This window comes from Aphis gossypii, chromosome 1, assembly GCF_020184175.1.
Source record: "Aphis gossypii isolate Hap1 chromosome 1, ASM2018417v2, whole genome shotgun sequence".
Taxonomy (NCBI): Eukaryota; Metazoa; Arthropoda; class Insecta; order Hemiptera; family Aphididae; genus Aphis; species Aphis gossypii.
In genome coordinates, this window is record NC_065530.1 from 64759414 (window position 1) to 64820361 (window position 60948).

The window sequence follows — 60948 nt, forward strand, 5'->3', positions numbered from 1 at the left end:
AGGTCAAAACAGAGAATTTTTCATCAGTTTTTTTTAAAAAAAATGGAGAAAACCCATAAAAAAGTGACGGAAAAACCGGTAATTTCTACACAAAACCAATTTTCAACTAATTCAATTTTTTATATAGTTTTAACTCAAATACTAATCACTGTAAATACTTCAAATTTTCACCTATTGTTTTTATTTGCGTTATCTATACAAGGTTAAATTTTCAGCTATTTATAGACAACTGAAATTTTTAATTTTTTCTAAGTATTTTTGAAATTGAAATTGTCGATAAAAAAGTTAGAAAATTTAATACAAGGTTTTTAAAGTTTTTTTTATTGTAGTTAAAAAAATCGAAAATCTTTGTCACAATTTTTTTAATTAGTGTTTAAAGTTTAAATTTTTAAGAAATTTGTCAAAATTGCGAAAATTTGAAAGTAATTTTGTAGTTGAACACTCGTAAAACTTTAAGTATTTTATCAATGATTAAAAAATTCAATACTAAGTTTTCCATTTATTTTCCTTCAAATAGCTTATTTAACACATTCATTATAGTGACCTACTCTATGTCCGAGACCTACTCGATACCTACTGAACAGTAGAGCATTGCCCACTTCACCATCCTTTTTATATTTGATTTGTATTTTTTTTAACTGCAGTATAACTCCCTCTCATCTAAAATAAATAAATTCACTTGCGTCGATATAAATGGTGCGATACTATACATAGGTATAAATCGTATATAATAATTTTTCCGAACAAAAATATTAATTTATTGATACTGATGGTATTTTTTAAGACGATATTAAATTATCTCGGGTAATGATTATGTTAACATGAACTAAATGTAAATTATACATTATATACGTATAAGTTAAGTTCTCCTTAGTTGTTGTAAATACGTCATAAAGATGACACTAGTAGAGTTAAAAATGGTTGCGTTAAATGCGTTATATTTTTAGAAAGATTTTCATTGATTGAAGGTTGGAAATGTTTTTGTATTTATATTGGCTGTAATAATGACCCCACAAAATGAAAAATAAGACATTTTTGCTTCATACTTAGTTCAGATGTAGAATGATTATGAAGATTGATTATATCCTCCATCAATGTAGACTTTAGCATCGTCAACAACAAAACAATCAATATTTGTGAACCGTTCCATTCGCATTTCAATTTATATATTTTTTTAATACTCGCATCCATCTTTGTTTATATTTATATTAGTGCCTTCAAAGATTTTCAAACCAATAAAGTACATAAAAATGCAAAGTGATAATAAACAAAATAAAGTAAGTAAAAACTCTCATACCAAAAATAAAGAAAAAAATATCGACTTTAAAGACCAAAAAGTAGACAATTGAAGTATTTTTAAATCTGTATAATGTTCATAATATAATTATTATGTACAAACGGAGTTATTACAGACTAGGAAGAGTTTACATCTACCCCGTTTTTGGGTAATTAGTTACATAGTATCCAGATAAGAATTGCGATGCATATTAGCCATTTTAAATCATCTAAACATATAATATAATCATCAACGATTATAATATTAAAAATTGTTATCACAATTATTGAAATCGTATAGTTTTTTTGTCTCCGGATTTATAGTGTTTAATATACATAGTTAACTGCTTATGTTAAGAACTTAAAAAATAGCCCAAAACATAAAAGTTAAGTAGATATAGCGTTTCAAAAATTATAAGTTCTTGAGATAAATATGTACATATATCCATGTATTTACTTATGTTTATTTATAATTTGTATATGTGTAATATATAGAATGAGAGACTTGCATACATAAGTATATTACCATAATACGTATACGCCGTGATCTGTACGTATAGATTGTAGATGAAAAAAGAGAAAGTATAAATATAATACTAACTACAGGAGTCTGTGCGGATCATGCTTGAAGAGTAAACAATAATAAGTATAATATAATATAGATATGCATGACATGACATCCATCGTGATTCTAAGACGTTATAATATAAGTTTATAACTTACCCGATATAATAATATAATATAAGTCAAAATTGATAAGTATAAATTTATATTATGTCATGTAAAAAAAAAAAATGGTGTATGAACGCATTATAACATGTTGCGATGATTAGGAGTTAGAGCACAGTAAGTACGATTTATCAAATAAGTAATTTAATGTGTATAATAATAATAACAATAAGTAAATACTCATTGAAATTGTAAAAACCTCCAGATATACCTTTATCCTTAACACAGTTTATAGTCAACTCAAAATAATTGTTCTTAAACATAGGTTACCGAAAACAACTATTCTCTCTGTACAGTGCGGTACTTTACAATGCTGTTTCATTATGCTTAATTGAATACGTTGGTGTATAATGTACCTACAATGCTGTAGACCATTGTTATTATACCTATATTTACACCCCTCGCCGAGTTTTTTAAAACTTCAGCGCTTTCATGGCCACCTAGAAAAAGTGCTAAATATATAAAAACAAATATCATTTTCACCATTAATATTTTATTAAATAAATAGTTATTACAGTTTAAAAAAGTAATATAAATAAAAAGAAACTTCCAATAATATTAATTGTAAGTACCTACCTAGTATTAGGAATAATTCATTTATGTACATAATTTTACAATTATTTAGGTTTTAAATTAAATACTATAAATCGACAATTTATTAATATTAAGTGAAATTAGCAACATTATTTTTTTTTACTACCGGACTTAAATACATTTGTTGATTAATATAGTATGTATGGTACGGCGCCGTTTTTATTCACGAAACCATTATTTTCTTATTGTTACCTCGTTTTCGCGCTTACGTCAAACACCTATAAATAATGTGTAAACAAACCTTTCCTAAAATAAACCTTTTATTATTAATTTATAATTTACGTGTTAGTAAATATCCATTTTTTTTTTAAATTACAAAAATAATTTACATTACTCATATCTTATTCTACGTAAACTATGTGGCAGACTGTGTGAGCAAGGTGTAACTCGAACCATCGATTAACAATAATTTCTAAATTTTTATTAAAATTCTTAATTCATCAATACCTAGCTAACTTTAAAAATAATATGTACTTATAGTTTTTAATTGTGTCGAATTGAGGTTAAACTTAACATTAAATTGGGTTCAGTCGCATGAATTGCAATCCCCCAAATGTAAATGCTTCTTTTAGTTATTTAAGCTGTATAATTTTTATTTATTTATTATGCTACTTTAGTAATAATAAAAAATTGAATTGATAAGATACGTAAAAACCCAGAGTGTGAATATTAGATTATTATTGTTTTCGTTATCGGGTTGTTTATTAAATGTATTAAACGTATAGATTGTCGATCTACATAATATTTTAGCCAGCACTACCTATACGGCCAGTATGCCAATCGATATCGATATCGACCATTTCAAAATTTAAGTTTGAGTGTTGCGTGTTTTAATTTAAATCCTCTTGTATGAAATATGCACCGATCACTTCAGTGAATATAGAGAATTCATTTTCTATGTATAAAATTATTCCGCCGGACAATATAGAATCAGTTTCACTACTGCAAATCTGGAGGAATACATGGTAATTAATTCTTTATTTAATTTTAACTAATTTTTCAAATCTTTTTATTCATTTCTATAACTAGTTCGTGTTATTTTTTGGTCATACTTTTTTCAAAAATAAATATATTTCTATTTGATTTTTTTAAAACAATCTTGTGCTTTTTTAATTGCTTATACACTTACACATAACTTACACACTCGGATTCTTTTTTATTTGCGTCACTCTCTTCTCAGTTCTTATAGTTGCGACCACAGTTGAACCAAATGTCATCATTTTAATTATTAAGAAACATTATGATCACACTACTCTACAGAATAAATGAACCTCATCTAACTGCTGTATTCTCAATCGTCGACATGAACGTTTGTTGATCGATAATACGATAATAAATTGCGGAAAAGGACGTTGAGAACCACATTTTTTTTGAATTGACTAACCGAAGTACGACGCGGTTTCCAGCTCGTGAACACCGTAAACGATACAATATTTTTCATTTTTCATTTATCAGTATCTTAAAAGAGACACTTTTTTCGTTAAACAATTGATTAAAAAAATTACTGTGTACAACAATAAGAGGATAATAAAAACTACTACTTGGACAAATATTTTTGGGTCGGCCAAAGCCGCCCGCCCCTATAGCCCATATATTATGGAGCAATTAATATGGCTAGAAAACCACCCTATAGTGTTACATCACCGCCGATGACGCATTTAATTGTGTAATCGCACTCGAGTAGACGAATCAAAAAATACAACCGTCTCGTATTTATCCGTCTTATTCCTCCTCAGAAAAAGAAAAAACACAAAAATCTCTTTGTATGCAAGAACGTTTTATATACGCACGCATCACGCGTATGTGCGTTATCCGTGCACATATTATTATTACGATTTTGACATTCGAAAACGGTGGTTGTCCACGCATAATACAATATATTGTGTGACTTGTTATACAATGTCTACAATTCACCGCAGCACACGTTTTTGACGGGCACGGGAATACGCTGCTGTTCGTTCACCCGCGGCAGCCGCGGCGGACTGTACGCGATCGCCGAAGGGTATACGCGTACCGCGTACAACACAACTCGCGTACGATATAGGTACTACACACGTTTATTTTATCGATACCAGTTATACCTACAGACACTTCTGGTCGGCATATTCGAGCTGAGAAACGAATTAAATACGTAAAACACATAATGGACGCGTTACACAATTTATTAACCAAACTACGAATTGTCCGGGAACAGTCCGCCGACCTTGTATATGCATACACACACTCACCTCACGATAGTGACTACGTACGTAATACGCCACACACACACGTAGAACCATACGTATACAGTAAGTACTTACAAAGTTATATAATGCTCGCAATATAGTGTAGAGGTGTGTGCGACGTATAAAGGGTATGTGTTATGACATTATGTAGACGCCACGATCCGTCCGGCAGTTCTGAGAAAAACAACGAAAATGTGCCCGTCGTCCGTGACCTTAGAAAATAGCGTTTAAAACTTAGAACGCGTGTCGTTTTATAATAGTATATACGTCTGACGCCAAAGTGCACTGTTCTGCTACGACGATAATAATATGCATCGTGCATTGTGTTCGTGTTAGGTGTGTTTATATATATGATATTGTATTCCGAAAGGCATATCCTGGCATTTGAGTACGACGGTTTTGATTATTGGAATTCGGGACTCATCGCACTAAAAATCCTTGAAATATACCTACGTTCGAATTTATAATAAAAACTACAAAAATTTGCGGGGTTTAATATCAGGAAAAAAACCCCATGTATATCAAAAGAGAATAAAAATTTCAAATCACGACAGATTATTTAAAATGACGTTTTAAAATAGACACAAACGTGTATTGATGAATATTAATTGATACCTAATTATTAAAAATAATTGAAAATTAGTTTCAAATTTGAGTTGTCTAGAAAAAGTATCACGCTAAATCACTACCTAGGTATGTTCGTATAAATTTGTCTGTAATATAAAAATAACCAAATTACTTAAAATAATAATATTTTTGCATAATTTTACCATAGAAATCATTGCACAATCTGCTTAGATATTTTCTTATGCTGTAGATTATTATTTAATGTACTAAATAATTTATTCTAGAAAAATGTTGTTTGCTTCCTCTTAAGTAGGTAATTGGGTACTAAAATAATATAATAAGTCGGTAATACTTATGTATCTTTATAAAATCTCTTCAAAATCTCTTCGTTTTCGATAATATTTTGTAAAACACGTATTGACAGATTGACTAAATGGCACATTTAATATAAAAATAATAAAATTTGAAATTTCATTAATATGCTAATCATTTTCAAATATTTTCTTTCCTTAAAATATGACTAAACATACAGAATTATATAAAACAAAATCTTGTGCGTTAGTTCATTATTTAAATTAATTAATTTGCATAGCACATCTTCTATAGGCATTACAAAATCTATGCAAATGCAAGAAGATCCAAATACTAGTTAATTATAGTATAGTAAAATTCACACTAGCTTATGTGTACATTTTACAAGTAATAACAGATGAATAATTATTCCGATAGGTACCATAAAAGTAATCACTCAAACACTTACAACAATATTATGACCGAGAAAAATTTGTAACGACTCATAACGTTTTACGTAGATAACATTTTCATTTTCTTTTCTTTTACTTTCAATATTTTCCTTAAAAAACCAGAATACGTTTATATTAAACTTCAAAATTATTTGAAATTTAAACATTTTTATGTCCAAAAATATCAACATTTGGAAAATACACAACTGTTAAATGAATAAAATCACTTGGTTCTCGAGTTTAATAATGATATTAATGATTAATGAATAATAACAATCATAATAGTTATAATTTTTAATAAGAGTTTGATAATTTGTTGAAATACATTGTATTTAATTGGTTGACATTTATTATAATATCGTATTATTTTCGAACAAACTTTTATTATTACAATATTCGGCAATCTGTGCATAGTTAGTACAATAGGCCAAAGATATATAATAAAATGTTTATTAGCATGTAGAAATGATAGAAGAGACTATCTAACAACCTATATTTCAAAGTGCAGACCAAACTAATCAAAATTTAAATAATTTAAGTAATACTATACATTTTATTATTGACATAAAGCATATTTCCTACTATCAATTCTAAGAATGCCGGTTTTAGTGCCTATAATATGTAGAAACCAAATGTGAAAGGAATTATCATTTATGTCTTACTTCGCTCACTGTTATGTAGGATAAGATAGAGAACTCATATAATATAACATCATATTGTAGTGTATTTTAATATTGATTTAAAAACTATAATAATAATTTGTCGTAGGCATTTGAGCAAAAGTCGATTTACAACATGTGTATACAATATAATACTATTATAGTAGTTTATAAATATTATGACTTTTAACAATATACGAGTACCTAAAAAACGTCTTGAAGGAAAAAACGTTTAAAACATAATATGTATAATACTTACGAACGACCTTATGTTTAAATTTAAAGTCATTTATATAATAAAGTACCTATTATTATAGTAATCACAATTATGTTCTGATAGAACATAAATTGAAAAATCACCGTCTACCACATTAAAAAAATTAAGAACTATTCTAACTGGTTTAAATCTTATTTAGTTTACTAACAGCCATATGACAATAATTCATAACCCGTATTGAAACTATAATATATATACTGACTATTGACAATCGCCTATTCGTTATGTACTTATGCACAATATTAAATGATGTAAGTATACATGTATATATGTATGAATAAGTCTAATTTGGCTGTTAAATCACTGTGCTGCGCTAAAAAAATGTGCTTATCATTGTAATTAACCGGAGCCTACGTAAATGGAAAGAAGTAAAAGCTTCAATAACGAGCTTATTCTTGAAAAAATATACCAAAATATATTGTTTAATAATAAATTAGTATGAGTAATCTTTGCGATAAATAATTGTTTTATAACTTACCTATATTATAACTAGAACACATTGTAAATATTTCGTCTTTCGATCTAAATTTCAAGTTTATTATCTTATATACGGTACGAAAAATTAAATGCAATTAAAGTTATTTAATAAAAAGATTAGCATAAAAATTATTTTACGAAGGAAGAAACAAAATACTATAGATCATATCTGCGGGTATAATCTGAAATTTTTTTTGTTATTTTACGTATACAATATACATACATATTGATGTTGTTTTATTCGTTTTCAGATATGTTTTGACTAAATTAATAAAATTTTAGTTACATTCACGTAAAATTCACCGAGTTCTATATTATTTTGAGTTATTCAAAATATAATTACATTCGTGTTGGTATTGAAATCCATTTGCTGCAGTATTCAAAATTTCAAAATCCATCACGTTTAATGATATAAAATAATATATAAATTTACTTAATATATTTATTATTGTTAAATCGAGTGCTCCGTTAAAAGCCGTATTTATCAAGTACAATTAAAATTGGATAATGAATAATTTGAGTTACTGAAAAAGTGAAAATTATACACAAATATAACTTGAATACATTTTAAAAATACATACAGGCACTATATTGATACTTTGTTAATTTAGTTTCCGACAAGGTTTTAAAATAGTTCTGTTTATCATTCTCATCCTGCGGCAGAGGTGATCCGAGAAAGATGTATGAATTATAATACATCTACCTATGTATACTGTATACAAACGTATCATAATTTCTGTAATTCAAAATATTTAATCTTGAAATTATCTAAGATACAAGACATATTAAATCTGTTATGAGTAGATATTATGGTTAATTCATTATTTTTATATCACTCCAAAGTTATAGAATAATATGTATTCATCTAGTATAAATTATATTTTTATACTTCACGGGTTCTACTCAATTAGCCAAGTCCTTCTGCTTGATGAAAACAAAATAAATTGTCCTTGTTATAATATATATATATATATAAATCGCATTATACATTTTTAGTTAATTTTAAATAATTACTAGTTAAATATAACTCATGTACAATAATAATATGCGGTTAAGGTACAGATGATTTGATAAGATAACACTTTTTTTAATATTATATGTACACTCATCACTCATATACAGTCACATAGTATATGTATAATACGTCATATTTTAACCTAATTAAAGTAATTTAAGGTCTTAAAACACTTGAACATGGAATAATGTAGAAGTTCAATTTTTATTTGTAATTGTCAGAAATTTGTTAAGTCTTTATAAAAGTGCTAATTCAAGAACGAACAAGTATCCATTTAAAAAATTACTACCTAATTTAGTGTTTACAAGATAAACAACATGATATAATTTTGCTTAATGTTATAGGTAAAACTGTAAATGTTTAACAATTTAATACAATATTTTAAACATGGAAACATACACTCGTACATACACCGAACCATAGACTGAAATTTGTTTTAATATAATAATTAATACATACCTATTATTAGTTATTATTGTTATTATAGGTAATATAGGTACATAATATCATCATCTCATTCGGATTTGTGAATCATTGATTTGATTTTATAATCCAAGAATATTATATTAGATAATATTATATAAGACAATTAACTATTAAGATTATTAAGTTTTAAATTCTCAAGCTTCAGCATATTTTATTAGGGAACCCCAAACGAGGAACGCATATGATATGCTATATATACATTAAGAGTGCGCGTGTGACAAGCAACGTACTTAAAGTATAATAAGGAATGTTATATTGATAACATTTTTACCAACAGTAAATATATAAAACATTTTATTAGTTGAGATATTCTCGGCGATGTAACAACGACTTATCATTTATAAATAATATATTTTAAACAATATAATACTGTGTATGCTATACCTACACCTTAAACGGTTAAAAAGAGCAAAACTTATACATAACATATTATTATTATATAGCATATCATAATATAGATAGTTAAATATTCAAAATTGCATTCGTTTGCAATTATTCTTCAAATACGCCATTTTTTATGTTCTCTACATTTTCTTCAGCTGATTTACTTTAGTAAATACATCTATTAACTAATGAAAATATTTATATATTTGCTGTAATGACTCTGCTATACTTATATTCCTTACGTAATTGTTCTTACGCGTTTCAAGAGGAAAACATAATTAAGTACTCTGGTCTGTAGATACCTTGACCAAAATGGACCTATCATATTACACTATCATAATCATGAAGATTTTATGATTAAACAATACAAAATGTATACAATGCACATAATAATAATCGCATCATTAGAATGCTGAAATGAACCATTATTGTTATTATTAAGCGTAATCGCATTATATGCATTCTACATGAATTTTATTCGTCATGGTCATGTTTTAGATTTTGCTGTAATTGAAAATATAAAGTACGTACTTAATTAGTTACTATAAACCAACCTATAAGTCTAGGTAAACATTTTTTTATTTAATATTCTAGGAGTCTGTGATAAGAAGTGGTTGATTTAAAAAACCGTATTGTATTATATCGAATACCAACCATTATATTATATGTTAGGAAATAATAAAATAAATAAAATATACATGTATAATATTACGAAATGGTTATTATTGTCTTAATCAATTTTTGCAAAGGAAACTACGTACATTATTATTAAATACTACTGTCGTTTTTTTGAAAAATATAATGCGCAAATTATAATAAATTATAAAAATTAAGGAAGGGGTACGAGTAGGGTTGGTATCCTGCAGTGTTAATGGTGATACCACTTTGGATTTAAATGACTTATATACACTATTGATACCAATCTCTTTCTCATTTCAACTGTGACTTAACGTGTTAAATCTATATTTTTTTAAGTAATTTTTAGTTACCTTCATTTGATTATTTAAACTCAGTGTTACAGTATAATACATTTCTTATCATTACATAAAAATACAAAAAAAAATTGTAGTCTGTAAATTCTATACCTAATTATAGGGTTGAATATTTTTTATATTTATTTTATGTACCTACGATTTTTTTGTCATCGCCGACATTTTACACCCACGCTATACTAACTCATGACACATATAACTCTGACCAACCAATATATCGCGATGTGTTATCGATTTTCGCATTCACTGGTTTTGCACAAACAATATACATATATACATACCTTTTAATGTTGGAACGCATTTTTAACACAAGAGTGTTAGATAATATAAAAATTAATAGCAAATAAATAATTACAATACAATATAATATGTTAATATATGTATACTTATTATAATATACGTATAATACTACAGTATGTTTTCCTTGTTGCTACACGCCCTTCACGTAGAATCTTGTAATAATATTGTAGGTACTTGATATTATTATAGGTATATTACAACACGGACCTGGCAGCTATTGCAGACATTTTAGAATTTTTCGATGACTATTTGATATTTCTTTATTTTAATTTTGTATTATCACGAGTCGGTCTTACAAACACAAGCCGTTTCCAATCGTCGTCAATTGTTATTATTATTATTGTTTTACAATTATATTACGAAGGAAGTAAATACGCACACAAATACTCATCATTATTATTGCAGTTAGGCCCATCGTGTCTATTATACTTTTGTGTCGACGTTAATATTAGTGTGTTAAGGTCGTCTCGAAAGTGCAGCAGATAGATGATGTTATAGGTGTACCATCGGTGGTAGGGCGAAGTGTCCCTCGTTTGCATTTCCTTTGGTCGGTCGGCCGCCGCCGCTGCCGTCGTCGATCGGTCGGCAGTTCGCACAGAGTCCACTCCGCGGTGAATGTGAATAAGGTTCCGTTTTCATTTCATACGCCGTCTCTATAGTGTTATATTTTATTTTAATCATTGTCGTTCGTTTCGTAAGATTACATTCGATTTCATCGTTATCCGACTTCTTCAAACCACACAATATGTCTAGAAGAACCGATTTGGATATTAGCGATGACCAGAGATTCGCTTTGATGAAGGTATAATAAATTATTACGTTATATTTGTTTATTTTATTTATCTTATTTTATAAGATAATACAGAGAATAGTAATATAAGAAAATAATATTACAACATGCATGAAATTCCAAATTAACAATATTTCTAGAATGATATGTATGTATTGTTACGAATAAAAAAAAAAATTAAGATACTTAATAAATAATATTAATTAGTTTTTATATACCATACGATTATAAATATTAGTAGCTACTGCAATTTTTAATTTATTAGCACAGCTATAAAATAAATGAAATTTGAGATTTTATTACAGAATAATAACGTGTTTTTAAACGAACTGTTTTTAATAATATTATTTTTTTCCTAAATTTATATAAGAATAGTTGTGGATAACAAGCAACATAAACTGTAGTTACTTTAAAATGTATTTTTTTTCAAGTTCAGGGTAGTCAATAATTATGTTGTTTATTAATGATAAACATGTTCATATTACCTTCTTAATTCTATAGTTGGAATTTGATATTTTATAAGGACATCTTCAATTGGCTATAAGCAATACCAATTTTGTTAATTAGTCTTTTTAAATATATTTAAATTTATTTTTAAAGGCAACTTTAGTTTATTTCAATGAAACCAAACCAAATTAAAGTATCTTATTAAAGCAACGAGAAACAATTTTTAGGGTTATTAAACTCGGTACAATTTCTCATCAATATTAAATATAATATTATAAATACGTCTATGATTTCTTATCCATGTCCAATAACGATACACAATTAATGTTTTTCTTCGCTAATTTTATTATCTATTTAAGGGACGTATTAATTTACGTATATACGGCGATAACTAAATATACGATACCGCAAAGTTATTACCTAGACAGTAATTGAAGTCACCTATAGCATTTATTAATGAATAATTGAATAATAACAAGTGTAGTGCCAGTCAAACGATCATCATCGTAATAATATGGTACCTATAGCAGTTATCATATTTTTCGTTGTTTTAATTGTAATTGTGTTAATACATCTCATATGCACACTATATATATATATAGTGTGTATATAAACGGAAATCTAATAATACGTTTTTACTTTTTTTTATAAGTCCAAATTGTAAAATAACTAAATCAAAGTTATACTTTGAACGATCGAATTTAATCATTAAATATTATCATTGATTTTCTTTTTGTAGGATTTACGTTATTATATAATATATATATATATATACTGGCATCCTTGTATATATTATTTATTTATATAATATATATATATTGTAGACACGGAAATACGGAATCGATATATTTGATCCTTGTAAAGGTTAAGTTAGCACATAATAATTTTATCATAATGAATGCATACTAGTTGATGAATTATTAACGACACATATCGATATCTATATACTCGCCAATTGTTCATCGTATGCATTTGAATTTTGAGATTTTTCTCCGTATGATTCTGCTTTACATTTTTGATGCCTGTAATATTATACTTTTTTTGATATAATAATATGAATAGAGTTCAACGCTTATACAAATACCTTTAGACCAATTAATTATGGTGAACGGCAAATTATGTACGCCGTAATTTCAAAAATACAATAAACATTAATTGTTAAAAGTTTATTTGTATTTTAACTATTATTTTTTACTTATTAACTATTATTAAAACTAGGAAGTTATAAGAAATTAAAATTGAGCATAAAATATGCAAATCAATTTATTAAAATGTAACTATGTAAAATAGTTGATATTTTTTAGTAATATTTAACATATTATTATTTAAAACTAACTAGGATATCGATAAAATACGATGAAATACTGGTTGGATAAAAAAAAAAATTATTTTAAATTATTCAAATTCAAGAAAAAAATTTTAATTCGTAATGTGTTAGTTACATAATAGTATATTAATATAAAAATTACAAAATATTATTTTTCATTCAAAGTGACTAATTAATACTTGTTTTAGTACCTACTATTAAATTTAAATATGATATTTACGTCTAGTATTATATGTGAATATTTATACCTCCTATTTATGTAATTTCAGGAAAATATTCATATTGTGATAAATTAAAATAGAAATTGTTGTATAAAAAATAAAATTACAAAAACAAATTACAAGTGTTTACATCAAAAAAATCACCATATGTTGAGGCAAGTGTTGCAAGATCAAATCTTGGTATTAAAAAAAATTATCACTGTAAAAAACTATATCATATATCAAACTCATGCAAGACACCAAGACCATAGTATTATACAATAATAAAAATCTATATTTTATTTAGCAGTACCTATTGAAGTTAAGAAAAACGGAATTTCATATATTGTTATTACACTGCTTCATCCATCACTAAGGAGATAAAAATCCTTGTTCTGAAAGACGAGTCTCTAAAAATTAAAAAATATAAAAAATTATATTAAGAAGAATATAATAATAAAATTAATAAAAATTATAGAAATTAATTATGAAATAAAATATAATTATATTATGACTATTATACTTAAGATAAAATTGTTTTTATGTAACTATAGTTCATTGTTCAATAGTCATCTCTTTACAAATAACTTAAAAATTCTAAATTTTTGATTTGATTAGGGAATAGTAGGTATAGTAGTTATAGACGTTATAGTATTCCAAAAACTTAAAAATTATAAGCTAAAGAAACACATTTTTAATGTTAGTTATATTTTCGTGTTTAAAATTATATTTTTCCAACGTATAATGATAATATACGAATAAGAATTCTATGCCATTTTTACGATATCGTTTTGTACCCACTGCACTGTAGCTGGTAATCTTTGGTAAAAGTTTAAAATCATTAATACTACTTAGTACTTACCTACCGTCGACGTTTATTATATTATATTATTATTATTATTATTATTATTATTTCATCGTATATAGATACGCGTGTATAATATCATAATAACAAATTGTGAGTACTGTGACCTGTGAATGTTCGTACAAGTTTCATAACCGGAGCCGTTTTAATTAGTGCGCGCGCGCGCATATACATAGTCGTTGCGGTGCGTCTGGTTTCGTTTTTCTTGACACTAATGATGACGGACGCGGACAACGACGGCAACGGAGGTGGCTGCGACTGTAGCACACTCTCCGTTCACAAAACGGTCGATCTGCCACGAAGCGGTTTAGCGAACCGCAAACCGAAGAACGAAAAGTCCGTGACTACCGCCTTACGACTTGCGTTCGCGGTACGATAATATTATAAAATATTTATTTTTTTATTTTTTTTTTTTTTTTTTTTTAATAACAACAATGACTGCACAATAATTCATAACGATTGCAGAACGTGAACCGATATTCGATACTATAAAGTAAATAATAACATTAGGCAAAAAGTCAGGACAGACTTGTTTTGCGGGAACGATCTCGATCAATAAAATCGTTAAAGTCACACAAGTCGAGTAGTTCGTATATCATGAAAACTCACCTTTACGCGAGAAGACCGAGTTCTCTACAATTATTATTAACTATCAAGTCGTAATTTTATAAACATTTACTATTGTCACGCAAGAGGAAACGACTACGCCAAACACAATTTGCGAAAAAAAGCAAACTTAAGCCAACGTATAAGCCTTAGACGGCTTCAAGATAAATAAGATAGACTTCACCACTCAGAGCCCCCGGATGAGCTATAATTTCGACCTTATTTTTATATATAATTATTAATTATTTATATACTTTTCGGTTCCGCGTCGTGAAGTTAAATTACCGTCTCATATAAATGAGAGAAACATATTTCAAAATGGTGAAACATAGTAGGTACACTTGTAATCATTATTGACGAAAAGTATGCCAACTGTAATATTAATTGTTTTCGTAATCTCGTCATTCGTGTTTTTTTAATTTGTATGCATTTATAATTAACTGTAGTTAAATAGACACTGCAATTTTGTTGATTATATAATATATTATTTTTATTGTCTTAGTCAATTATGGAAACCAGAAAAAAAATTAAAAATAAACATGAAAAATATATTACAATATTATGCATACATCACATTACTATGCTACTTCAATTCAATTCGTGAAGTTTGAATTTAATATTATTCTACTAGGTATTATATAAACAAGCGATTATCTTTATTACAAATAATAATAATAACAATAATAATATGGTTATTTATTACATCACACGTGTAAGAAAATTGCCTATTCAGAAAGCCGTGTTAAAAATAATCAAAATATCAAAATTAAAACAAAGTAATAATTATAATGTTGTGTAGATAATAAAAATTACATCATTTAGTTTGTATTTAATTCAAGGTAAATGTGGTTTTTTTTTCTGTATGTTAATCTTGTTGTATCTGTATTTTATACGCAGTATAAAAGTTTACTTTTATTCGATAGTTCGAACGTCTTAATTTTTATTATAATTTTATAATATGAAACAGTGGAATACGATAAATTATTATTAATAAAAACAATAGTAGAAATAGAAATTCAACAAACCCGATTACAAAATCCAAGAAATTTAAATCAAAATATTATCAATAAATATTGAAACCGGAATAAAATGCAAATTTTTATTTTTCCACTTCACCTTTTAACATTCAAAATTCAAATGCTTGGAAAACAAAAACGTTGTTTATAATTGTATTTATTAGTTATTTATTAGTAATCTTTTCTTGGTGTATTTTTCCAAAACTGAATTTATTGGGAAATTAAATTTTTTTCTCGCTATATTGTCACAACGGATATTGCAGGGAAATCAACGTGAACTTCAAAATAACAAGTAATAATGATCAGGAAATCAAATTGTTGGCCTTGTATATTATATCAATCATGATTCCATAGTCTGTCTTATATTAATGCCATCGCGTGGTGACAACTCACTGTTGCATATTATCTTTGATTTGAAAATAAAGAAATTTAAATAAAATATAAATACAAATAATAATATTATTATAACTAATAAGTATACTATTGTTGTTTTTTTTTTTAATATAAAAAAGTATAAATTGCAACAACGTTGATAATATTATTTTTAGACAAATTTTAATCTCATATAATTTAATAAATTAATCAATATTCAATTATTAGATATAAATTATTATAATTAAATACGAACTTAAACACGAAATTAGTTTGTTATAAAATAAAATAATATTATATTATAACGTAATACTGGTATATTTAAACAATTACTATTTAATATTAACATTCGTTAGACATTTTTACGTTTTTATTAATATCATTAGTGTATGATGTTATTTATTATTAAAATGAACTTCCAGTTAAAAATAAACCCCACAAAAAAGTGGAAATCCCTTATAATTGTATGTACTTTTTAGAAAGACACCATTATTAATATTACAGTATGTGTAGGGTATGTCATTTTTCTTGAATAATTTGTATACAATTTACATAACTCATCTAATAATTTTTTTGTTTAGTTTAACAATAGAAAGAAAGTATATATTATGTCCTAAACATACAATATTTTGTTGCTTGTTTAGAAAAAGATCATGATATCAACAAGACTTATGTTATTATATCATTAAGACACAAGTCCTTAACACGCAGTGGTTATTTCAACATGTTATCAACTGCTCACGTATTTCTATTCACGAGAACAACTCATGGTTTAACTGTATTTAGATCATTCAATTCGAATTGAATTTTACTTTCTTGAAAGTATATTCATTAAACGTTTTAAATATTTTATTGTTGTTAATAATGTTAATATTACAAGAGTGACAACACACGCTATACTTATACACTTAAACAGTACACAATCTTCTAAAATGGCACACTTATTTGTCTTCATTTAAAACGATTTTAAAATTATCTTTGCGCAATTGAAACCAGGTATTTTGCACTCATTTAATGTATTTAAAATTTTATTTTCCCGTGTACTAAAGGTATTGCAAACATTTAGACCATTTGATAAATAGGTACTCTGTTTAAAGTCAAATTTAATGATTTTTACCTAAATAGCATATCTGTTGTACATAAAAACCTTAGCATATACGTTTATCATAACAGTTATTAAATAATATTACTCGTATTATCGTACCTAATCCATGCGTTGCGTGCCTATTTTGATTTCTACTGCGAAACATTTGAATGGGTATTTTGCTAACTCTAATCGAAATATAAATATAATGTTGTTAAAAAAAACTTATAACCTATAATAGGTGTTTGTATAGATGTTTTGTTAGTTTGTAAAAAATTGTTCGTCATTACCTATTGGACTTAGGCATTCCCGTCGTTGCAAAATTGCGAACCTTTATCATTGAGTTAGTCTAAGTCGTTCAATCTTTTGTCAATATAGCACTACACCGCTATACCGATAAACGGGTCGAGGTTATCTAAATTTTTTCTATTTTTTTATTTTGTTATGGCACACGTCAATACTGTAAGATTTCAATACGAAATTGAGTAATTATACTTAATTATTATTATTATTATACTCTCGGTATCTCCGCAGCTTGATGTATATGTTTGTGTACGTTTAAGGTAACCACATAGTAATATACAATATATCTATTAGAAGACGCGTAATGTACCTATATATGTGTGCGATGCTGGAGGGGTGGGGACCTAAATTGCCGAATGATTTTCGAGAATGATTTACAACGTTGTCGATTGTGTAACAAGTCTCGTCTTTTAATAATAATAAAAAAAAAACAATCCTTGTAACTTTCACCGCCTAAGTTGGTCCACGCGTTTGCAACTGCGGCAGAGGTAACCAACGGGAACTGTTATAGGTACGCACACATTCGTCACTGCTTATGTTATCGTATTGCGTACGTTTTTACTTTTTATAAACATTACTATCCGCCATCGAACATTATAGCATTGACTTACGTATAATAAATGTATATGTAATTGACGCGCGAGCACGCTGTCTCGAGAATAGCATAGGATAGTTTGGAAGGTGAAAACAAATGTGTGTTTTTTTTTTTTAAATTATTGACAAACTCTAAATCGTATACACGTTACGTACTTATGTAACAATATTATAATAAAGTAGATAATAATAAGTATAATATAATAAATATAATTTCAATGTACAAAATATGTGATAATGTTTTTAATGATTGTTTGATTTTAATTTTTACAGTCATTATCGTAGAGAATAGTTTTTAAGTTTATCGATATAGTTATCTAACCCAGATTAGGTTCAAATAAAATATACCTATCATACGAATTATCTTCAACGAAAATTGTCCAATCATCGGTTATATAGCTACACTTCCGAGAATACGAACAGTAACGTTTTGCATAATTGACATAAAATTCAATTAAATAAAGATAACGTACAAAAATAACTCTTGTGACTTACAGGTATTTCCGTACAAATAACAAATTTATCTTGTTAATATTTCTGTACGGCCTATATTCCATTCATAATTTATTAGTTACCAACAATAGAGTTTACAATGTATTAAAATAATATTAACTCGAATTGGATAAAAAAAATTGAGCAATGAACAATCGCTTAAAAAAAATTCAATGAACATAATTATCTGAAAAGTAGATCAAAGTTGACATTATATAGGCTTAGACTGTTTAGAGTATATTATAACCATTAACCATATTATAAATCTGACATTTTTCACAATCAATCATAATATATAACTAAGGAATTTATGTAATGTAGTAATTGTAAACGTGTATTTGTTAATGATGTATTCTTTAATCCTGAGATATCATGAAATAAATAAATAAATAAATAATAATAATAATAAAAACCAATTTTAGAAATTTAAAAAAATTTAAAAATAATATTAATATTAAATAATAAAATGTATAATTTTTGAAATAAATTTAAAAAACTAATTGTTATAGTTATTTTATACAAAGATTATGTGATATTTAATACAGTGATCGCCACTTGTCGGGCTTACTTTCAGACAAAACTACCAAAGTATTTGAGTTTATTATCCGAATAAATCAATAAGGCGAAAGATCTAAGAGAAAGAGATACATATTATGCATTGTAATACAAAAATTAAATTTGACTATATGTACTAATAAAATAAATATTCATTATATATTATATATTTAATTATTTATGTATTTCAAATGTCTGTTGTTATTCACGAATAAAAAACACAAAGATTTATAACGATTAGAATAGAGAATATATTTACTTACTTTTTAAGTGGTTTCATTATCACTTCAAATTTTGTAAAAAAATAAATTATTTCAAAACTTTAATATTTTCTTATTTGATAAGTCGAGAAAATAGACAATAGTATTAAGTAATCATCAAAATATATGGAATGGAATTGAAAAGTTAGACTAAAAATTTAAAAATATATCCTCAACATCGACCCCATGACTAATATAGTAAGTGGTAAGTCCAATAGACGAATTTTTTTCATATGTATTATTATAGTAAAGGTGCACGTAAATTGGAACCTATTTATTTGATTTCAATAGGCAAATAAGTCCATTAATCACAAGAGGCATGAGTCCAATAAACGTCAACTACTGTGTATATATTATGTATAATATTTTGTAATACACTAATTTGACTTGAGTTATAAATTATAATCATAATTGTTTAGATTCACTCCATACTTGAACATTTTTACGCATTGGTGATTTATTATTTTTTTTACCTATATTGACGTTATGACGTATAATTAGAAACGTATATGAGAGATATTTTTGAAGTTCAAATCCCTTTCCATTCATTCCCATTTCTTTCTACCATCAAATGTTAAAGGAAAACAATATTTTATTTATACATTATAAGTCTTAACTTTTATTTATAATTTATACTGATTATGATTTATACTATAACATTACTACTCCTAAAATTATTGTCTGTGTATGTGTCTGCATATACGAGTATATTATATATTTAGCACTATATCTATAAATGAAATTCATTAAAAATAATGCTAACTGATTAATATATTATATTATAATAATTCCAAAGCTTGTATATAAAAAAAATCATTAGTATCGTTCTATAAAAATTTAGCCTAAAAAACTATAGATATACTAAATTTGTATACTGCGGCAAATAGATCACATACACACTACACCTTATATTTAACACTATTTTAAATATTTTTCCACGGAGAAGCTAACAAGGAGTTGAATAAACAAAAAAATAATTTAATGATTCACTAAAATGTATTACAACAATAATTATGTACCACTAAATAATGTTTAAGGGACCACTGTACATGTTTTAAGATCACTATTGATTTTTTATTGTTTAGTTATTGTTTATTTAGATCAGCAAAGAGAGTTTTAATCATAAATGTAATTTTAATGTACTAAAAATAAAATACACATTCATTTATATACAGGTATATAATATACTTACATTATACTAAAATACACGTTGGTCAAATTAAAACATTTTATACTATGAATTTATTCAAAATAATCATATGTACTTGCAAGTACTTGTGTATTATAATAATATATTTTATGGAACATTTTTAACAATCAAACCAATAACTATTAATTATGATAAATAAATACAGTATTCGATAATAATAACATTACATTATTGTACTGTTTCAGTTGCGAAGAAGCGTTGCAGACTTAAAATTGGATGAAAAATACGACGACTGCTTTTTACTAAGATGGCTTGAAGGTATGATAATTTTACCTTTTAAACAATTTACAAAATACAAGCGCAAATTCATTAGTTTAATACTTTATATCATATATGATTAAAATTCGATAATAAAAGTTCACTGACTTTAATATAACGTGCACCTATCGGTCTCTCTTATATGTGTAATAATTTAAAAGGAGAAAAAATTATCAAAATATTATTCAAAACAACGTTACATCGAGGGTGCAATCGAGGTGAATTAATATATCTACATAATCTAGTGGTCTCAAACACTCGGCCCGCAAGCCCTTTCGATGTAGCTCACAATGAATATTTATTTTTTTCACACATTTTGAAAATTTGTTTATTTTAGATTCAGTATTAAAATGAGTAAAAAAAAATATTTTATCCGCGAACCTTTAACGTAAATATGAAACGTTGGTAATTTGAGTTTGAGACCACTAATATAGTCTATATGTAACTACTTACTACTTATAATATATGTGTCATACTCCAAGGCTCTAGGAGTTCATTACAAATTTACTAAGACAATCTAATATCAGTTATATCGACATTTTACATTTCTATATTTTTACATATTAAGTACAATAATACTAATATAATGTATATATAATATATATATGCCAAATATCACTCACTGACTTACTAATCGTTACTTTTTAAAAACAATAAAAAGCATAAACTTGAATTTTTGAATGATTCCTCCAATACTGTAGGTCTGAAAGAAAGTATTTTTAGAACGAATGTTAGAGAATTAATTTTAAATATGAGATCTCGTATGGATTTTATTTCCACAAATAGAGATAAAAAAATTTTTTGTTCCTTTTTCTTTATGAAAATAAAATAGTTATTATAGATAATTGGATATAGTTTAAATTAATAATTTGTTCAAAATCACTAAAATGAATGAACCTACCTATTAAAAATGTGTAGCTTAGGTACTTAAGACACTTTTTTGATTTCATATTTTCTATTGATTTTCACTTATCAATTTTTCATGAAGAATTCATGATACATAAGCAGTATTGAAAATATATTATTAATCCAATTAAATAGTTGCAGTTAAATTATTATACAATTTGTAGTTAATTAATATTAAATTTATTTTATTTTATATTTTATAGCTCGAAACTTCGATCCAAAAGGAGCAGAAGAAATGTTGAGAACAGTGAGTAGTTTTAATACAATAAATGATTCAGAAATATTATTAGTCTGAAACACTTGAAATATACCTATAGGTGTTCAATAAGTTTGAAAACGATAATTAGACTAATTGAAATTGATAAACAATAATATGCTCTAACGATGAGGTTATTATTTTACGTTATAAATATACAGCAGAGATATCTTGTATTGCTCCGTGTAGATATTAAAATATGTATACAGTAATTAAGAAATTTCAAACATTTTGAACACCTGATATAGTACACTAAACATAGTATCAAAAATATTGTATGAGTACTGTTGTTGAACAGTTACCTGCAGAATACCTAATAATAATCAGAGTGCTTTATATTTTGTATAATTTGAATAAATTCGTTCTGCATTTAAACAAAATATATTTCACTAAAGCATATTATGATGAATATTATAGATTATATTTTATTATATAGTCAATGAAATGGCGGGAAGAGTGGTCGATCAACAAGGACGATGGCTGGCAGCCACCCCAAGTGCTGGTCGACTACATGCCGAGCGGTATCAGCGGCTTCGACAAGGAGGGATCGCCCGTTGTTGTGCTTCCATTCGCCGGGTTCGACGTGTGTGGCCTACTCAAATCAGCCCCGCCAAAAGACATGGTCAGGTTCTTAGCACAAAAGCTTGACTCGTACTTAGAAGTTGCCAGGCAATCGTCGTTGAAACACGGTCCAAAAGCATCGCAGGTGTGCTGTATCGTCGACCTGACCGACTTTAACCTAAGACAATTCACTTGGAGACCAGGTAGATTATTATTCAGTCACCCTTAGTTATCATTTATTATATTGCATATTTGATATGATGTTAAAATTCATTCACAGAAATTATTGATATTAACTTTTAAAATTTGAGTTTAAACATTTTTAAACCAAACAAAATGTTTCGATATTAAACATTTTTATACTATAAAAAATAAATATAAATATATGAAAGCAGTATAGCAAGTTTTTAAGGGTATTATTTTTATGTAAAGTTACCAAAAGTTGACTATTCAATGTGTATTTTATTATCTAAGCATAAAAGAATATTCTAACATTATTAACGATAAAATTAGTGCCCCTTCCTTCCCAAATAAATTGCTGATTATGTTTTAATTGTCTGAAATAGTGTTATGACAATATGTTATTCCCGCATTCTCTTATACATTTTACTGTTTTTATATTATGATTGTAACTTAAAATACGTAGTATCATACTGTTTGTTATTTATGTATAAAACTATACTTCATTTTAGACACCATAATACTGCTTTAATTACAAAGTAATTGTACAAGTCATTTTATTTAAACAACAACATAACAATTAGTTAAATGTCATAATTTTCTGGAGTGTGACTAAGATTTATGATCGTGTTGTTTTTGTGGTTTGCTTAATTCCTGATGAATTAGATATTTTATATTAAATTCGAACTTGTACGACTGTATTAATTATATACATTATACGTAGATAAACTAAAAATAGTCTCATCAAGCACCACACGTCCATGTTTAAAAATAATTGTCAATCTTTATGGTAAACTTTTTAGGTAACTACATTATTGAAGTGTCGAACAGGAGCCGTAGTTAATGATCGATAGCTGTTCGTATACGGTTCGTCTAGGGCAGCATTAATTATCTATATAATAGAGGTCGGTCGGAACGTATTTTACGTATTACATTATATTTATATCACAAAAATATATGCATAAGTCATCTTCACAATATATTATTCAGATCTGTTTCTTCGTGTGTTAAGTCATTCAAATTCTACCCTAAGATTGATCTCTCGTTGATAATTACGTTATCGCATTACGTTTCACAACTAATTGCATTTTACATCAATTTTTATGGGACCGCTTAAAAATTTAAATAACAACAATCTGACATTGGATATTTATTGTTATAATATATAGCGGCAGAAATGACAATCAACTTGTTGCAAATGTACGAGGCCAATTACCCAGAAATATTGAAGGCATGTCACGCGATTAATGGTGTGTATATATTTTATGTATATCATTTTTCTAACCACGGATCACTTCCGTCTCTGTGACGCATGTAATACGCACATAAGTATATTGTGTTACAATATTATTTATTTTACGGTTTTCAGCTCCCAAAGTGTTCACTTTTGCATTCAACATACTTAAAAACATACTTACCGGCAACACAATGAACAAGTTTATAATATACAAAGCGGACCCGAGTAAGTGGAAACCTGCGTTGGCCAGCACAATCGACAGCGACCAGTACCCAGCGTTTTTGGGAGGCTCCCTGAGGGATCCCGATGGCGACCCTAGATACTTAACCAAGGCTAGTTAAAACACTTATTTCTATTTTGTTTTTTTTTTTTTATATAAATGATAAATTATTTCGAATAACATATTTTGAATATTGGTTTAGCGTTTGACTTACACAGCTTTATCCTTTCGCCAAAAATCCTGCACACCCTCGAAATGAAATATTTCAAGGCTCACGAGTGTAAAAAATGATTATCCAATTTTTGTTTCTAATTATACCTTCACTCGGTTTTGATAGAGCACCACGAAAACGCGTGATAAATTTTGATGACGTTAATAAATGATTATCTACTTAAAAAAAAAAAAAACCCATAATAATATAACGTATGATAGCTTAACACGCGCGATCTTTACGTTCAGGAGTCAACTGTCTGACTCACGCATCATCCAAACGGATTATATTTAAGTATTAACATGTAACATATATAATATATGACCATGTATTATATTGTATATAATGCGTGGCTTTGTTTCCGCCGACTCCGCGATCGTTTGATTCTTTTACATTTATTGCTATTGACATTGGAAATTCGCAAGTAACTCATTAAAAATACGAACATCGTAGTATTGCACACAAACGAACGCCTCTCGTCCGGTACCCCGTCATTGTAAACATATTATTATATGTTTACTTGGACATTATAATGTTGTTGTTAGTTATTACTTAATAATTACGCTAGTATACAATACCGAATTGCAGTAATCGAATAAAACAAAACTCAATAATAGCTGTAGGAGTTTAAATCACGGATTAATATTAATCCAGGGTTTAAATATACCTAACTATATAATAACTACCTATTTTATATCTTTTTTAACCAACGGCAACTACCTTATGCAAACAAAATAATAATATTTTTTTCAAAAAAAAATCTAAATAAGTTGCTGTGTGAGCACCTTTCTTTTAAATGTGAATTTTACAAAATCCTTTCTTACGAAGTTATTGTTAACCAACTATTAAAATTCTCAATTTCTTTCTTATATATAAAGTTTAGGTTCTATACATTAATTCTCTATTAATCAGAACAAATTTTTATATGTTCCTATATATATATATATATTATGCGTGGCGTTAATTTATATCGTTTTTTTTTTTATGATGAATTGGTTAATGGCAATTTTTTAAACTTAATTTTAAAAACAAACTTTATCCATTTGTTTATGCTTTGTTTATAAAATCGTATATTACCTACTTTTAGAAGTTGACTTATTTTCATTTCAGTCTAATAATTTATGAATTTGTGACTTATGAATATAGTCTGTACGGTATAACTATTAAGAAATAACAATATTATTTTCTTATTTTACGAGCCAAACACAGTAATATTAATTATTAACAATAGGTGCCATATTGAATATCAAAATTAACATGCATTGTACTATTGTTTGAACATTTTATTTTTGTTGTTAATTAATCGCAATGTGTATTATTATAGATAAATCAAGGAGGAAAAGTACCAAAGGAATTATACTCAAAAAATGACAAAAAACTTACAAATTCTGATGACATGACATTAGTAAATATTAAAAAAGGCGATAAATTATACCTGAAATACACAGTTACTGTACCACAAAGTTTTCTGAGGTAAATTTTACAATCAAATATGAATTTAAAAATATTTAAGATTAAATACTTCAAATGGCAAATGTTTTAAGTTATAAATTATTATATTAGGCAAATATATATAATCAATCAATGATTAGGTATAAAATTATTAATTATAATAATACATATATATGATTTAAATTTAAATTTATTTTATTCAAATCTAAAAAAATGAAGGTGGTTAAATAAATACCGCCTCGTTTTATAGTAGCTATCAAGTTGGTCACTATAATAGATGTGTTAAATTTTAATTCAATGATACATCATTGTAAAAAAAAAATGAATGAAAAGAGGCGATCTCTCAGAATTTAGCATAATATATATCACTTTATTTCATGATGATATGGTTTTTATATCACCTTACCGTAATACTGTGTGAATAGGTTAATGGTATAAATAGGTAATTGCATAAAATTAATTTACATATTTTAAAAATATAATTACGTTTAGTAAAATTCATAATATACTTAAAAGTTTGAAATCACGATGAATAATATTATTGAATTATAACAAAATAATAAAATTATCATTGTTAAAATATGTAATTTTGTCTGAACTTGAATTTCAAACGTCAATAATAATATTATGGTTAATGTTTATCAGATTTTTTATGTTTCAATAAATAACTTATAAAGTATCTTGTATTACATTTTCAAATCTTAGATTTGAATATTAAGATTTAATAATTTTTTAACTACAAATAATTTGAAATCTTTTACAGCTTCAAACACTTACAAAAAAGTTACTTTAGATTTATGGTGAACTTGTTCTTTTAATTCCAGCATTAACAATTTACGAAGAACACTAAATATTCAAGAGTATATTTTTTAACAAAATTGTCAATATTTATAGAAAAAATATCGAAATTTTCAATTGTTCATAAAAATTTCAGACAATGTGAAAAATTTTAGAGTTTCTACAGTTATAAATTTTTTAATTAAAATAAAAATAAATTTTATCGAACAATAGTTGAGTGTGAAAATTCTCGTTTGGGTTTATATCTTTTAGTTTTTTCTCGATTTTTAAGAAAAGTACTGGGAACTTTTCACTTTAGACCCCACAAGCATTTTTACCATTCTAAAAAACAATGAAAATAAAACTAACATACATTATTGTTCAACTCAGAATCTATATGTTCTATAATATACTTATATAAACAGAAGAATTTTTTTTTTAATGTTTAATGTGCAACTATTTTACATAAGGTGGCAGTTTAAAACAGAGGGACATGATATCAAATTTGGTATATTAGCAACGGATTCAGAAAATATACAAACAGTAATAATGCCAATAAAGAAAGTCGCATGTCACGAGTTCGAAGAAATTGGAGTAATCAAATGCAAGCATCCTGGAGAATGTAATTTATTTTTTCGTTATCTATCTATATTATAATATATCCAGACTAAATTATTTTTACACAAATTAAACATGTTTATTATACACTTTATGTATATAATATATTATATAAAATTCCAATAAGAATGATTAATGATCATAATTTGACAGTGATTAACATTAAATAGGTACTCATTATTTCAAAGATAACTTTTTATTTTTTGAAAATTAAAAACATGTAATCTAGTACATTTTTATTCTAGCTTTATTTTTCTATAAGATTTCAATGAACTTTTAGATTTTAAATATGAACCGTTACACTCAGTTTTTAAAAATCTGGAATACAGTATTTTTATGACAGTTATATGCATAAATATCGAATATTGTGTGAATAGTTTGTTTTTATTAGTAACGGTTTGAAATTTAGTATTTAAATATTCTAGATTTATACATAAAACTGTATTAAAATAATACAAAATTCGAGTTTTATATTAATGCTGGTAATAATCGCACTGTATCAAACTCGCTAACAAATGTATAATTAAAAATTATTTGCATTCCAACAGATACAGTAGTATTCGACAACAGCTACAGTTTCATACGTGGCAAAAAACTCGCATACAGCATTCGAATTGCACTGCCTGTAAAAGAAAAAACCATCGGTACAATCGATAAGATGGTGAATATGGAAGAATAAGTTACATAAGAACGGTGTAAAAGTATAATAGCATTTAATGACTAATATTAATTGTAAGTCGAATTGTATTATATAATACCTCTATCAGAACGAGTGGCTTATTTAGGGGTTTTCCGCCTAGAGGCACTTTCCAATTTACCGCCTTTCCCTCCCTATCCCTCCTAAATATATTTATAAAACATTTGAATGTATAATTCGTTATACTATTATCTTATATAAAAAAGATTTATTATTAATGAAAATTAAATTGCATCACGTAATATCTTCTTTTGCAATTTAAAAATTAATTACTCTTAAAACCTTATATTTTTCTTCTATTTTTTCCTCGGCAAATGCATCGATTCAATCATCACAATTTAAAGTCGACAGTAAATTCCACTTTGATATTTACTATACTGTCTATATTATTATATTTTAATCCACAGTATGAGAAATCGAACCCACACTCTATGCACGCATTTTTTGTTACCTATGTGCATAGTGCGTACTGGTTCGTACCATATTGCGTACTAAGTGTATAATATGTAGCTGTTTAATTATTTTGAGTGAACGGATGCAATTAATTAAACTTGTAATTATAAATTATATAATATATAATTTATGTAAAAACAATTTTTTTACTCAAAAAATTAGTAAAATTTAATTTCATCAAATAAAAAATAATTTTAGTAATATTGTAAAAAAAAAATTGCCACCCTCCAAATGTCACTGCTCTAAGCCCGGACGTATAGGGCGTAATATGCCTCTGATCAGAACCAAAGAACTTTAAATCAAATTATAAATACTTGTTTACAATTGAAATTTTAAATATATGCTCATACTATGCCTGGTTACGCTTAGAAAATGTAAAATAAATTGATATTTGTCATTCTATAACATAGAATCTATATGTTATACATTTAACAACATACAGCCATAGAATCAATAAACACGGCTATTGTTAAAATTTTATCAAATTATATTTTTTGGATCCACACCCTGCACGTTCAACCATAAATCAGATTTTTTTAAATTTTTTTATACATCTATTTTATATATTATTTTTTTGATATTTTTATTCTAATAGAAAAAAAAGACGTGAAAACTCGAGAATAATTTGTATATGTTTTAAGGTACAAAAATTAAAGCTTTCAATATAAATATAAGGTACCTAATAACATTTTCAACATTTATTATTTTTGATATATTTTTTGAAATTCCAACAATATATTATTGACAGTTATTTTGTTTCCGTGTATATTATTATATTATAATTATGTTATATATAAATAATATAATCATGTTATAGTATATTTTTCACAATAATTATGAAAATAAAACAAAGGACCTCTTAATTATTGATAAGTGATGCATAGTTGTTAATTCAATACTATCTAAGAACTTCTATGAATTTATATTTATTATAAATAATTATCATTTTTGTTAATCATATAAGTATAATGTTGTTGAAATTTTTTTTCCAAAATTTAAATTCTATTTTTTATTATTATTATTTTTTTTTTGAGAGAGAGAATTATGTTATTAAGTTCTTACGTCATAAGTATTCATTTTCTGAATGTTTGTATTTTATCTATGTATAATTATTATGTAATACAAACCATGTAATATTATTATTCTTAATATTTTATATCTTCAGTTTTATAAAATTGTTTTAATTATTCTTTATTATTGTATATTTACCTATTTTTTTTATAATTAACTACAATAAATATTTCATTTTTTTAAGATCTGCATCTTTTTATACCCGGTAAGTATTAAATAAGTAAATATAGTAAATACACAAATGCGAATACTATATTACATTTTATTACTATACTATATGTCTGTATAATATATTTGTATTTAAAAAAAAAAAAAAAAACAATGATTTTCAATCTTTTTTACAATATACTTATATACTTATATACATTTATATATATATATATATATATACACAGTATACTAGTATATACATATAAACCCTGCTAAAAACAAAAAATAAAACTGAAACCAAAAATGTTTTTTTCTCGAAAATATAACACAACGCACCACATAAGTTGTTTTTACAATAGTTAAAAAATGTTTGTAATATTATTCACATATTTTTATAGTAATTTAGATAATAGCAAATATATTCATTAAACAGCTGTGAATACATATTAGGGTATTATCAAACTTTATTTTTTCTTTGGCTAAAATCAACCAAAGATTAAACGTAAGTTATCAAACTAACTTTGTACGAAATAGTCCCACTATAGCAACGCTAACGAGTTATATTTATTTAAAGTTTTTGTAATAAATATCATAAAACCAAATTAAACAAAATATATTATCATGAATCAAGAACATAATTTCCAAAAAACTAATATTTTATTCGGATTTCATAAATGTATTTACTGTAGTAAAATAAACGTGCTTAAATCGGTCTATAAGTGCTTGGACTGTGACGACTATTGCCATCGGGTATGTCACAAAGAAAGCACAAATCTGACCGAAAATGATAATAACATAACGATAAATATACCAAACAACAAAAAACAGGATGTAAATCTATGCGTCAATAAAGAACATCAGATATTAACGAAAAAACAACGCAACAAGGAAACAATTATCGAAGGATTTGTACAACCATTGACTGTCATGTTCTCTACTTTTATGAAAAGACGGTGTACGATAGACTGTGTTCTTGAAGCACTATACAAATTATTCCCAGAAGTACCTCATCCACCATACAACGGTTTTTTTTTTGGAAATTCAAATAATGCAATACGTGAAAATAAGATCATTAACAAAAATAAATAAACACACGTCAAAAGATTTGAGTAATTGATAGTTTTGCATCGAAATTCCTGTAAAACACGCCATTACTGTATTTATATTTTACTACTATATAATTAATAATTATACATAGATTTATATATATCCCCTAGACGACTAAACACATTATTTCATAGATATTTCATCTTACATTCTTTTAACTATATTTTGATTACTTAATAAAATGTATAATGATTATAAATAATTTATAATAATAATACAATCCTTCGACCTGTAACATGTTTGTGCACCGAAGTATCTCGATTTGTCGCTTGCTCCGTATTCTGCTACCCGGTCATCGGCAAAGTAAAATCATAATTATAACATATTTTTATTTCAATATACGTTTAAGTATAATCCGTATAACGAGTGTGTTGTTTAACATTACATGCTCTTAAATTATAAACATTTGCGCTTTGAATAATAAGTTATTATTAACAAGTTTTTACTAAATGGATATTAAATATATATATATATATATATGTATTAATTGATTATAATTCATTGTGTAAACAATGAAGACAATTTAACAAATGTAATTCAAAAATAAATTTTATGTTTTTGGAAAGAAAAACATTTTATTATCTTATAACAGCAGTCTACTATCTATTTACTTTTATTTAATAATAGTTCTTAGTCAACTACTTAAGAAGTCATATCTCATACTGTTATACATAATTAAATATTTTATAAATATTATTGTAATTATTTAGGTTTATGTATTATAAGTACCTACTTGAAGATATTTAAAAATGTAAATAAGATTGTGTTGAATTAAAACTGCCAACCGATTGAGCGTATTCAACACAAACACCTTAACAAGTAACAACTAAAATCACATTACACCCATCACCTAACTGAATCTTCATTATCTTTTCCAGAGACGATTTTCTCATGACACATAGGTAGGTACTTAGCTAGGTACTCATGTTTTAATAACCTCATCTACGGTAAAATTGACTCGTCTTTTCTTCAAGATTATTTTAGTGTTCCTGCTTACATTACTCGTAACATTGCTCCTATTCTTATTACCCATTGGTGATTGGTCCTTACTTAACTAAGTATTCAAATAATAAATCTATAGTTCGCATCGTTTGATATAAACTCAGTCGAATATTGAGCTACTCTTATTTTGATATGTTTTGTTTAATTATATCTTATATGTGAATACTATAGGGTAGGTATAAGTATAGTACCTATAGCCACCTAGGTACCTAGACGCTTTGTAATTTTGGAATTATATTATATTAAAGAGATCACATTCACCCGTATTTCATGCCGGAACAACCGCGTAAATACTGATAACAGTGATAACATTACTCGCTTGATTAAGGCACTAAATATATGGGTATATGCTAAACCGCCATTTTGCGACTCGTTTATCAATGATAAAATAAACGCGGCAACATCGTAGTTCCATTGTATTATATGTGAAAATGGCGGCTTAGCATACCTATTATCTATAGTGCCCTAGCTTGATCTCTTAATCCTGCATTTATACCATGGACCATGTATAAATAAATACTATATATGGGTGTTGTACAATTTTAATTTTTCAACATTTCAAACTTACAATTTTCATTGTTTATAACAGTATTGTACATATATTTTTTTTTAATTTTTATTTAATAAATGAATATCATCACTATTTATTTCCGTAGAAATTAATAGAAAAATGTGGTAATTAATTAATAGGCAGTAACGCTAAATACCCTTGCACGATAGAGACAGTAATCATAGAATGTAATTTTGTTAACATGTTTATTATAAAAAAATATGAATTTATCATTAAAACGTGCAACAAATTTAAATCAATTTTTTATTTCAAATGGATATTATGAAGATATATAAACTAAAACTCGTTACTTAAAGACGTAGTAAGAATTATTTATCAAATTCATAACATTAGCACGCGATAACATAAATTAATATCATGTGAATGCCGATTAACTAAAAGCAATTATTTTTAGTTATTACATTATATTACATTGAATGGTCATATCAAATATCATGATCGTTCGTTACCTGTTGAATACTTAAGATAAAAAATAAAAATATATATAGGTACGCGATAACGACCACGGGCCAGGCCAGTCAGGGTCATCATCGACGTTGAACAACATCCAAGGAGCAAACTCCGCCAGAATATCGGTCAAGATAAAAAGGTAACAATAGGTCTATGGTAACTCCGTCAGTTTTTTTTCTTACCTTTAATGGATATAGATAAAATATTGTTAAGGTTAAGATCGATTCAAATTATTAATAATTTTATCTTCATATTATGTGAAATCAGGATTTCCAATGATGATATCGGCAGTAGGTAAGGCATACGTAAAGACGTATACTTTGGCGAACATAATCATTCGTAGTCTGCGTGTTTCCGTGTATATTTCTGATATTTCAATTACAATTACATGAGTAATGATGCAGCGGTTCCTCCTTGTTTGTGGGCTGATCAAAATGCAAATTTCAATCGAAAAACAAATGCCTGTAAATCCTTTCATAGTCATCTGAGAATACATTTCATAAAAGTCATCCGAATGTTCACATTTTTAGTAAAGTTCTTATCAAATTTCAAACCCAAACTTATACTAAACTAAATGTCATTTCTCAAGTAAATCAGATAAAAAATTCAAAATAAAAAAAATAAAAAAATGACAGTATTACAGGATGCGATGAATAGGTATACTAATAAAGAAATACAAAACTTAGAATATATTTGCAAATTGTATCACATCATTATAGTTTTCATACATGACAATATTTATGACGATTATTTATTTTTTATTATATTTTATTATATTATGTGGACGATTATTTATTTATTATTTTTTTACTATGATTTATGTATATTTAATGTAGACGATTATACTGAACTACAAAATTAAACTTTTTTTAATCATCAGGGTTGAATATACATTTTTCTAAACCAATTTTTTATACTGATTTCAAATCTGTAATTAGATTTTTTTATCACCTTTAGTTTTTTACTTATAGCTATTTCATTTTTTATAGGTAAAGCATATATTTTGAAATAAAATTACTAAATAAAATGTTTATTTTACTTGTTTTTTTTCAATGATTAATATTATAATAATATATTATGCTATAAAATAATTCAAAAAAATATTTATAATTAAATAATTAAATTAAAAAAGCAAAAAGTTTACATATTTAAAAATGTTGTGAGAATGGTTTTCTATTATATTTTTTATTAAGTACGTCACGATGTAGCATCCAGCAGTAGTCTGCTAACATACTTTCATTCCAAAAACCCTGGTAACGTTTTTCCATTAACTGGATGTTCTAATGAAATCTTTCGCCTTGTTCATCACTTACCGCACCTAAATTTTCCGGAAAAAAATCTAGCTGTGAATGTAAAAAATGAATTTTCAATGACATTCGACATTCGAGTTTATTATACGCATTTAATAGATTTTGAATTCCATTCTTATATGTAAGAGCTTTGTGATTCCCCAAAAAGTTTTCACAAGTCCATATAAAAGCATGCCATGCTTCTTGCTCTGCTGTATTAAGACGCTACACAAAATCATTGTCTTTTTTAAGTGTTTGTAATATCGTACTAATTGACTATAATATTAGGTAATACATGGATGTGCATTATATACTGAAGTAATATCATTAAGATAAAAGTATAGATTAGATTATATTTTAAAATACAATCGGGTACTTCGATATATAATATACGTATCTATATCCGTATACAACACACACTACACAGTATAATAATACGTATAATAGAACAAATTTTAATTAATTTCATTTTAAAAACTGTACGTGCTAGAAAAAAATGAAAAACAGATTTGAAATCAGCATAAAAAAATCTATCAGATTCAGTTGAAATCATCTCTGATGAAATTTGTTTGTCGACCTGTATTATTAATTATTATTATGAAAAATATGATTTAAATATTTAATGTGGACGATATGATACGATATTATATTATATTATATATTTTTTTTTAATAATATATCATATTGATTTTATACTACTATTTGATTTTCTTCACTGGCGGAGTTTACATGAACCCGATTTTACCTGTTTTTTTTTTCTGGCGGAATTTACAATAATCAAAGTTATTTTAGGTATTTTAAATGTAAGTCATATCTCTAAGATGATTCGTTTACCTATTAAAATATATAGTTTAGTACTCATAAATATAAAATTATCTTTAAAAATTAACAATAGCATTTTATTGACAAATGATAAAACTCAATTTGTTGACTCTGTGGTTCAATAGTTGTTGGATGAATAAAAAACTATTCATCGATGTAAATGCTAACGAAGTCTTCACTTTATTTTAAATATATTATAGTAAATCTAGTGATTATCATCAATAATAATAAAAAAGTATTCAAAATTTTTATTTATTATCTTTTTAATAATTAATTAATTCATAAAAAAAACCTGAATTTAACTTGAATTTATTATAAGACAATGAAAATTACTTGGTGTAATTATAGCTTAGAATGAATATAAATGTTTTGAAAATTTCACTGTGATGTATATCATATTGATGTTTTATAGTAAATTATAATATAAATAGAAAAAAAAGTTATGTATGTTGCTATGCATAAATTTTTTTATATTTTTTGAATTTTAACAAAATAACTAACGCCGTTATTTTTTATATGAATATTGAATACACAATCTTATAAAAAAGTAATCTTGAACTGTATAAAAATATAATAATATGCATTTAGGTATGCAAATTATTGTATTATTGATATTTTTAAATTGCTGAAAGAACGATTTATGAAAAACCTTATAAATTATACTGAACTTTAATATTAAAACCTTATTATAGATATTAAAATTTTTAAAAAATTTACATTTTTAACTACATAAGAATTTACATATTTTTGTAATTTAGACGACTTTTGAAAAAATTTGAACTTATAACACTGACATAAATATCTGCAATGTGATTGTATTTTAAAAACATTTCAATTGCAGTAAAGACAACTTATGAGGAATTTTGTATATAATATGTTGAAACGTTTTTGCTCACGAACAAAAATGCTATCATTTAAATCAAAAAATCTTAAAAAGTTAATATTTTAAAATATACCCATAAGATCCAAATTTGTACCAGAAACAAATTTATTTAAAGTTAAAGATTTAACTATTTTTACTGCCCTTACAGGTTAATAATAAGTCTTGATATAGGACATTGCATTAAAACTGACAAAATAGATCTGCAAATCTAAAACTCATAAAATATACAATATAACATATTTTTATTTTTAATTAAAATTTTATGTTTTTGTAATAATATATATATATATAATGGTAAATACATTTATTATATTTAAAGCTCTTTAAATATTTTCTGATCACCAGATTGTTATAGTAAAAATAGTGGTTTTAAATTTTAAATTGTAGTTTCAAATTTTATAATAATTGGGTAAAAAATATATTTTAAGTGCATATACATATTTAGCAATTACTTCTATATACGATAATAGTTACTACTATAAACTATAGAAATAATCACACCTACTAAGAGTAAAAAAATTATTTATCTAAAGTGCTCATTACTTCATTATCTGAGTAGTGCATAGCTATCAAACAATCACACGTCAATAAATAATTAATAAAATTATTATTGCTAATATTGTACTCTGAATGAGTGATGCGTTTTTCATGTATAATTTTTTTGACGATTTTATTTTGTCACACTTTTTAGCATTAATTGCTTCAATATTCAAATTTAAGAGTGGTTTCTGGCATCAAATTCAATGAAGTTAGTAATTAAAACCAAAATTAAAAATTTCAAAAGTTTCATATTATTATTATTATTATTATTATAAATGGTATAATAATTACGTGGGTGATGATTATATGGGCGTTTTATTCCCATTTTCCCACTATGATCATAATTGTTAAGTCAACGATATTTTTAAAATGGCTTTTCATTAATTTAATTTAATAATGTATACTGTACACTGCACAGGATCAGGTGATAGCATATGACACAAAAGTGCTTTGGACTCAACAGCTCTGGTACATCTGACTATTCTGTACTGGAAACTACTAGGATATGTTGCATACCCCTTCCTCTTCTCACCGATTAGAAGTCTGTGACTTGGCCACGGCCCCATTGTTGAGTCCTCCGAAAGTTGTTTTTTATATACAATTTGTGTGTGTAATACTTATGACAGGAGTAATTAATACCAATTACAAGGAATTTTAATGAATCAATCCAAATTATATAATGCAGGCGATTCCAAAGATTCGCAGTTATCGCGAAACAAAATATTTCATAATTATATTTACAATTAGTAGCAATTCGATAGCCCATAACAAGACTATGGATGTGTTAAATTTAAATGATTTGGTAAATCATTGTACAAAAAACGATTCTTTGAAATCGAGTTTTTCAAGATGTTTTATGATTTGTTTTAATAATTATATTACTATAGAATGAGTAATTTTTTTTTTCAATTTATAGATAATCTTAACACGGTAGATAAAGGTAATTGTTGACAACATAAAAGCATTTATTATATTATATGTATGTTTTAATGTTATTATGAATTAACACAAATCTATACTGACGTATTTTGGTAAATTATTAAAATAACTAAAACAACAACTTGAACGAATTTGATATGGCGTCTTCGTGATTGTTTTTTTTATCAGCGAGTGCTGGGCGTATTTAAATATGAATTTAACTATTAAAATCAAGCAATTATATACCTACCTACATTTTAAATGTAATCTAATATTCTGATGTGTATAAAATTAGGAACGTATAATCATTATACTAATAGTTCGCATGAACACTACAGTCTGATAGTTGTAATTTAAAGAATCTAATGAAATAATATTTATATTTTAACAATGATTTCTATTATTTTACATTATTTGTTTGATAATTTCACCTTAATAAGTACTTCCGTGACTGTTTTACTTTTGTATTATTTTTCAACTTCCACGTACGACAAATGGCAAAAAGCAAATGTACCTCATATAAAACCTATTCCGTTATTTGGAAATTTAGCGAAAACACTTCTCGGTCTTGAAAGCTTATACGAAGGGTTCGATAGAATTTACAGACAGTTTCCGAATGAAAAAATTTGTGGGTTTTACCAGATGAAAACACCATACCTTATGATTCGAGATCCAGAATTAATCAATACAATTCTCATCAAAGACTTTACGCACTTCACTGACCATGGTTTCTACTTGGATCCGTCGATCAATCTTTTATCAAAAAGTTTATTTTTCATGAACGGCCAAAGATGGAAAATTATGCGACAAAAGCTCAGCCCTGGATTCACGTCCGGTAAACTCAAATTGATGTATGGCCAAATCAAAGACTGTAGCAAAGAGCTATTAAACTATATCAGTAAAAAATCTAGTACGTCCGATGAAATTGAAATACACGATTTATTAGGAAAATACGCAACCGATGTCGTTGGTACGTGTGCTTTCGGTTTAAAATTAGATAGTATGACTGATGAAGACAATGAATTTCGGAAGCATGGGAAAAAATTATTCAAACCAACATTAAGGCAGCTTATCATCAACATGTTGGGAATGATTTCACCGACAATTCCAAATAAATTGAAAATTCAACAATTTTTACCTGAAGTAATCGATTTCTTTGATTCAACATTTAAAGAAGTCATTACGTATAGGGAAAAAAATAACATAAACAGGAACGATGTGGCACAAACATTGATGCAAGCCAGAAACGAACTTGTATTGAATAACGATTCATTCCCTGAAGGTATAAAATATTACTCAAATACGGTTTGCATATTGACATGTATATGTCTTATGGCTGGGGGTCATTCTGTTAATTTGTGCGACACCAAGAATGTTACCATTTGAGACGGCGATTGTTTATAGCAACTGGTTGTTATAGCAACCGGTTGCTATGTAAAAATGTATAAAAATATATATATACATTATTATATTATTAGTTTAATCTAACTATTTTTAACTATTTTTTATTTTTTTTATTTTTACTATTTTTAATTTTTTTTTTTTATTCTAATACCAAATTGACATTGACATTCTTATGTCAACTATATTCAGTAGAAACAAGACATATACATGTACCGATATATCTGCATGTAGTGTAGATTCTCTTTAGTTTTTATATTTTTTAATAATAATTGTTTGCAATTATTTATTTATTATTGTTTATTTTTGCAGAAAAATTTACAGATACAGATATTGTTGCAAATGCGATTCTTCTGTTTGTCGCCGGTGCTGAACCTGTAGCCGATACGCTAGCTTTTTGTTTTTATGAATTAGCGTTGAATAAACCAATTCAAGAAAAACTGCGTCAGCATATTTGTGAGACAAGAGAAAAGCATGGTGGAGAGTTCAATCATAGTTACTTAGCGAATCTACATTACGCCGACATGGTTTTATTGGGTAAAATTGCAATAGTACTAGAAAACGACTAAATACAAATTACGCCCACATTGTAGTTAGTTTGCGTCATTTTTTTTATTTGTTTGTCTTGATAAAAAATATAACTGTGCAAATTCAGTAGGTAAGGATCCAGGATTTTTTCAAGATAGGTACAAAGAGTTTAAAAAAATCTTAAAATATTTGAAGGTAACCTTTTATTTAGATATCATTCTTTTTGACAAAATACCTAAAAATTACTAGAGTTGAACATAATATATAATTTGAACAAAACCACTAACCTATCATTTTGGTGAATTTATAAATAAATTATTGAATAATAAAAAAAATTAACATATCTAATATAATTTAATGAGATACTAAACTATGATATTTATTTTGATGATAAACGTACTATATTTAATGAGTAAAACGGTAGGTATTATTGTGTAAAAATGTATAATACATACAAATATGGAATAGTTATAATTTTTTAACATAACATTATAATAAATTATACAAGTATTTAACAATTTAATAAATTGTTAACCATACCAATAAAAGTTAACTGAGAGTCCTAATTCTCTGAAAAAAAAACGTATTAGTCCATATAAATATCATACATTTATATATAAAATATAAAAATTGTATAATAGTTGATGTATTGGATCTAGTTCAAGTTCTGTTGTATTTTTTTGTGTTTGATTGATATGTTACATGTTATGTTAGATGTTTTTTTTTTTTTTTTGTTTAACTATACTTAAATTAAATCATATTATATAACATAATATGCGTTGTTTAATATAATATACAAACTGTTTTAGAAACAATGCGCAAACACAGTGGAGTTATTGTTCTGTTTAGAGAAGCAACTAAGACTTACCCAGTCCCTGGCCAATCATTGGTTATTGAAAAAGGACAAAAGATAATAATACCGACTTACAGCTTTCATCACGATCCCAAATATTATCCTGATCCAGACATTTTCGATCCAGAAAGATTTTCTCCTGAGGAAAAAGCAAAACGGCTTAATGCTACTGAATTATTTTTCGGCGATGGACCTCGTTTTTGTATAGGTAGTTACTCTATTTATATATATATATTGTATAGTGTATATCAGCGTTTCTCAACCAGGGGGTCGTGACTCCCAGGGGGGTCGCGGGCACCTTGACTAAGGGTCGCGTAGGTCAAAAATAATAAAACGATGATTTATAAAATATACCTTTTTATTTAAATATTTAAAACTTCTTATTGAACATAAATAACACAAAAATGAAATTAATAATAACAATAATAAGCAGTCGATTAAATGTAGATATCTCATCAATAAAACGGGCATTTTTCCAGTTTTCTAATAATGGGAATTCTTAACGACCCGAGACATAACGTTAACACTTGATAAGATTAAGTTAATATAGAGGTATGGTATTTATAAATTAACATTTAAAATGTTAAATTTCGTTTGGTTAATATGATAGGATATTTTTATTGTTCAAATTTTTACTTAATAAAGATGGAGGGGGTCGCGAAGTGATTGATCACATTGTATTTGTATACCTATTTTGGGGGTCGTGAAACTAAAAAGGTTGAGAAACGATGGTGTATATTATAATACAATATTGTATTCAGATAAATTAATAATATTTTGTTAGCTAAAACAACGAATAAAATGTTGATTTGCAGGAAAACGTTTGGCTGAACTAGAATTAAAATTAGGTTTATCAGAAATAATTTATAACTTTGAACTTTTACCGTGCAGCAAAACTGAAAACCCAATACAACTTATACCAAAAGGAATGATTGTAAAACCAAAGAATGGCGTTTGGTTGACTCTGAAACCAATCATTAGACAATAGGTCTACTAATGATGATTATTGATTATATTTAATCTACCTTTGTAATGTATTATAATAGTATATATTTATATTTTTAATTTTAATAAATGAAAAGTGATGTTTTATGAAGACAATTAACGGAAAACTATAATTAAAATAGTATTAAATGTCAAATTAGATATAAATATTTATAAAAAAAATATATGTATATTTTGAATAAAAATATAAAAAATTATTATTATCTCTACATATAAAAATGGATCCCTGTTTCCCTTGGTCATCGCATCACGCGTGAACAGCTGGACTGATTTCGCTAATTTTTTTTATTATTATGTTCGTAATTGTCAGGAGAATGTCATTATGTAATACATTTTTAGGAAAATCCACCAAAAAATTACAGAATATTAAAATTTAAAAAAGTATAAATTTTTAACTACATAAAAGTTTACAAATTGTTGACGACTTTTGAAAAAATTTGAACTTAGAACGCTGTCATAAATATCAATGCGATTGTATTTTAAAAACATTTCAATTGCAGTAAAGACAACTTATGAGGAATCTTGTATATAATATGTTGAAATGTTTTTGCTCACTAACAAAAATGCTATCATTTAAATCAAAAAATCTTAAAAAGTTAAAATTTTAAAATATACCCATAAAATCCAAATTGGTACCAGAAACCACCTTATTTAAAGTTGAAGATTTAACTATTTTTACTGTTCCTACAGGTTAATAATAACTCATGATATAGGACATTGTATTTAAACTGAAAAATAGCTCTACAAATCTAAAATACGTAAAATATACAATTTAACGTGTTTTTGTTATTAATTAAGATTTTATTTTTTTGTAATAAAAAATATATATATATATGCACACATTTATTATATTTAAAGCTTTTTAAATATTAACTGATCACCTTATTGTTATTGTAAAAACAGCGGTTTTGAATTTTAAATTGTAATTTCAAACTTTATTTTAACTGTGTAACAAATATATTTTAATAAGTGTACCTATATACTGGTATATACTATTCGGCACCTACTTCTAAATATGATAATAGTTACTATAAACTAGAAATAATCATACCTAATAAGAGTTAATAAATTATTTATCTAAAGTGCTCATTACAAATTTACAATCTGCGTAGTTATCATAGCTATCAAACAATCACACGTCAATAACTAATTAATACAATTGTTATTGATAATATTGTATTCTGAATGAGTGATTGATGCGTGTTTCATAAAAAAAAAATTTGACGTTTTTATGCATTATATTGTCATACTTTTGAGCATTAAAATGCTTCAATATTCAACTTTGATAGTGATTTTGGAATCAAATTCAATGAAGTCGGTAATTTAAACCAAAATTAAAAATAGCAAAAGTTTCATATTATTGTAAGTGGTATAGTAATTAAGAATGTGAAGTTAATATTTATATGGGTGTTTTATTCCCACTATGATATTTATTTTTGATTTTAAATTATAGTGCATACTACAATACTGAAAATACTCCATAGATAATATTTTGTATTTTATAGGTTTTTGATTATTTTATTTCATTATAGCACAAAATTGAACATAAAATATAATATTCAAAAACTTATGTAATCTAATATTAATACTCATATAATCTGTTAGCCTCCTATTACCAGCGGTTGAGTTGATAAAAGTTATAATAAATATAATGTCGACACGACGTGTTTTTCTAAAATGTCAATTAAGATTTAAAATAATGAGTGTCCTTTAATAAAAAAAAAAATCACCCAACATAATAAATATTTATAAAATACTAATAAATTAAAGTTAAACCATATGAACAAACAAAAGTATATTTGCAGATATTAACTGCTTTTGACATAACTAAATTAATTCCCAACTCGGTCAAGTGTTAATCTGAAAACTAAAATGTCAATAAAACAAAAATAGAATACCGACCATAAAAATATACTACCTAAACAAAATCGAGATACGTTCCCAAACAACAACTTAATACCACTTGATTATGTTCATCTTTTTTTCAAAGAATATCTTTCCGGATCAAAAACTTAAGGATTAGTACAACATTTTGGATAATTTTGATGAATGCTTAAGTCGATATTATTGTTAAAAATTACGGTAAAATATTTCATAACTTCTGGTGAGTTAAATCTTATTTATAAAAAAAGTACTTAACATTTTATATGAAATAATTTGTTACAAGTTGGCAAAGATTAATCTAATCAATAAATGAAATAACATTTTTTTATCGAAATTCATTGTCCTTGTCTATCATACTACCTAATTTCAAACCGAAAGCATGTCCTTATAACTTCGGCGACATATTTATTCATAATATCGTACACGTCAAAGTGGTCAAACTGATCAGTTGTCTTCGATCTCGTGTCGAATACTTATATATATATATAATATAATGTATAACATTTTATAAAATTTTAAATCTTATTAGTTACCTATAAATATGTATCATTCTTATCTACAAAATAATTTACAAACTTTTGTAATTTTTACCAAATTTGATATCAATCAAATTGGATTAAGTAAAATTAAACGTATTAAATAGGAAAATAATCATAAATGTAAAGAATAGAGACTTGGTTAAGCGTGAGAAATTTCACTTTAAACACTTCAACATTAGGTTTAATAACAATATGTAATAACTAATAAGTAACAAAAATAATTTAAAACATAGGTAAGTTAAAAGTTATATAATAAAATTCCACTTCAGATAGATACCTAACCTAACCTAACCCTTATATAGGTAGAAATATATACACACTGAGTGTTATATTGAAATTACATATTGAAGATATTATTTTATTTAATAAAATATTTTCATTATTCTTTATCTGATAATAACTGTTTACCTAATTTTGAAAACATGTCGTGAATAATTTAAAATTGTAATGTTTTCGTAGATTTTTTTCCAGTATCCAGTGATGTGTCAATAATACATAATTTAGTACAGAATATTTTCCTAATTTTAATATGTTTCACGTGGAAAGTATTTATATGTTTCAGAGAAAAAGTAATATAAACCGTGTTCAGGTATATGTTGGGGTCTCCTATATAAGTTGTCAAGATTTAGAATTTGAGTTTACCCAAATCTTGTGATCAAAAACATTTTAACATCTGAGTAAGGTCGTAACACATTTTAGGATTATAATTATCAGTTTTAGTAATATGTAAAATATTGAACATGATTTTGTCACACGAATTTAGTAAATATATAAAGTAATACGCTGTAATATGTAATGAGTGTAATGGCTTGTAACGTGCCTACTTTCCGTCGCTTCAGTTGTTGGTTCGAAATATAATTGTTAAGTCAATGATATTTTTGAAATGGTTTTTTACTATGTAGTTTAATTTAATAGTGTACAGGATCATGTGATAAGCGATAGCAAATGGCCCAAAAGTGCTTTGGACTCAACAGCTCTGGTACATCTGACTATTCTGGGCTGGGGCTTACTGTCTTATATATGTGGAATTGTGGCATACCCGTTTCTCTTCTCAGCGATCTGAAGTCAGTGTTTTGGCCACAGCCCCGTTGTTGCGACCTCCGAAAATTGTTTTTTATGTGTAATACTAATGACACTTAAACAGGAATGATTAATACTAATGATAAAGCATTTTAATAGATCAATAAAAATGTATACTAGCATATCACGAATCATAACTGCCGGTACCGTGGGAGTCCCTGAATGGTATATAAGGGGGCCCTAAATAGGCACATTTCAGACGTGATCCACCAGAGTTAGAGTAAGCACCTTCACGCCAATCAGTTTAATATTTATATCTCCTGAACTAAGAATATTTTTCATAATTTAATTAAATTAATTATTTGGACATGGAATATTTTTCTAATAAAAAACACTTAGAAATATTTCATCTGCGTTCACATTTATTTCAAATCCACATCATTACGGTTGCTCATACGTAGCACGCTACAAAATGATACGTCATCATGATTGATTTTTTATCAGCGAGTGCCGGGCGTATTTTAATATGAATTGAATGATTAAAATCAAGCAATTGTTACCTACGACCTATATACATTTTAAATGTAATCTAATATTCTGATTATAATATTAATATAATATAATTAATATTTCTGATGTAAATAAATTTAGGAATGTATAATCATTATACTAATAGTTCGCATGAACATTACAGTTCGATAGTTGTAATGTAAAGAATCGGATGTAATAATATTTATATTTTAACGATGATTTCTATTATTTTACATTCTTTGTTTGATAATTTCACCTTAATAAGTACCTCCGTGACTGTTTTACTTTTGTATTATTTTTCAACTTCCACTTACGACAAATGGCAAAAAGCAAAAGTACCTCATATGAAACCTATTCCGTTTTTTGGGAATTTAGCGAAAACACTTCTCGGTCTTGAAAGCCAATATGAAGGGCTCGATAGAATTTACAGACAGTTTCCGGATGAAAAAATTTGTGGGTTTTACCAGATGAAAACACCATACCTTATGATTCGAGATCCAGAATTAATCAATACAATTCTCACCAAAGACTTTGCGCACTTCACTGACCATGGTTTCTACTTGGATCCGTCGATCAATCTTTTGTCAAAAAGTCTGTTTTTCATGAACGGCCAAAGATGGAAAATTATGCGACAAAAGCTCAGCCCTGGATTCACGTCCGGTAAACTCAAGTTGATGTATAGCCAGGTCAACGACTGTAGCAAAGAGCTATTAAACTATATCAGTAAAAAATCTAGAATGACCGATGAGATCGAGATACACGATTTGTTAGGGAAATACGCTACCGATGTCATTGGGACTTGTGCTTTCGGTTTAAAATTAGACAGTATGGCAGATGAAGACAGTGAATTTCGGAAGTATAGAAAACAATTATTCAAACCAACATTGAGGCAGCTTATGGTCATCATATTGGGAACGATTTCACCACAAATTCCAAGAAGGTTGAAAATTCAACAATTTTTACCTGAAGTAATCGATTTCTTTGATTCAACATTTAAAGAAGTCATTACGTATAGGGAAAAAAATAACATAAACAGGAACGATGTGGCACAAACATTGATGCAAGCCAGAAACAAACTTGTATTGAATAACGATTCATTCCCTAAAAGTATAAATTATTACTCGAATACGGTTTACGTATTTTAATAATAATTGTTTGCATAATTATTTATTTATTATTGTTTATTTTTGCAGAACAATTTACAGATACAGACATTGTTGCAAATGCGATTTTACTATTTATCGCCGGTGCTGAACCTGTATCTGACACGCTAGCTTTTTGTTTTTATGAATTGGCGTTGAATAAACCAATACAAGAAAAACTGCGTCAGCATATTTGTGAGACAAGAGAAAAGCATGGTGGAGAGTTCAATCACAGTTACTTAGCGGATCTACATTACGCCGACATGGTTTTATTGGGTAAAATTATTGCAATATTACTAGAAATCGGTTGAATAAAAATTAATTGATTTAAATAATAAACTGAAAAAATAATAGTATAACTGGTGATGTATTTGATTTAGTTGAGTTTTTGTTGTCTATTTTTGTGTTCATTAACGTGCTTTAAAATATATCTTTCTCTTTACGACTCAAGCTATATCTAAATTATTAGTGCCTATCTTCCAATATACAGTCTACTATAATAGGTATTTTGTATTATACCATACATAAATTGCTCTCAATGGTAGCTTATAGTTTTATACCATTTTATATATTTTATCTTTGTACTTCCCAATGGCTATCACATATTACATTATTAATAAACTAAAATAAAATAAATTATAATTTCGTTTTCCTGAAAATCAATTATATGTATCTTTTTTTTTAATGAATAATATTTTGTTTTATATATATATATATATATATATATATATATATATAAAATGTAAGTAGGCCGCATATTATACTGTAATTTTTATTACGGTAGACCGTGTAATACATGAATAGACTGCATATTGGGAAATCGCTTTATAATTTATAATAATTAATGTATAACTTATTTTATATAACAACAGTAGCAGTAATAATAATAATGAATAAACTAAAACAAATAAAATCACCGTGAAAAATTGTGTCTTGTCATTTGGGGTAATAAACTTTGTAATCTACATACACTTGAAATTCTACTGATTAATTTAAAGCTTTTATCGTTATAAATGCATTATACATGATCATACAAGTATAATTATAATTATTTATGTGTAGAATAACTGTGTATCCATAGATTGACGTGTCATATCAGATGTTTTTTTTTTGATTTAACTATACTTAAATTAAATCATATTATATAACATAAAACATAATATACTTTAAAATAAAATATAGGTACTTAATTATATATTAGATAATATAATACTTTGTTTGATATAATGTATAAACTATTTTAGAAACAATGCGCAAACACAGTGGAATTATTGTTCTGTTGAGAGAAGCGACTAAGACTTACCCGGTCCCTGGCCAATCATTAGTTATTGAAAAAGGACAAAAGATAATAATACCGACTTACAGCTTTCATCACGATCCCAAATATTATCCTGATCCAGACATTTTCGATCCAGAAAGATTTTCTCCTGAGGAAAAAGCAAAACGACCTAATGCTACAGAATTATTTTTCGGCGATGGACCTCGTTTTTGTATAGGTAGTTACTCTATTTATATATATATTATATAGTGTATATTATAATAAAATTTTGTATTCAGATAAATTAATAATATTTTGTTAGCTAAAATAACGAATAAAATGTTGATTTGCAGGAAAACGTTTGGCTGAACTAGAATTAAAATTAGGTTTATCAGAAATAATTTATAACTTTGAACTTTTACCGTGCAGCAAAACTGAAAACCCAATACAACTTATACCAAAAGGAATGATTGTAAAACCAAAAAATATCGTTTGGTTGACTCTAAAACCAATCATTAGACAATAGGTCTACTAATGATGATTATTGATTATATTAATCTACCTTTGTAATATAATATAATAATAGTATATTTTTTATATTTTAATTTTAATAAATGAAAAGTGATGTTTTATGAAGACAGATAACGGAATACTTTTGTTAAAATAGTATTAAAACTCAAATTAGATATAAATATTTATAATAAAAACTTAAAAAATATTATTGTTGTATACAAATTTTGTTTTATTTTATTTTATTAGTTGCTTACTCTTAAAATGTATATAATTTAATTATTTAATAATATCAGCATTATGTAGTCTTCTATAGTTCTATAGAGAACAGAATTGATTGTAAAATCATATTTTTATTGAAATGAGATATTTTTAATCTGATTAAAAATGTTTATGATTTAGATTATTCTTATAGAAATAAACTCAATTTTTTTTTTTACATATTTTTAAATAATCGGTAAATACTAAATATTTTAGTAATTTTTGACTCCACAAAATATTATTGTCGTTCGTTATTAATTCTATAAAATAAACAAGTGACTTTACTAGAAATAAGTGTATGCCGTTCTCTATCACTTAATCATAGTTGAAAACAAAAAATTGTAGTTACTGATCCAATTGCACTAAATAGCGTTTTAATTGACTTTCAAGTTTTTCATTATGTACTTTTACGGTAGCCAAAAACCAACCCGTTCAATAAAATATAGAGAATATTATTCAATCTTAATTCGATTTGATTAGTTTATCCTTGATGGTTAATATAAATGTACGCAATAAGCCATACGGTTACCTATTCACATAATTTATAATACCTATGCAATATGAATGAATATACATATTTTAAGCTTTTTTTTTTTATACATAATAAACTTCCACCACTCAATGTCTTACATAGATAAACAACATTAAGTTTCAATGCAACGCCTGGTTATTATGTTTAAAATTAAAATATTATACATAAATTATAGTTTTACCTAATAGATTTATATTGTTAATTAATTTGTTATTGAAACTTTTTATCATATCATATTCTGAGCGAAGCGAAAAAAAAATATCATCAACTTCAGTATGGACGTTTCATATAGCAAATTGGATTTAAATTTGTACTTTGGTGTGTCAAATTCGACAAAATATAATAAGAACATTTGTTAACATTTTAATATTATTATTATTAATAATTGTTTGCTGTTTGGTGACCGATTAGCTAATAATAACAATAAATGTCTTTATATATTTTTATTTTCAGTTTTAGATATCATTATCATTAAAAAAAATTCAATACTACAACACATAATTGCTAAATTAAATTAATTCATACTTTCATAGTATGATATTTTCATAAAACAAATACTTCACACAACAATTTTGAATCATCGCAAGACAAAAAAAAACATATAATAATTTATATGAATATTAAAAAATCATTAACATAAACCACTTATTCAAATTTACTAACTTATAAATTCCAATAAAATTAAGTATATTAAAATATTCATCGTTCAATCATTGAGTACCTATATGAATTAAATATTTATAAAATTTTGATAAATTGAACTATGCAAACAAACAAAACTATAATCAAAATAGGTACAATCATTGAATAGGTAACTATTAAACCGCAACGACTGGCTTTAGACTTAACCAAATTCCATTTTTTGGTCTGATAGCACCTCCAGCCTTCGCAAATTGAATGGGAATTTCAGTTTTTACGCACGGTGAAACTTCAAATTTCGAAATTATTTCTGAGAGACCTAATTTCATTTCCAATTCAGCCAAACGTTTACCTAAAAATCAAAATATCAACGAAACAAAAATAGAATATCAAGCATAAAAATGTATTACCAACACAAAATCGAGGTCCGTCCCCAAACAATAATTCAGTGCCACTAAGTCGTTTAGATTTTTCTTCTAGAGAAAACCTTTCCGGATCAAAAACGTCGGGATTAGTATAATATTTTGGATCATGATGAATACTGTAAGTCGGTATTATTATTTTTTGACCTTTCTCGATTATTAATGACGAGTTCGGAACTTGGTAAGCCTTAGTAGCTACTCTAAATAAAACAATAGTTCCGTTGACCTTACGCAATGTTTCTGAAATATAATTTAAAATATTACATTAATTTAACACAACAGAATCTCTTTATTTTATTGAAAAATCTATAACTAAAAATCAATATTTTATGATACATTAAAGATTTTCCAGAAAGTAGAAAAATAATTACCTGTTAAAACCATATCAGCGTAATGGAGATCCATCAAATAATCGTTACTAAATTCGCCACCATGTTTTTCTTTTATTCTGTTAATATGTTCACGTAATTTGTCTTGTATATGTTTATTCATAGCTAACTCATATAAACAAAAAGCCAATGTATCAGATACCGGTTCGGCACCAGCAAAATACATTAAAACTGCATTTGAAATTATATCCATTTCTGTAAATTTCTCTGCAAAATATAATACATATTATATTATATAATATTAAAATTTTAAACAAAATATTGAACGATCGTATACACTTATATATTAATTCGAATATGCAAGTTTTAGGTATATATTATAATCATAATTTCCTTACCTTCGGGATACGAGATATTATTTAGTACAAGTTCTTTTCTAGCTTGCATAAGTGTTTGTGCCACATCGTTCCTATTCAAATTGTTCTTTTCTCTATACTCGATTACATTTTTAAATGACGAGTTAAAGTATTCCATAACTTCCGGCGGGGTTGAACTCAATTTTAAAATACTCGACATTTTTGGTGAAATCAATTGCAACAGGTAGGTAAAAATTAGTCTAAACGACGGTTTCAATAACAATTTCGTATACTTTCGAAATTCGTTGTCTTCGTCTGTCATACTACCTAATTTCAAACCGAAAGCACACGTCCCTATGACGTCAGTGGCGTATTTGTTCATGATATCGTGCACGTCGAACTGATCAGTCGTCTTCGATTTCGTGTCGATGTAGTTAATCATGTCTTTGCTACATTCTTTGATCTGACTGTGCATCAACTTGAGTTTACCTGACGTAAAACCCGGGCTCATTTTTTGTCTCATAATCTTCCACTTCTGACCATTCATGAAGAACAAACTGCCCCCCAAAATGTTCACGGATGGGTCCATTTCGAATCCGTGGTCCGTGAAGTGCGCAAAGTCTTTGATGAGCACGTTGTTTATGAGTTCCGGATCACGAATCATCAAGTACGGCGTTCTCATCTGATAAAATCCGCAGATTTTCTTATCCGGAAATTGTTTGTAAATTTTATGGTACGTCTCGTTTTCGCTATCGAGCCCAAATATCATTCTGAACAAGTTGCCGAACAACGGTACCGGCCTCGTATGAGGCACGTTTACTTTCCTCCATTTGTCGTACGTGGACGTCGAATAATAATAAAGCAGTACACCGATCACTGTAGTGCATATCAAAGTAAACGAATCAAACAGACAATCGATCGTCCACGAAATCATCTCCGTGAAAGTATATATTCGTGTATTTCGTTCTCGGTTCTGCGAGTGCGCACTTGTTATACTCAAATGCACGACTGAATTGCATCCATCAGAGGCATTTGTCTGTATGTTATTTTATAGCGTCAGAACGCGCTTCTCGAGATCGTTAACTATTCGTGATTATACTTATTACGTCATGATAGGTACGCACATACAGAGTTTTGCTTCGAGCGCGGCTGTCACGTTTCTATTTGTATAGTGTTGACGGTATTTAAATACTTCGAGCTTACCGTAGCTTGCCCTGACACTGGAATAATTGTCAAATAAGTTACATAATATGCTTGAGTTTATAGTCTTAACATGCTGTGGTTCACACAGTTGAATTCGTCCAGTATGCAATAGGTACTTAACTACGAATAATATTACAGTTTTTATTATTATTTTTTTTTTTTTTTAAGTTGTATATGTCGCATTTTGTTCAACAGCTCAAGTCATTTAGGTAACTTTGAACATTTTTTTACTGTTGCGAGTTAATTTTTAATTTTTGTTTATTTTTTTTTTTCAAGTACTTGATTATCGGTATTTTGAATATTTTGAAATGGGAAACAATGTGTTTATTACATATTATTATGTATTATATACTTTATAATTATTAACACTTCTATCAAATGCTTATCTCAAATGCTGGCTTATTGTTGTGAAGTATATTAGATCACCGTTCTAAATTATTTATGAACAAATATATAGATTATTATTATTCTATTACGTTTTATATTGTTCTACAATAAAGTGCCATTGTAAATTTATTTCCTATATATTAGTTAGTAAGTTACCTACTGCCATCGATTATAGAATAGACTAGTAATTTCTAACCTTTTTTTTTCAATTCCCCTAAGACCTAAGCTTAATATTTTGCTAGATTGTACATCTCATTATAACTTTTAAACTTAAATAAAGCAAAGTCAATATTTTTCCGCCATTACCCAATATTTTTCACCTACCCCAGGTTTGAAATAAACTTCTATTATCAATGCTAATATCTATAATAGCATATCACTCATATTGTGTACACTCCAAGTTAATTACCAACAACCAAATTAATTTTAGCTGATACAGTCAACTTATAATGAGTTTTAAGATAATATTATAAGTATACACATTTCTCGTTTTATACGTCAGTTCCTTTGACTTCGACTTACATAATAGTATTTATGTACTATGTGTAGCCTATATAGTTTGCCTTATACGATTTATTGATTATTCTTTAAACGTTGAACGTCAGACGGTTATTATTATTTATTAATAATTATTATATTATGTAAAGTTAGTTGCGTTCATATAATTAAATATAGATCAGTATAAAATGTTACAATGCATGGTCGAAACTCAGAATCACTAGAACTATAAGAAATAAGTTATAATTAATTTGTTGTCCATCTTAATGTAATAAATCCATATTAATTTTGGTGCCGGGCATCTAGAACCCTATAAATGTGGCACTTCAGAGTATAAAATATAACAAATTTTAACCCAGTACAGTTACCTACTTTAAATCATTGTCGAAAATGGGGAGTGTTTAAGAAGCTAATGCTTCAAAAATATTTCATTAGTGCCACCAAAAATTAATAATATATATAATTATATAGTATAGACTTATTTGTATCCTTATAGGTTCATATTGATGTTAAAAATGTTAACTAACTACTGAAATTTTAATGGATTTCCGCTTATGCTTAAAACTAATTTTATTTCTATTACAGCATTTATAAATTTATTATTCACGTTGTTCGCAGTAATGGGATATTAATTTTCTAAAATCATTTTAATGGTATCATTTTTCGACAAAACTGTTTCTTTAACATTTCAATTATAATTTTTTGACGCTTTCAACTGGAATATTTTTAGACAAGTTATTTTTGGACGAAATACGTTAACGATTATTTTTTGGATAATAGGTATTATATTTTAACAACTTTTTTTCTAACAAATTATTTTTTTTTTCGATGATTTTGGAATAAAATAATTTTGGTAGAAATATTTTCTGATATTTAATAGATTACTGTAGAAATCAGCCGTATTACATCATACTATATACCTATATTATTTCAATATAATATATTTAAAATCAAACAGCAGCTACGGCACTATATATGTTATTCACGTACGTCACTGTTCATTTCAATGGTAACAATCTTATAAGTTATAATAAATCATAAATTATAAGCAATAAAAATATTATTAATTAGTGTGAAACCAGATGTGGTCGATGTGGCTATTAAGTAAAATGTAGTGGATGTAAGTATCGTGACCTCTCTCCTCTGTAAGTTACTATTTCAAAAACGTTTTTTGTTTATATTTGTTAGTTTACAAAACGATATAATATTTCAATCTCTATAACATACTAACAAGTAACAATACGTATATATTTATTATGTTTATCATTTTTTAAAACAATGCACTTAAAAAATACTAATACTTACTTAATTTATAATATTTTATGTAACTGATGTAGGTGTACTTTGTTTCTAGTCCAACCATTGTTTTCTACATTTACCCTTATGTAACAAATGACAATAGATAACGTTTTAATTTCTCAATTATATCTGTAAATATATAAATATATCTACAGAACGTTTGTGTGATATACTATTTTTAAATAGCAAAATTCCAATATTTAATTCAGTTTATGTAATATATATTTTTTTTTATACATTTTTAATTTATTAAACTTTTTAAAATATACTATTATTGCACATCTTACATTAATAAACTCGAGTAAGTATAAAGTTTTCATTTATTTAAATAAAGAATTATATCGATCGCAAAATACATTTTAAGTTACTACTGGTATACAGAGAGTACTTATTAATATTAGAAGAATAAATTAAAAGATATTTAGTTTTAAATTATTATAGTATGAAGAAATGAATCTGTGACTATCAATATCATCCAAGAGTAAATTATGAAGTTGCTTTAATAGTAATATCAATAGCACCATTTTATGAACAGGGAAAGATTGAAGAGATCTACATATATTGATTATATGTAAAAAAATGTTTAAAACTAATTCAATAATAGAATTTTGTTTAAATGTATTGTTCATCCGTATCAAAGAACAATATTCCAGCTCATAATGAACAAGTGAGCAATAAATAGTTATTAAAGATGAAGAATTGTTATTATGATATATAATTTCAGCATATTTTAGTTTTTTGTTCAGTCAGAAAAAGTCAAAAATAATCCATGTTATATTTATACTAGTTGATCAAAAGCATTAAATAAAATCATTACTTGATTTTTATAAAGAGAAATATAACCTTTTGAGGTCAAAATGATATATACAATTATAATTGAATAATTATTTAATAAATAATGTGTTACATAGTATAACATACAATGTAGTAAATTTCAAAATGTCTTTTATTGATATCAATTTTATAAGGTAATTTAAGAATCATCTTCTGTGTCTTCGAAGATCATATTAAGTAAATCAGGTTTTGAACATTCTTCCACTTGAAGTTTATGCAATGTACCCCATTTTAGAATGGTAGGTAAAAATTGTAACTTTATTTTTTTGTCCAATTTAAATGGATTGTCATTGTTATTCTTCCATCTGTAAAAAAAAAAAATAACACAATTCATTATTGACTATTCAATTTAATTATTGAAAAAAAAATATATATATTTTATTTATGTACACCAAAGTATTTCATTTTTATATCCACACTTAGGTGTGATTGTTAATTATGTAGAGGCAAAAAGTTTTTTAATTTATATTAAGCGTTTATATGAATTTACTCTAATGATTACATATAAACATAATAATATTTCCTATTGTACCAATACTATCTTACTAATTCAATATTTACTTCCTCTCCAAGTTTAATATTATGAACATAAACATTAAATTAACAATTAATAACACTATTTTTTTTTCATATACAACTTATTAAATGTTCTTAATTTCTTCAATTTCTTTAAGGCTTTCTAATCAAGCAATTATTAAACACCTATTTTCACATTTTTTTTATAATTATATTAACAATTGTAATGACTAATAAGGTATCTACCAACAAAATTTAAGTTATTATAAGACAATCAAAGTAAAAATATTTATACCTTTAAGTTTCTTTTTATTCCTAGAACATAATATTATCCATTTATATAAAATTCAAAATCTTAAATTTTTTCTAATTATTAGTGATTTCATTTTCTTGTGAATATTTGAATACTTGATAGTTATTGATTTAAAATTCATAATTTCATATCAACATCTAAGTATAAAGATAAGTTAACTTGTTTTAACAATACTTTAAAATGTCATTATAAACATTTTTTTTAATAGTTTTATCCTTTTTTCAATTACATGGGAACTGTTATAATTATGTTATAATAATGATATTGGCAGGTTTATTTTGTGGTGATAAATATAATATAAGGTAAAAATGCACTTATTTAGAACTTACTCTTCTCTTTTACCAACTTGAGCATATACAATATGTGTGTTTTTTAGAAATTCCTCATTGTGTTCTATCTGTTTCTTGATAACTGGATCAGCTAGAATGATTAAATAATTATTAAATAAAAAGTACTAAATGATACGACAGGTCTTAAGACTCATTGCTATACAGTCACAGCTGACAATGAACGTGCATGCAATGACGATCAATCACATACCTTCAACGCAGTCTGAACACCAACTCTCACCGCTCGCGTTTGGCGTGCCAGTGAAAATTACAAAAATCTGCTGTTTGGATTTCTCCAGTGTTTTCACGAGTTCAACAAACTCTTCATAGTTCTTTGTATGGTGCAAGAGGACCATATTCAGTATAATATTTAAAACGGATTGATGTAATAATATACACAGAAAACCAATAGCAAGACTACAAGACTATGGTATGTGGGCGTGTCATCAATCGGCTGCTATTACGATATTATTACGACTTATATAATTATTAAAATTATTAACGTAAATAATAATATGAGGGTTATTGTTACAGTATCACGAATTAGCGATATTCGAAAAATCGAGACGGGGTATCAAGTATGTGAGCTGATAGTGAAGTACAAGTTATGAATATTTTATTCGACGTACGTAATCGCCGGCAGGACAAGACAGGTGGCTCGTGATTATTACACCTAAAAATATCTAATAATTCAAAAATATTATACGTACAACATTACACGTTACAAATTTCAATTAATTTCAACGTTACTTGTTGTCGTCGTTGTTGTTGTTGTTTTCGTGTGTTATCTCCCGTGGTGATAGCGGCGACTTGGTGGGGGGGCCTCGCAATTCGCATAGTGCTGTGCTGCTGTTCAGACCTTGGGCATGTCTGGGTTGCGATGCGTTTCCCCCGGTGACTGGGTTTATCAATAAATTTTCGTACAAGAGTGAGACTTCTGCTGCTGCAAAAATTTTCACTCTGCAGCCATCGTCATCCGGACGGTAGTAGCCGATTGTTCGTGAGTGTGCGTGTGATAACGTTCACTTCACACTACGTTCAGCGGTGTACCAGTTTTTTTTTTCTGTGCAGATCTACATATATGTTCTTTACAGACTCGTGAGTAATAACAATTCAATGTTTATATTGTTTAATTTTGTTTTCATTTATTTTAATTAGCAATCATTATATCATATTAATGCAATAGATGTATAATCACATTCGATAATTGGTTCCACGTTACCCGAGTCCCAACAGACCTCGTTATAATTTTATATCGTTATAATACCACAGTACGATTATAACATTAATCATCACTATTTTAACGAATCACCAGTGAATACACGTAGGTGAATCTTAAAGGTTTATTCTATTTACTACTCTCCAGTCACGTCTGCGTTAATTTACGTTGCATCAATTTTTTATTTTTATTTTTTTATTATTGTTTGTATTAGACTACCGTAATTTATTGTTCAATATATATATGTAGATAATTATACATATATTTATATATAATATATACATATTTGAGTACGCGGAACTTAGCTCAGTTCTTGATGTCATCATTCTCGATCAGTTCCGGTCGCCACACGTTGTATGGTACCAAAGATAACTTGGTGGACCAAGATTTTAATTGGCATTGTTATAATAACTTTAACAACCATCAAAAGGTTCGTCTACTACCCACAATTTAAAATGTAAAACTGTCTTTGACGTTAACATTTTAATCTAACATATGTTGGTAATGATTTCTACAGTTCTTGAGACTTGATGTGCTTCGATATTGGATATGTAGCAGCCTAATTTTCTTCATGCATGAATGGATTGATTTCAGTTGGTTTATGATAAATAATAATAGGTTTTACGCCATAAAAAAACTATTGATTGTTGATTTTTTTTTTTTTTAACTTATATAATAATATAATATACATAAATATATATTTAGTTAACAAGAAATTTAATAGCAATATTTGAGGTGTGGTTAACTCATACCAAATACCTACCTATATAACCATGGTGGCATGGTCAATGAGTTATTTTAAGCTAATTTTTAACCAAAAGCAGTTTATTATGTAAACAATTTCAGATGTTCTCCACAAACCTGTTGTTGTTAAAATGTTTTTCTTAATCAAGTATTAAAGATCTAAACTAGACTAAGCGACTAATAAACTAGTTCTAAATTACTCTTAAACATTTAATACATTATTAGTTTTTTATTACCTACTGGTGTTGGTATTTAAATATCCATGAGTTTATTAAAATAAAAATATTATACCTAGTTAATTAACTTAATTGTTTTATTTTTTAGAAGTGCAATAACATGTCGCAGTGCGACGTTACAGAAGCTGGTGTCCCGCTCAACTCCCCTGCCTTTCTTTCTTGGCGTAAACTTCAATTAAGTAGAGCTAAACTCAAGGCGTCTAGCAAAACATCGGCACTTTTGTCAGGTTTTGCTATGGTATGTCAAAATATTAATTCTCATAAAAAAAAAAAAGTTGTTTAATTATTTAAATACAAAAACTTTTTTTAGGTGGCAATGGTAGAGATGCAAATAAGTGATGATTCTAAAGTACCAGAAGGAATGCTTGTAGCATTTGCTGTATGTACCACCTTACTAGTTGCTGTTCACATGTTGGCTTTAATGATAAGTACATGTATTTTACCAAACATTGATGCTGTATGTAATCTCCATTCAGTAAGTCTTGTACATGAAGCTCCACATGAACGTCTACATTGGTACATAGAAACTGCATGGGCATTTTCTACACTTCTTGGTCTTCTATTGTTCCTAGCTGAAATTGCCATACTATGTTGGGTCAAATTTTATGATATATCTAAATATGCAGCATGGTCCGCTGTTATTATGTTAATCCCCGTTCTAGTGATATTTTTAGCATTTGCTATACACTTTTACCAATCTATGGTAGCCCATAAATATGAAGTGACTGTAAGTGGTATTAGACAATTGGAACTTCTAAAAGAACAAATTGAAGCTGGAGATTTGGAACGCACAAATGGATTATTACTGAATGCACCAGGCACACAGATTGTTTGACAGTGCCATTAAATGAAACAAAAGTCCTAAGTACCCATTTAGTTCTTAAAATACAATTTATTATGGTGCTTTATTAAACAAAATTTTAAAAAATGTTCACATGATGAGTTACTATGTTTGACTTATTATCTTGACTGTTGATTATATATTTTTTTTTTTACTATCTGCCTTATATCTTACCTATCCTATAAATTTTATTATTTTAAAGATTTAAAAAGCTACAAGCTATACATAGTATATATTATATATTATATTTTTTATTATTTTTCATTATACAGCTCAACATTTCTTAGACTAATTGTAAAATTTTAAGTTTTATGTTAAATTGTAAATATTTTGCATTATTTGTAATATAATTTATATTGCCAATCTACAAATTAAACTTTATTTAGTAACTATGTTATTATGTCTTCAATAATTTACTTTTTACATAGTCATTGGCTTTTGATAAAATATGTTACATAAATACAAAGAATGTTATAATTATACTAATTCATTAAATGACTACCCCTTGGTTATTACTTATACTATATTATGTTAATTTTATACAGCTTAATAATTTTCTAAGAACTCTTCAGTTTGAATTAGTATTTTAAATTATAACATAATATAATATTAACCATTAGGTATATTTTTAGTTTATATTTTTTACCATATACTTTTATATTATTATTATTTGTCTATGAATATTTTCTGATCACATCTGCTACACAAAAAAAAAGATTTATAGCATTTTTTTATACTCAATGTACAATAATTGTTTTATATCATTATTGTTATTATTATTTTTTACTTATACATTGTTTTTATTTTCATGTGATTTAATTATTATACTTACAATATTGTAATATTGTTGTTCAGATAGTTCTCTGTTATATTATATGTGCATTATATATATTTATTTATAAGAAAACAATGATTTCGACTCGTTTCATTTTTTAAATTATCCATAACAAACCTATACTTGAATCTAACAATGCTTAACTATCACTTAATGAATGTATTGTATAGTATTGTATACCTATGTACTTATTAGAACTTTGTACAACTCAAGATTGTTATATACATATTTTATATGCAAATGCAAATGGTAAGCAATAATAAATGTTAAAGTATGAAAATTGCTGTTTTGTTGTGAAGGGTGCAATTTTGATTGGTTATACTCTGACACAATATTAATAAGTAATAACATCTTATGAAATAGTTTTTCTTTCAATTATTTTTTATTTTTATATTAAACGAGTATTTTATATGATGAAATACAATGATCCATTAAAGTGGCTTTACTAATTATTACAATGTTTATATAAAGTTAAGTAATATTTTATCACTATTACTGCTATAATCATAGTATCTAATATCTATAGCTGTAATCACAGTGGTCTTTTGTCAACAAAGTGTTTTTTTTTTCATTTTTGGAAGCATAATATTTTTCTAAAAATGGAGTCACATAAAATTGTTAATTTAAATAATGGATGAAGATGAATAGAATAAAATAAAAGGGTAGCTGGAAAAATATATGGTATACTATCTACTACTCTTTTAATGTCATAAAGATAAATAGAATTTATTGAACTAGGTACTAACTTTAATGTATCTTTATTTTCATAAAAATGTTATTCTTATTATGAAAAAAATATATGGGTTATCATTTTGAAAATTAAAAAATCCCGGTTCACTGATAAAAATAAAATAATCATTTGTGTGTTGTTTAAATATTATGTTGAAAGTATAAAATAGGTAACATTTCAAACACACTAAAATCTACTAAAACAATATTGCCGTAATTTAAATGGATTATCTCGTATCCGTATGCATAATTGTTATTTCCCAAGAATCTATCGACAATTAT

At 26.5% G+C, this 60948-nt stretch overlaps 5 protein-coding genes and 1 long non-coding RNA gene across 9 annotated transcripts; 3 read left to right on the top strand and 3 right to left on the bottom strand.

Moving 5' to 3' along the window:
• The first annotated feature begins 11175 nt into the window (after window positions 1-11175).
• On the top strand, window positions 11176-29922 carry LOC114132931 (SEC14-like protein 2). Its single transcript, XM_027998538.2, has 9 exons — window positions 11176-11525; window positions 21030-21102; window positions 22212-22255; window positions 22701-23028; window positions 24175-24255; window positions 24375-24574; window positions 25998-26146; window positions 27373-27524; window positions 28069-29922. The coding sequence occupies exons 1-9, from the start codon at window positions 11469-11471 to the stop codon at window positions 28197-28199; spliced, it is 1215 nt and encodes a 404-aa protein (XP_027854339.1). The 5' UTR covers window positions 11176-11468; the 3' UTR covers window positions 28200-29922.
• On the bottom strand, window positions 20983-22198 carry LOC126548962 (uncharacterized). Its single transcript, XR_007603086.1, has 3 exons — window positions 22004-22198; window positions 21726-21805; window positions 20983-21117 (listed from the first exon to the last, which is right to left on the bottom strand). It is a non-coding gene; the product is annotated as an uncharacterized LOC126548962 (long non-coding RNA).
• A 7778-nt stretch (window positions 29923-37700) lies between the features above and the next one.
• On the top strand, window positions 37701-49728 carry LOC114132936 (uncharacterized). The gene is made up of 10 exons (XM_050208262.1): window positions 37701-38755; window positions 39187-39411; window positions 40212-40463; window positions 41071-41242; window positions 44599-44662; window positions 44739-44803; window positions 45419-46341; window positions 46428-46652; window positions 47621-47872; window positions 47988-49728. The coding sequence occupies exons 1-10, from the start codon at window positions 37864-37866 to the stop codon at window positions 48158-48160; spliced, it is 3243 nt and encodes a 1080-aa protein (XP_050064219.1). The 5' UTR covers window positions 37701-37863; the 3' UTR covers window positions 48161-49728.
• On the bottom strand, window positions 49366-51726 carry LOC114132928 (probable cytochrome P450 6a13). Of its 2 annotated transcripts, none has more exons than XM_027998535.2 (4): window positions 50726-51726; window positions 50370-50594; window positions 49987-50238; window positions 49366-49895 (listed from the first exon to the last, which is right to left on the bottom strand). In XM_027998535.2, exons 1-4 carry the CDS (start codon window positions 51615-51617, stop codon window positions 49756-49758), a joined length of 1509 nt encoding a protein of 502 aa, XP_027854336.2. In that variant the 5' UTR covers window positions 51618-51726; the 3' UTR covers window positions 49366-49755. The 2 variants fall into 2 exon arrangements, with proteins under 2 accessions (XP_027854336.2, XP_027854335.2); XM_027998534.2 differs by having other exon boundaries at window positions 49366-49928; window positions 50726-51723.
• Window positions 51727-54940: 3214 nt separating this feature from the next.
• On the bottom strand, window positions 54941-56418 carry LOC114132922 (thioredoxin domain-containing protein 17-like). The gene is made up of 3 exons (XM_027998529.2): window positions 56274-56418; window positions 56063-56153; window positions 54941-55209 (listed from the first exon to the last, which is right to left on the bottom strand). Exons 1-3 carry the CDS (start codon window positions 56416-56418, stop codon window positions 55044-55046), a joined length of 402 nt encoding a protein of 133 aa, XP_027854330.1. The 3' UTR covers window positions 54941-55043.
• A 487-nt stretch (window positions 56419-56905) lies between these two features.
• LOC114132921 (calcium release-activated calcium channel protein 1) lies at window positions 56906-60217 on the top strand. 3 transcript variants are annotated; one of them, XM_050197857.1, is made up of 5 exons: window positions 56908-57160; window positions 57249-57386; window positions 57496-57711; window positions 58350-58499; window positions 58572-60217. In XM_050197857.1, exons 3-5 carry the CDS (start codon window positions 57598-57600, stop codon window positions 59094-59096), a joined length of 789 nt encoding a protein of 262 aa, XP_050053814.1. In that variant the 5' UTR covers window positions 56908-57160; window positions 57249-57386; window positions 57496-57597; the 3' UTR covers window positions 59097-60217. The 3 variants fall into 3 exon arrangements, with proteins under 3 accessions (XP_027854328.1, XP_050053814.1, XP_027854329.1); XM_027998527.2 differs by lacking the exon at window positions 57249-57386 and having other exon boundaries at window positions 56906-57160; window positions 57573-57711; XM_027998528.2 differs by lacking the exons at window positions 57249-57386; window positions 57496-57711 and having other exon boundaries at window positions 56915-57160.
• Window positions 60218-60948: the final 731 nt, after the last annotated feature.

Bases quoted from the DNA above. Each gene is read 5' to 3' on its own strand.
- LOC114132931 (XM_027998538.2), top strand. From the start codon at position 11,469: ATGTCTAGAAGAACCGATTTGGATATTAGCGATGACCAGAGATTCGCT. The intron at 21,103-22,211 runs GTATGATAATTT...TATATTTTATAG, and splicing joins TTTACTAAGATGGCTTGAAG to CTCGAAACTTCGATCCAAAA. The intron at 24,575-25,997 runs GCTAGTTAAAAC...GTATTATTATAG, and splicing joins ACCCTAGATACTTAACCAAG to ATAAATCAAGGAGGAAAAGT.
- LOC114132921 (XM_027998527.2), top strand. The intron at 57,712-58,349 runs GTTCGTCTACTA...TTTATTTTTTAG, and splicing joins ACTTTAACAACCATCAAAAG to AAGTGCAATAACATGTCGCA. The intron at 58,500-58,571 runs GTATGTCAAAAT...AACTTTTTTTAG, and splicing joins TTTTGTCAGGTTTTGCTATG to GTGGCAATGGTAGAGATGCA.
- LOC114132922 (XM_027998529.2), bottom strand. From the start codon at position 56,418: ATGGTCCTCTTGCACCATACAAAGAACTATGAAGAGTTTGTTGAACTC. The intron at 56,154-56,273 runs GTATGTGATTGA...TAATCATTCTAG, and splicing joins GTGTTCAGACTGCGTTGAAG to CTGATCCAGTTATCAAGAAA. The intron at 55,210-56,062 runs GTAAGTTCTAAA...TTTTTTTTACAG, and splicing joins CAAGTTGGTAAAAGAGAAGA to ATGGAAGAATAACAATGACA.
- LOC114132928 (XM_027998534.2), bottom strand. From the start codon at position 51,617: ATGATTTCGTGGACGATCGATTGTCTGTTTGATTCGTTTACTTTGATA. The intron at 50,239-50,369 runs GTAATTATTTTT...ATTATATTTCAG, and splicing joins CGCTGATATGGTTTTAACAG to AAACATTGCGTAAGGTCAAC. The intron at 49,929-49,986 runs GTAATACATTTT...TTTGATTTTTAG, and splicing joins CGGACCTCGATTTTGTGTTG to GTAAACGTTTGGCTGAATTG.
- LOC114132936 (XM_050208262.1), top strand. From the start codon at position 37,864: ATGATTTCTATTATTTTACATTATTTGTTTGATAATTTCACCTTAATA. The intron at 39,412-40,211 runs GTAAAATTGCAA...AAACTGTTTTAG, and splicing joins CGCCGACATGGTTTTATTGG to AAACAATGCGCAAACACAGT. The intron at 44,804-45,418 runs GTAATACTAATG...TGTAATGTAAAG, and splicing joins CCGAAAATTGTTTTTTATGT to AATCGGATGTAATAATATTT.